Consider the following 69,903-nt stretch of genomic DNA (forward strand, 5'->3'; position numbering starts at 1 on the left):
CACTTTTCCCTGCACAGATCTATGCACTCAGAGTGCACTCAGTGTGCATAAGGTGAGCAGCTCCCTTTTTCCTTAAAGGAAAGCATTTGGCTGAAAACATTGACAAAATCTAACATTCCCACTTATTTTAGCACTGCAGGGAATGACAAAGAGAAAAGAGTTTGGAGAGAGGTATAGCTCTGGGCTGAGCACAGATTTAGTTGCGTGTGGAATGAAGAAAAGATAGAAGTATGGAATAGGAGGAAGTCTCCTCTGCATGGTATGCACACACCACTGATGGTTTTGGAGGAACAGGGGGCAGGGCAGGACCTGAGGTTTGCATCCCCACTGCTGCTGATTAGGAGTGTCTCTGAGCCAGAAGAGCAGGCTGCTTGGGCTCATGATATGACATGGACACAGGGCTCCAGAGCTACTGCACTGGGGCCAGTGCAACTTCCAGTACTTTGAGGGCTGTGACAAGATGAGGGCTGTGACAAGATGAGGGCTGGAGGATCCGGCACCAAACACAGTGAATCAGAGGGCAAACATGCAGCAGACGAGCCCAGTGACCTCTAGAGTTGTATAGCATTACTGGGAATCAGCAGGAAGGGGGACTATGGAGAAACCAGGCTGGACTCAAATTTATTAATTTCTTGAACATTCTAATGTGCTTTCACATCTAAACTTGCTAATTTCCCCTCGTGTCTCTCTCCCAAATAGCTGCAGTAGCTGGGGGCTGAGCATCTGTAAGTGTTAAAGCGAGCCCTTCCAGGGGATTCAGCTGCTCTTTGTTTTCTCTTTGTGTGCTACAAATATATGTCTAAATATTGATGCATTCCTTGAGCATCCACCTAAGCCTGGAAATGCACGAGGGAACCGAAAAGTGGCATGTTGTGGATGTGTAAATAGATAGTGTTACACTGAGGCTGAGGGGCAGAATCAACCCTCAGTGGAAGCGGATTACATTTGTGCGCTGATTGAGTTCATCTGGGGGCCAGGCATCATACAAACTACTGCAGGTATTCCTTGTTTTTAGTCTTAAAGAAGGAAAATCCCTAAACCAACTCCAGCAATAGTGAGGTGAGCCCCTTGCTCACAAGGAAGTGTGCACACAGACACGCGATAACTTTGTCTGGAGCTGTCATAAAAACAGAGACACTTATATGGGGGTGAGAGGGCACGGGAGGCTTTGATTTAATAACAGGGGTAATGCTATTTTTCTGTTATTAATTACGCATTATCCATAGGACGTTCACTGCACTCACTTTAGATAAGTCACATCTATATTTTTATTTGAGAAACTTGTCGGATCACATAGGAGATGATGGCTGAAGGCAGAGAAAGAAGTATGCTTGGGGGAGAGGGGGGGAAGAAGCACTGCTGCACACTCCCCACCCCCCCACCCCCCCCTTCATTCCCTATCTGGGACCTGAGCCTGACGCATTCTTGGCATAGCTCACTCAGTGAGCACTGAATGAATGGGGGCTCAGAGGAAACCTGGGACAGCACCCACCCAGAGCTCCCAGATGGATACCTGGCTAGGTATCACTCCTTGCTGCATGCAGGGGGTGGAGGTGTAGCAACCATGGGATGGAGCATGGGTGTTCCCCCAAGGACTGCCCCAAAAGGCAAAGGTGCTGCACTGCTCCCACTGCTGCTGATGGTCCCCAGGTACCAATGCTGCTCTCAGAATGTGGCCAGCACTGATTTCCCATCTCAGAATCCACATAGGAACAGTAGAGACAGATGAACGATAATGAGATGAGGAAAAAGAGATGAGAGGAAATGAACGCCCTGTGAGGAAATGCTCTGTGAAGGCACTACTGTGTGTCACAGTGCACTGAAGGGCCTCTTCACCTCTTCTCCAGGTGAGCAGACCCTTCTCCTTGCAAAGGGCTGCTGCTCTGTGGCTCCATAACTGGTTGTGCCAGCCCTGTCCTCCTGTCCCAGGTGCAGGGACTGAAATGGGAATTTCTGTTAGTTTTTCTTTCACATACACACACATCTCAAAATGTTTATATTTTTCTTTTCCCAACACACTGAGGCATAAAAGGATGTTACTCAGTCACTCCAGCTAGAAAGCAAAAAAGATGGAAGTTCCTGCTATTTTGGGCTGTATGAAAAACAACACGGGGCTGTGCGTTTTGCACTTTAGTTCATGTTCTATAACCTTCACATATTACGCTAGGGAGGGCTCCCCTGGGTTCTCCCCCCCCCGAGTCAAGGGATGTCCCATGGGTCCCATTAATATTGTGTGAAAATCGTATCTCCCTTTTCATAGCTGGCATGCTCATAGCACAGTGGTTTGCATGCATAAAGACTTAAACTTCTCTTCAGGCTCTTCCTAAAAGTGTAGTTGTGGAACTTTGCTGCTTGAGAACATGTGTACCTCACATTCAAGGGGCCAACTTAAGCATGAGGAGGGGGACTTTCTGGAGGAGTATGGATAGAGAAAAATGGAGCAATCCCTGAGCAGAGGCACAGTGATGTGCTCCCACGCAAAGTGGAATGATTGAAAAAAGGCTGCTTTTGTTCTTAGTGTAGACCCAGTCATAATAGGAACAACAGGGAAGTACTTAATAGGGTTTCAGCTTGCAAAACAGTAATTAGAAATGATATTCCTCTGATTGCTCAGGGCTGCATTTGTGATAGGTCATTCCTCAATCGTGGCTGAATATATGTGATGTCGAGGCCCATGCTTGCAACATTACAAGGCATGCATGCTTTTCTTTAATCATTATTATTTCACTTACAACCTGGGTGAGTGATCCCAGCTGGTAGATAAGAATCAAACACACACAAATACGGCTCATCTTTCTTAACATATTGAAAACCTGAATGGTAGAAGTAGTCTTCATCCCAAGCCCTGCTCACCCCGTCTGCCCAGATGGTGTTTCTGTCCTGGTTTAGCTGTAGTTAATAGATGAGCAATTACCTAACCCAAACTCAACTTTTCTCTGAGTGCTGGAGTTGTAAGTCCTGGGCATTATAGGGGACTTGAATCATTGGCTGGCTATTCCCTTCTGCTGTGCTTGGGATGCAATCTTCTGGCCAACTCCAAACCACACTGTTTTCTAGCTGCTCCTGTTTTATCTTTATGCCCCAACTCTGGTATCCAGACACTTTTTTCCTTGAGTCCAGTAGGTCATGCTGTAAAAGGTATTTCCTCTCTGAGTCATAGAGGGATTTGCCTTTGTTTCAGCAGGTTGCCTGCACAATCAGAGCAGCACCAGAATAGTCTCAAGGCATGCATGCATCTTCCATATGTCAAAATACTTTGCCCTTTACATTAAGATGTAGAGGGGGTAGAAAAATCCCTGATGAAGGGAAAGGGGTAACAGTGTCTAATCACTGCAGAACCATCTTGAGCTAATTGAGTTTGTCTAAAATTCGTCCAGCCTTTAAGATTTAATAGAAGATGATGGTCTTAATGCATCACATGCCTTGGAGTAAATGGATACTCTGCTTTAAAGGCCCTGTTGATGTTATGTGAAGGGGAACAACAGTTGTTATGATTCTGAAACTCAGATTGAACCCAATTAATCAATGCTGAGATGATTTGAATCATGTGGCATGCATGGTCACCTCTCTGATATTCTATCCTTATCCCTCCCTAGACTGAGACATGATTGATGTCAACTGTACACCGAATTTTCAGGGGGAAGGCTGAGCCAAGTCATTTGGACAGAGAAACAAATTAGATCAAAAGTGTGATCCAGGGAAAGAGAGATCAGTTTCAGGGCGGGAGCTTACATTTATTTTTATACCTTGGGTACTGTGTCCGGGTGCATGTGTGTCTTGGGGACTGCACCGGGCACTACGAGTGTGTGTGTGCATCAGCACCATTTCGGGCTGAGGTGTGTTGCCAGAGACAACTACACGTGCCTCTCTCGCAAAACCAAAGTGCAAATCTCACCGGGAGTCACGTTTGCAGCTTCATGCGGTTCTTAGTGTAAAAATAAATCTCGCCGCCATCCTCAGGTCTTAGGTTTCAACCAGTCGTGGTTACCTTACGACTTTTTCCTCGGAGAAAGGGGATCTGGAGCGGGGTGAGGGGGGCGGAGCTGCCTTTGCCCACGAGCTCCCGGTTGTGCCCAGATCGGCTGCGGGGAGCGGCGGCTCCGGCGGCGGCTGCTTCCCCCGGTGATGCTCTCGGAAGTTCGGATTCCACTCCCTGGGGCCGCCCCGGCCGTGTCACAAAGCGCCGGGCAGCACCACAAAACCACTGGGATTTGCAGGATGCTCGCCCCAAACCTGAGCAAGGCTTCCGAGCTGCCGCCGGTTCCTTCGCCCCTCTTCCTCCCTCATGTTTGAACCTGGGGGTCTTTTCCAACCTTAATCATTTTGTGATTCCTACCCTAAAATTAAACCCAAGCCTCCCTCGTCCGCTCCGAGCTGCTGGCGCGGCTCTGAGGGGCAGCGCTAATCGGCTGCTTCCCGGTCGTGCCGGGCTTTATGGAGCGGGTAATGGCAGCAGGAGCTCCTGCGGGACCTGAAGTCATTGCTACTACACCCTGTAACGCTTTTGGGGCGGAGGAGCTGGGATCGGGCAGCCGCTTCTGCCGGAGAGGAGCGAGAGAGTCTCTAGGCTTCCCAGTATTTCGACCCTTCCCAAAAGCCCAAACCTCCCCAGCTCCTTCCTATTGCAGGACGGTCAAACCCTCTTTGCCCACCAAACTTTCGGTGTCCGTCCCAAACTCCCGTCGCTGGGAAGGAGCTGGTAATGCTGAAGTTTGCTGATGCTGGAAGCCAACTAGAGGGGGGGGGGGGGAACGAAACAAAAAACGGGAGTTTGCCTTAGTTACTATTTTAAGCGATTCCGTCTAATTTTGATTAAAGTGAACGTTGTAACAGTTCAATACAACCTCGTCTCATCTCTTTAATAGCTTTCAGAGCGTCTGCGGGAGAAAGAGACCTGAAGGAAGTTAAATGATGTCAAGATTATTTTTCATTACTGCAGTTTTGTTACAGTTAGAAAAGCAACAAATACTGTTAATCTGGTTCAGTGAGGGGGCAAAGCCTTTAAGTACAGATGCTTTTTTCTTTACTCATTAACTTCATTTGTGAAAAACTCTTGTGATATAATTGCGTGTTTATATTTCCTTAGCTCGTTTTCCTTTCTTTTATTTTCTTTTATATATATATATATATTTGCCCCCATCGAAACTAAAAGTCAGTGCTGCTGAAAAGCGCTGATTACCCTGACACGTTTCTTCTCCCCCAGTGGAAACGAGGATGTGTTGAAGCAGAGCAAATAGGAAATTCTGACGAGAGATCTATTGTTTTTAAGAAAGAGCTGAACAATATATGCCTTGTAAGGCTCTGCTTGTGTGTATGAGTTAATTAGAGGCTGTATAAATAGCCCCACACAGGTACGTAAGTAGTTTCCGCAAGTTTCCAAAGCTTTGCTATAGGCTGCACTACGAACAAAAGAAAATTGGGCTTTTGGGGAGAGATCTGAGCGTATAAAATGTTTTCGCTTTTCTCACCACCGACCCTTCAGCCCTTCCTGCCTCCTCTTCCGTCCCCTCACCGAAGAAACCAATGAGGCTGAGATAAGTGTTGCCTCTGCGACTTGGAGGTTTGGGGCTCTTCCCCTCTTCCTTCACAACAGCTTTCTGCCCCAATACCGGGGGTGTGGGACAGAACGCATCCTGCCTGCTGCCTACCCAGGCTGAGGGGGGAAGGAGGGGCAGTTGTGGGAAAGAAGAAGGATTTGGGGGTTGAAAACGGGAAACAGTGCGGCTGGGACGTCTCATTTGTTGGGATTTTTTTTCCTCTCCAAACCAACCCCCCCCCTCCCCCCCCCCCCCCCGCCGCTGCCCGCTCCCTCGAAGCCTGCACATTGTCAATCAGCGGCAGAGCCCCTCCGAGCTCCGCTCCTTTTGTGTCCTTTCAGCCCTCTGCCTAATTGTATTCCCAATTGCATTTGCTTTGATGGATTTACTTCCTTTTATAATTTCCCTGTTATGGACCCTGGTTTTGCCTTCCCGACACTTAATGTGGAAAAAAACGTCCCTTCTTTGCTTAGCTGGAGAAGCTCTGTGCCGGGCTCGGCAGGGCTCAGCTGGCGTTTTTCTTCTCTTTATCAGGCCTTGCTATTCACCCCTCTTCTCACGGGTTTTACAGTGTCTCCTCGTCCCCTGCTTGATGTTCTTACGCAGCTCGAAAACCTCAGAAGACGGGGAGAGAGCAAAAGCCGTGAGAGCTCTCAAGAGAAAAGCGCAGAGTGTATGAAGGGGAGACTGAAGAAATGCAGGAGTTATTGCAGGGCAGCAAATAGCAAAAACGGGGAGCCGGGCCGCTCAGCTCCTCCCTGCAGCTCTCCCGTACGTGGCTGCATAGTGCTTAATGCATAAAACAGATTGTTATGCAGACTAAGGAAGATAAGGGAGGTGTGCTTGCCCTGGGCGCTTAGGGGACGCAAAAACACTGATGCAGACGGAACGAGTTTCGGAAGCAGGGAAGCAGCTGGGGCTCAGCGGAGCCGTGGGGCTGCCCGGGGTCCCCCGCCGGGTGCGGTCCCTGCGGGCGGAGTGAAGCGCTCGGGGAACCGTCGGGGCCGGGCCCAGGGCCGCAGGGTGCCGGCATCGAGCTGGGGCAGAGGGAGAGGAGCCTTTGGGAGATGAGCAGTCTGCCTTTGGGAGATGAGTAGTCAGCTCTTGAGAGATGAGCTATCAGCCCCTGGGAGATGAGCAGTCAGCCCTTGGGAGATGAGCAGTCATCCTTCGGGAGGGGATCAGACATCCTTTGGTAGAGGTATGCACTTCTTGTAGAATAGTCATCCTTTAAGAGAGGAGTGCCCATTCCTTGGGAGAGAACAACCATCCGTCAGGACAGGAGTACCCATCCTTTAGGAAAGAATTAACTCTCCTTTAAGAGAGGGCTATTTATCTTTTAGGAGTGGAATAACCATCCTTTAGGAGAGGAGTAGTTTACCCTTTAGGAGAGCAAATGTCATCTTTTCTATGTCGAATAGTTATCCTTTAGGAAAAGACTCTCCATTGTTCAGGAGAAGAATCTCCACCTTTTAGTAGTGAAATTCCCTTTCTTTAGGAGAGGAATCTCCATCCTTTGGAAGCATCTCCATTATGAAGCAGACCTGACATGGTATTATCAGGGACAACCAGGGCAGAGAGGCTGCAGAGCCCAGCCAGGGCTGCTCACCAGCCTCTGAAATCAGTTTCAAGGCTTTGGGTGCAACCTCCAGCCTGCACTGAGGAGATGGATCTACCATGCCTCCCATCACCATGCTCCTCAGGAGCTGCATTTTTCCTGTTTTTCAAAAGCTGCCACTTCCTTCTTTACCCAGCCCTATGTCATCATGCTTTAAAATATTTTCATGCTCCCAGGTCCAAGTCTTCTCTTTGCACCAGGAGCCACCCAGGGCTGTCCCCAGCCCCACAGCCTGGCAGTGCCCACTGTGTGTCCTGGGATTGCAGGGAGTGAAGGCTCAGAGGATGCTTGGATGTGCACTGCTTTGCACTTGCAGTAGATGGGGGAAAAAAAAAAACAAACCCTTGGCACCCCTTTCCCAGTGAGCTGTAAGAGGTCAGACAGTGGGGGGCAAAAGGTTATTGAGGGCTGAAATAAATCCCAGCACCCTGCACCCACTGTCCTTTTCACGCACCCCATGCATCAACAACAACAATAACAGTCAGGCTGACACTGCGCCCATTTGGAGAACAATCCTTTTAATCAGGGAATAATCCACAGGACACTTTAAAGAAAAGCTCGAGCATTAACCCTATGCCCCAGTATAATTCTTCCTTGAAGCATCTGGTACTTATATCACAACATGGGATTAGCTTTCTCCTCGCCAAGTATGCCAGATCAAAGGGGTTATCCACACTATACGGGGACCTTATCAAGGTGTCCCCTCTCCGAGCTCATGGCAGCAGTGGTGTGGAACACATGTGGGTTTCTGCAGCCTTTTCACAGGGTTTTGACATGAGGGAACTTCAGTTGGGCTTGCCAACCCCTTGCTGGGGTTGATAGGGAGGGTCTGGGTGATGAAGGGATATTGATTATTTGGGGCTTTATTCTATCCCCTTCTGTGCTACCAAGACTCTGTTTTGAGTATCATATCCCAGGACTCCACATCACTAAAGAAGTAAGAAGGGAAGGCAAGAGACACTGTGCTCCTTCCATCCTCTCTCTGTCACCCATCCCGCTGCAGCTCCAGTTTAGGCCTCACTGGTGTTCCTGGGTCATAAAAAGATTTACAAGACACTGTTAAACCAGCAGTAAAAACAATTAACTTTAATGGCACTTTGGTAGAATTTTTCTCTCTCTTCTCCTTTCCCCCAAAGCCAGAACACAGCACAGTATCTGCCCAAGCCTCATCCCAGCCAGCATCGCCATTGGGGTGGGACAGCCTGCACTTGGGCCATGGGGGGAAAAGATTTAAGGTCCCCTCTGGCAGCCCTAAAGGGGCTGATGAAGTGGAGGGGCCCCACGGCCAAACACCTGCAGCAGGACCTGTCCCACAGGGATGCAGTGGGAGAAACCTGCTCCTTCCCTGTGCTCTGCCCCAGGCCAGTTGGGTGGCTGCACTCTGAAATGTGCCTTTCAGAAGGCAGGGAGAGCCAGGAAATGCTCTGATGAGTCTTCTACATTGAGCCCTGTCTGCCATCCCGCAGTCTCACATAGGGGTATTTTCTTTTCTTTAACTTGCAAGGAACTGGAATTGTCAGTGGCAGATATAAAGCTGAAGTGGCCAGAGGATGAGCCTTATCCAAAGCGAAGCAATTTAGTAAAACCGTCACTGTCCCTCCATCTTCTTCCCCTCCTCCAATGAAAATCAAATTAGTCGTCCAGCAGTATAAATGATAGTGTGGCAGCAGTTGGAAGCACTGCTTGGGGTAAGTTCATTAAACAGATGGTTTACAGAAAGACCCAGAAAAAAATACAAATACAAATTGATATTTACTTCTGGCAGTTGTCGGTGAGGGTTTTCTGCCAACAGAATGATAGCAAGTATATTTCCAGCCCTGAAATAGAGCCACAGTACTTTGTAGAGGAAAGAGACAAACTGAGGCGTCCTGCATGAGAGTTCAGCAGCCTGTTGGTTTTAGAGAAGTTTTGCTGATGAAGAAAGTCTGATGGTAAAAATGAATCCTCTGAGTGTGGCTCTTGTGTCTCAGACCCCCATGAACTGCACCGAGAGGCTTCAGTCCTGTGTTCACCTGTTCAGGGTATCCTTCATGGGGATACACACAGCATGGGGTGAGAAGAGGGGACATTGGTAATGTGTTCAGTGGTTCACTCTCTACAGCTCATTTCTCACTCTTTCCAGTACCAAAGCATCTTGTTTGGCACAGCGATGCCACTGCACAGTTTGCTGCAGCTTTCTGCCTGGAGCTCTGCCTTTGTGCACATGTCCAGGAAAGCGGTGTAATCACAGGGTTGCTGACACAGGGCCACACAAACACGCTGTAGCCTGCTGCCCACTCACCTCTGTCTGGGCACCTGTTCTTCCCATCTCCAATGGGAAGTCACCCAGAGCAGACCTCTCCTTTTGCAGTAGAGAAGGCTCTGGGGAGACCTCATTGTGGCCTTCCAGTACTTGAAGGGAGCATATAAACAGGAGGGTGAATGGCTGTTTACAAGGGTGGACAGTGATAGAACAAGGAGGAACGGTTTTAAACTGAGATGGGGAGGTTTAGGTATTAGGAGGTTTTATACTCAGAGGGTGGTGACGCACTGGAACAGGTTGCCCAAAGAGGCTGTGGATGCCCCAGCCCTGCAGGCATTCAAAGCCAGGCTGGATGTGGCTCTGGGCAGCCTGGGCTGCTGGTTGGCAACCCTGCACATAGCTGGGGGTTGAAACTAGATGAACATTGTGGTCCCTTTCAACCCAGGCCATTCTATGATTCTCATTCTGTGACTCCTCCCTCCCTTTCTCCCTCTTTTGCGTTTCCTCTTTCTACCCACTTAAAAAAATGCTTGAAAGGCGTCTCAGAGAGCAGCATTCTGAAGCAGACAAATCAAAAGAGCTGGAAAGCAGTTTTCCTCCCTCCAGAGCAGACAAACCCTCGACCTTTGTTGGTTCTGCAGGTATATAAACTTTTCTCAGAACAGGCGTTCTAACTGCTTGCACTGGGCTCCCTTTGAGTGCTTGGCACCCTGTGTGAGTGGAGCAGAGAGCAGCTGCTGCAATCGGCTCTATCTCAAGGAACCCATTACACCCGCAGAATAAAAGCATGGACAGGTAGTTGCATGCAATTAGGCACTGTGAGCTACCGCTTATCGGCATTAACCAGCTAAGCACATGCTCTTGGCATGTTCTTGTCCTGCAATTTCCAGCCTTGTCAGTCCTCTAATGCTTTTTTGTTTTTTTCCATGGATCCCAGCAGTGGTTTAGCCCTGGTGACAAGCAATTTGATTTCCAGCTGATTTTCTCAAACCTCTTAACACCAGACTCAGACTCAGGCTGGAAGATGCTGTCCTAGCCCATTCCTGCAAAGAGTTTGCTCCAACTATCCATGGAGAGTGCACAAGCAAGACAGTTAGTGTGGTTCAGCTAACGAGCAGTAACTCGTTAACTTTCAGGGACTTAGTCCTTTATGTTTGCCTGCCTGTAATGGAGACCACACAGAAGCAGGGAGCAGCAGGCTCGTTCCTTGCCACTGGTATCCAGAAGCAGGGGGAGGTGATAATTATTTGCTTGAGCTCTCCTGTTTTAGGATAGTTGCCATTTGTTTGTTTTTGGAGTGATCAGCAGCCAAGTTGTGGCTTTGTGAACTTAAAGGCAGCTTATGAGGGAACAGGAGCTTCACCTTATGAAGTGAAAAAAGCCCTATGAGTGGCTTTGGTGTTAGGAGCTGCAGTGGATGGATGAGTGCAATGAATGGGATGGGTGCAATGGATGAGATGAGAGTGATGGATTGGATCGATGCAATGGTGGGGGTGAGTGTAATGAGTGAAATGGATGGGAGGGGTACAGTGGCTGAGATGGACTGGATGGATGGGATGGATGCCACGAATGGGATGGGTGCAATGGATGAGATGGACTGGATGGATGGGATGGGTGCCATGGATGGGATGGGTGCCATGGACTGAATGGATGTGATGGATGCAAATGCATGACCTCACCAGGAGTCATTTGGCAGTCACAGCAATTGAGTTGCACAAGGGGCTGTCAGCAGGCTTGACGAGGGAGTCTCCCATGTGGGAATGGGACTAGAGAATGTCCTTCCATAATTCCACAACAGATAGCCAAAAGAAAAAGAAGTATTCTGTTTCCTCAAGCAGGTTTTGTTAGAGCTCATGGTGAAAGGGAGCCCAAGCTGAGATTTAACCCCTGAGCATGTTCTGCCACTGAGCTTAGTGCTTCACCTCCTCTGATTCCAGCTGAAGGCCCCTAATTCTCGTCTTGCACTATATGTAGGGCTAAGCATGGGGCTGTGTGCTGTGCTGAGATGCACAGTTCCCACCCCACAGAGTATTGGCAGGCCTCTTGCAATGGGAAGCCACATCAGCTTTTTAGATATTTAGATTTCTAGATTTTCTTTGGGTTTTTAGCCAAGGGCACCAGCTGTGGAGTTCACTGTCACTGTTGGTAACTGGAACCTGAACTTTCTTATCACCTCCCATGAGAAGGCAGGAGCAGTGTCACACATAGCTCCTTGAGGCAGGAGAGCAACAATGCCATGCTGCTGCTTTAAAAAGCCTGTCACAGATATGGTTCTCTGCTTTTCCTCTGCTGGTTATACAAGTGCTGCTTTAAAAAACAAAAGCAAAAAAAACCATGGAGGCAGACTTGAAACAACTGCACTCTGCTGGAAGAGTGTGCATGTGAGATATGGAGTAGATTACACCCTGACATGGCACATAAAAACACTCTTTCCTTTTAACACCTTTATTGCTAGATTTAAAGGGTAATCAAAATATGTTCCTAGCTGTTTGCTTACACGCTATAAAAGGACACTCATACCTGTGAAATTCCATGACCTACAAATAGTAAAATTGGTGTATTTTTTTGTGCCCATGACCTTTTGAGCGAGGCTACATAAATAAAGGAGAAGCAAACTGTTGGAGACGCGTCAGGGAGCAGGAGGTGATGGGGACAGCGCTGCTTCTCACCAGCATGGCTGAGAAAAGTACCATGAGCGTTTGCTAGAGGAAAATGACTCTGATCCTGGGCAGCATTGTTTCTTTGAAGTCAGTGGAAGGATGCCAGTTGGTATGGGGCCTTGTGGAAACACACTGTCTGGCCTGTGGGAAGGCACCTGTGCCTACTTGCACATCCTCCCTGTGCTCAGTCCTTGGTCCTCATGTGTTTGTTCCAGGGTATCCTCAGCTGCTTTTTTTTTTCTGGAGGGTCTGGATGGGGTGGGTTCAGACCTAGCAGGTTGGGAAAGGACTAAGTGAAAGGGTAGCAATATAAAAAAGAAAATAGATGGATAGATAGATAGATAGATAGATAGATAGATAGATAGATAGATAGATAGATAGATGGATGGATGGATGGATGGATGGATGGATGGATGGATGGATGGATAGATAGATAGATAGATAGATAGATAGATAGATAGATAGATAGATAGATAGATAGATAGATAGATGATAGATAGATAGATAGATGATAAGAGGGAGAGAGAGAAAAGGAAAAAAAATAGAAGAAGGGGAAAAAAGGGGGGGAAGGAAAGTAAGAGAATAAGAGGAAGTGATGTGTTGTACCATGGAACCACACGGCAACAGCGATGTATGCTTCTCCCACCACCACGAACCCCTGGCTGATGCTGAAGGGGGATCCCAGTGGCTGTGGTCTCTCCCAGACTGCTCCCACCACTCCCTTCCTGCGCCCCTATGCCCCACAGCTCACAAGGGCCATAACCTACAGCCTTTGCATTGCTCACAGTGACAACTGACAGCCACTGCATCCCCTACAGCACTGCCAGGAGGGACGGGCAGAGAGACAGCCCTCCCCACAAGATCCATCCTCTATGCTACAATTTTTGTTTCTGATTCTTTGCATTGTTCCTTGTTTTCCCTTTCTCCTCCACATCAAGCATGATGAAGGGCTGAGAATGAAGCCAAACAAGTGAATTTTGTGGCCTTGCCCACACGAGGTCATGAGATTTTGCAACAGACCATGGTCTGGAATACCTTGAGCCCTCATTGTCAGTGCTGCCCTTTGATTCCCCAGACATCCTGCAACTTTCATAGCAAGCAGGGAGTGGGGAGCTGATGCAGTGCTTAGGAGAAGGTGCGGGAGCAGTGGCAGCACTGGTTGGGCCAGATGGCGGCTGACTCTGTCCTTCTGTCTGGAAATGAAGCAAATGCCTCTGCTCTCACTATCAGCTCCATGCATCACATGATTCATGCTCAAGGAGTCCCAGAATTACAGCTGTAAGGCACGTTGTGTTTAGGGTCACTGAAATCGTTCTATCATAAAAGAGCCGTTGTTGTGGGTGCGCTGGGTAAGAAACAGCAGAAGGGCTGGATGGGCCAGGTGCCCAGCCATCTTGTGCAAGCAGGATGCATGCAACTGTTTCCTTACTGCCAACATGGGTCTTTCAAAACACTGAGCTGAGAGCAGATGCCCTGACCCCCAGAAACACAAGTGCTGGGTGCCCACCTCTCCACAACACCCTGCAAGGACTGCAGCCAGCCTTCACATTCACTACTAAAATGCATAAACATTCATTTCCAAATTATCCCAAGCTCCTGTGACTCAATTAAAGCTGTTTGCAGTGTTTCACCTCCTCAGTGCTGTTTTTCAGGGGCTGCGGCTGCAGGAAGCCCCCAGTCCATCACCCTCTTATGTTCCTCTGGCATTTGCAGGTGTTCTCAACTCAGACCCAACTTGGCCAAACAATTTAGTTACCAAACAAAAACAATGCTTGCTGGCTCCTGTGTGTCATGGCCCGTACAGGATCCTGAAAGGCGGTCGGTGAAGCAAAGGGGAGGGAACCTCAGAAAAATTTATTGCAATCGAAAGCAGAAATAAATCCTGCTCCTCCACTTTCCCACTGCCAGGTACTCTCTGCCAGCGCCACTGGGCCAGCTGCGTGAAGGGAGTGTGGGCACCAAAGGGCTGTCAATGGGACACCTCTTTTCTCACTTTTCTGCTGAATGTATGGGAGTAAGGACTTTTTTTTCCACCTGAAGTGATTAAAAAAGACAGACAGGTTGGTGTCAATCAGACTCTTTCCCGCAGCACATGCAGGCAATGGACGCAAGCTGGGGTTGTTGGTACAGTTCTGTTTGTTATTCCACCAGGTCTAATTGCTGTTAGTCATACAGTCATGCTTACTGTTAACCACTTTCCAAATTCATCCTGGGGACACCTCTCCTAAATTATTTCCATGCTGGTCATTTGCCATTTATTTCCTTCTCCTCTGTTTTCTGTCTCAACAAGTTTTTAATCTATGACAGCACTTTATCTCCCAACCCCATGATTATAAAATTTCCTTCAGAGGCTCCACTGAAGGGCTTTATCAAAAGCCCTTTGAACCTCTCCATAAATTAGAATCTCTGCTCTCCTTTTCCTACTATTTTGTTAACTCTTTCAGGGGGTCATGGGGACAAGTAAGCTTCAATTCACCTTGAGTAGGGCTAGATTCCGCTCTCTCCTCCTGTACTCCCAGTGGTTAATCTACCTCACTCTTTCAGCATTATTCTCTTTTTATCACCCCTCTCTCATCCTCCCCAACACATCCCAATCTCTGGCCTGGGATCGTGTGTTGTTGCTCCCCAATGGGGGTATGGCCTTGATGGAGCTCACAGCTCCCCCCTTCTCTCTGCAGCACCAGAAATGGATGAGGCAGAGCAGACCCTGCCAATGCCCATGGGAATGTGACACTGTGTTGGTGTGTTTTATTCTGGAAACAGACTCCTTAGCCTCAGAAGTATTTGGCATTCTCTGATGGCTGCGACAATCTTGTCTCAATATTTCTCCACTTGATGCTCTCTGGCTCCTTCCTAACTTCTCAGACTGACATGAGGTGGTCCTTGCACTAGGTGATAGGAACAAAGCAAAGGGGTGGGTGGTGGCAACCCTGTCTGAAGGATAGAGCATTGCACTGGCACTCTGCAGACTCAGATTATTTCTCCCTGTTTCTGTTCTTGACCAGATAGGTAACCCAGGGTGAGTCAGTTCAATACTCTTTAACCCTCCTATTTTCCCTCCCACACTCCTTCTATCTCAGCAGCTTAGATTTTAATATATCTAGTGCAGGAAATTGTCTCTTACTATGTGTTTGCACAGTGCCTTTTGCAATCAGATCCTGGAGGAAAAATCATAAGTCAACACTGTAGTCTCTTCCTTGAATATCTGAATCTCCTTTCCTTCTTTGACTTTCCCGTGACTTCTTCTCTGGCTGCATGTGGATAATGCATGATCAGTCCCTTTTATTAAGACAGCTGCTAAGAAAAGGATATCTAAGTGCCTTTGGCTTGTCCCTCCACCCCCTTCCCCCAGTACCTCAAATAGAAGCAGTGGTTTGAGTCAAAGTTGACCAAAGGGTGGAAGTTCCCTTCTGTGAAAATTGATGACAGTAGAACAAATGAGGAGCCCAGCAGTGAATCCCACCAATGTAGTATTAAAGTAAGCACATATTTCTGCTCAATTTTCTAAGGATCCAAATGGGGGACAGCACCCAGAAAGGGTGCTATGAAAGAGTTAACATGGGTGTCACTAGGGTCCATGTGCTATGGGATGCTGGAGAAGCTGCTCTGAGGGTCCTCCTCCCTTGCACAGAATCCTGAGTGATGAGTGAGGAACACACCTCAGCCTGAGCCTTAGCACTGTATAGTTTAAAGGGGCAATCAGCCATGGAAACCAGGCTAGGTTTGTTCTGTTCTGGTTTTCATAGCACTGTGTGCTCCCTGTGACAGATGTGTCTGGGGGCACTCAATGTCCGCAGAGCTGTTTGGGAACACCTGCCTCCCATTCACTCATTGCCCACACACTGAGCTCTGGGGCAGAAGTGGGGGAAGACATTACTTGCTTTCATTTCCCCCTCTAGGTATCTCTTCGTTGAATGTGCTGAACGGTTGGGATTTGGGGCTCGGCAGTTGCAAACCCTGTTATCATAAGAGCATAACAAACCACCAGTTTTGGATGCCCTGATTTTCTCTGAGTGGGTGGTTTAGAAGATGAAGGAGTTGACTTTCGGAGTGCTGCAAAATCCTTCCGCCAAATATTTGGCTGCTCAGCAGTCCTGAATACTGAAACCCTCAGGGCATTTTTGGGTTGGGAGTGTGGAAAATGAGGAACCCTGAATGAACAGACTCGCAAAAATTAGAGGTTCCTCTATGCTGTGCCTCAGTTTACTCATAAGTAAATTGGGCAAAGTAACCCTTGGGTTCTTGCCTCAGGGGGCCCCGAGTCAAAATTCTTCATGCTTCAAAGTCCTTAAGGCACTTGAATGAAAGACTCTGGCCCCAGTAATTACAGAGTGTCGTGCTTCCCTATGAGATAGGGAAACATTTGCCAGGCAAGGTTTTGAAAAGAAAATCAACGTTGCGCTGCCAAATCCTCCAAGGGAAAATGGAAGATTTACTGTGTGAGCATCAAAATGATCTGTTGTCATTTAAGGCCATTGCTAATGGATTTGTGGCCAGGCTTTATTCGCACAATCCCAGCTAGCAGGTGGAGGGAGCATGGCACATGGTGTGGTTGCTGGTCGTGGGGTAGAGATTTGCATAGGCGATGGTTCTGAGGAAGTGCCTGCCCAGCAGAGCCACGCTACTCACTTCCCTAAGCTGAGTTTTTGGCTTAGTTCCTTGAAAAACATCTTCTCAGATAGAGAGAAAGGAGGTCAGCTGTGACAGAGGATGTTTTGCCTGTCTCCCTTAGGACTCTGTTATGAATTTAACACAAGATTTCCTTAAAGCTCTGGGAAAGAAGGCAAGCTCCAAATTGTAGGTCAGAGCTGTGATTCACCCCTTGGCTTCTCCTTCATTTCAGGAGGGAAGGAAGTAACTGGGGTCAGGCCTGGGCTGAGCAAGGGGTGTCCCTGCTCCATGTGGCTGTAGTGCGGTGCCAGCAGGCAGGAAGGAGCAGGGCTGCCCTGTCCCACCGCTCTCCTCCTTGCTGAAGAACAAGATGTTGCCCTCATAAGCCACTTTCACCCCTCTGTGCTGTGTCTGGTGCTGGAGACGCAGCAGAGAGGAGCACAGCCCATCCAATGCTGTCCATCTCTTTTGCAGTCAAAGCCATAAAACGTGCCTCAGGCCCTCCCATGCGCAACAGTAGGAAAAGTTACAAGACCCCTCAATGCTAAAACCTCTTTGAGAAGTGCCACTCAGAAGCACTGTGTATCAAGGAAGGTGTCAGCACGAGATGATAAACGATGAGGTGCCTGCATTGTTGCTAAAGGGCCCATTAAAAATGAGACAGCTTTGAATTCGCAGAGTAATAACAGGCATGGGATATGGGTTATTGGCCTCTTTTTCAGCAGAGAAATGATAAATGCTTCTGTAGAAAGAAGGGCCACACCTCCTCAAACAAGACACCCTTCCCTTTCCCATCAAAATTCCTAGGTCAAAGGAAAGGGGTTGATTTCACTGCTAACACTCAGCCATAAGAAGTATGTGCTAGGTGCAAAAGCCACCTGTTCTCAGCGCAAACCTGGCAAGGGAAATGCACAAAGCGTGAGGGCTGCAAGGCAGTTTGCCTGTCACTCATCCTCCTGGGAACTCGGGAGTGATGTGTGCGCTCGGATGTGTGTGTGTGCAAGGCACGCACACGCCCCTGGGAAAGCTGTCACTGCAGGGGAAAGTACAGACAACTTCTTTCACTGTTTTCTTTTTTTACAGCAAAGAAATCCAGCTACTTCACTGCAAAAAGGACAATCAAAAAGGCAGGGGGTATTTTGTACCCATCTCACACAGCATCACCGAATGGCCTGGGTTGGAAGGGACCTCAAGGGTCATGAATCTCCAAACCCCTGCCACAGGCAGGGCCACCAACATTTAATACTAGACCATACTGCGCCAGGCTCCAACCAACCTCACCTTGAACACCTTCATGGACATGGCGTCCACAGCCTCTCTGGGCAGCAATCTCCTCATGCAGCCCTTGGAGGTCCCATTGCCAATGACTGTATGCAATGCTCATCTCTGCCTGTTTTGATCTTTGTACACTTAGGGCTTGACCTGAAGTCTAGAGAAATTGATGGGAACCTTTCTCTCCCTCTCACTGGGTATTTAGCTTAGGGACTTATTGATTGATTTTTAGCTTTGTTGGCTGTGCCTGCATCATGGACTTGAAGTACAACATGAAAATTTAATGAAATATTAAAATAGGATATTTGTTGACAAGAGTGACCCTGTGTGTCATGCAAGAAAAACTGCACATTCTGAACTGTCTTCTGAGTGTCCTCAACTTCTTCCAAATCTGATGTTTCCCAGCCACATGCTCCTTCTAGGGTGGTATGTTTAGGTTGTGGTTGGACTTGGTGATCTTTAAGGTCTTTTCCATCCTGAGCAATTCTATGATTGCATGATTCTGTGATCTTCAGGACTTCTTTGGCTGGATGAAGTGTCTGATCATGGCAGGTCTTGGGTAGGCATATAAGATGTCTGAGGTTTCTGAGCACACCCTTTTCCATGCTGGGAAATTATGCTGAGTTAGAGCACATCCACATCTCCCAGCAATTGAATATATGCAAACAGGCTGTGCCTTGGGAACAGGCAGCACACATAGCACTGCTGGCATGCCCCAGGTGTGCTGTGTGTGCTCTGCAGTGGGGAGCAGCACTACCACAGACAGGAGAACAGAACAGGCTCCTTTCCCCATCTGGGAAATCCATGTTGGGAAAAAGCATGTCTCCACCAGGAAGGAAACCAAATGCAGGCCTTGGTGAAGGGAGGTGAGGAGTGGGTTGTTTCGCTAAACATCTCTCACTGAACAAAGCCTGCTTCAGCAAACACCTCTGGTATGAACTCCAGCGCCTCCAATCATCCCAGCACACAGGGATGGGATTTGTCCAAGAGACAGCATCCACACTATGTAAAGCAATGACGTGTAATAACTAGAGCTTGAACTTGGTTTTGTGGTTGCTCTGAAATCTTCAAACTGTCTCACTGCCTAAAATTCCAGCAGTGATGGCTGTGTAAGTACCTGCTTGGAGAGAGGGATGCACAGCAGTGCCTAACCCTGCATGGTCATGCATCTGTATGCTTCCCTTTTTACCATAGAACAGAATCATATAATTGTTTAAAATTGAAGGTACTCTTAAAGGCCAACACCCCTGCAATCAATAGGGACACCTATAGCTCCACCAGGTGCTTAGAGCCCCATCCATGACCCTGACCTTGAATGTCAGCCCCTCAGAGTGGCTGAAAAAGGCATGATTCGACATCATAGGATTTTATTCTATCCTCTTCTTCACCCCACTAATTCCAAAGAGCATCTTTGCCTCTCCTCTACACGTCCTTTCCTCCACAAAGGAGTCCTGTGCAGGCAGCTGAGCCTAAGCATTCATGCTGCAAACTGCAAACCAGCCACATCCCTGCTCTGCTGCCCTCTGCACTGTTATCTGAGCATTGTCTCTCACCTTTATTTTTGTTTGTTGTGCATAGTCTGCAAAAACTGCATTTAAAAAAAAAAAAAAAAAAAAAAAAACATAATGGGAAAACAAATATATCCCCAAAACATTATCTGAAAGTTGCCGAAGGATATTCTTGGTCTCATTGCTTCCAGCAGTGTCTTCACTGGCAGACTCCTCCTAATAAGCCTCAGCTTCCAGAAGGTGATGCAGCAAAGAGTCACCTCTGGTCCTTACAGGCTACAAAGGGTTTAACTCCGTCCCCTTTGCCCCTCTCTTTTCCTGATATCTTCATCCATTTTCTTCACTGAAGTGAATCTTACTGTGGAAGAGGAGATTATCTCATGATTACTGTACATTAACGATGTGCACTGTAGGTGAAATGGTGAGTTATTAACTCTTTGTGTACCCTAGAGAAGTTTTTCACACCTATTTCTCTGGCCAGAGAATCAAAACTCAGCTATTAAGAGAAAGAAAGCTACAAAATCTATCTCTGGGCATTTGAAGAAGCCTAAAGATATTTTCAGAAGTGCCGAATCCTTAGAGGTTCCCAAAGATTTTAGAAGAATTTCGAGTTCTTGCCTCTGGCCATAACCTGAGCCCAGAGCTTAGGGCTGTGGCCATGAGCAGGGGGGACCTGTTTTCAAATCCCCATACTTGCCTCATTTGGGACAGGTTTTCTAAACTTTCCTAGCCCCCGGGGAGGTGAGTCCTCCCATCAGGCATTCCCAGTCTTCTCTGTTGAAACCACTTGACTTTGTGTCATTGGGAAATCATCACTGGAATGGGCCCCAGAAGAGGCATGGGGGGAGAAACAAGAAAATTTCTCTTGTGTGTGTTAAGGTATCACAGCTGGAGAGATGAGGAGAACGTGGCACCTATCAAACTTGAGGTACAGGTGCCTGTTAGAGCAGCTTAGGACTTGGCAGTCACTCTGTGCATGGCATCCTGTGTCTGTGCATCCCATGTCCAAGCACTATGTTGCTCTGTCCTGGAGAATGTGGGCACCATGGTATCCATTGAGAGAGCTCATTCTATGCTGCAGCAACACGCCACCTTTATATCTGGCTCATTAAGGTACCCAGACTGGAAGAGAAAACATACTGGCCCTGCTCAGCAGTGTTTGGATGATGAGATGCTGGGCACTTGCTTAAAAGATGTTTTGGGGTAGGGGCTATCAAAATTATTTCCACCTCTCTCTAAAGGAGATAGGACCCTCAAGTATGTCCCCATTGCCCTCAGGCTGAGTGGTGGCAGCCAACCCTTCACCCAGGAGTGCTGAACATAGGGCTGAGTGGCCCCAGCTCCACCAGACACCACACTTGAGAGCTGGATTTGAGGAGGGTTTTCAGCAGACACTAGAAGGTGGCAACAGGCTCTTGGTGGGGAGATGGAGAATGCAGCCTTTGTCCTCTCCGCAGATGAAGATGGCAGCCAGGTCTAGACAGATTCCAGAGGCATCTGGACAGCCTCTGTCATCGAGGTTGGATCGCTACGGGAAGCACATAAGGGCGGTTATCTCCCCTATGCCTTCTTGCTGGGAGGGGCCAGCTGAGGTTTAGGGGAAGCTGGCGGCTGCACAGGTATAGCAGGGAGGCTGTGGGGTGGTGGTTGCAGAGCACTCATCACAACTCAAGTGCCAAGAAGTGGCTTGCAGGGACCTCTGTGATGTTTGTCTTCCTGAGGCAGTGGGAGGCTGGGAGACTGCCATCATCAGGGAGATCTCTCTCCACTTTCATTCCATGCTATAAGGAAAAGGGGAAAGGGAATAAGAATCAGGAGAGGAAAAGAAAAGAAAAAAAAAAGGGGGGGGGGGGGGGGGGGGGGGGGGGGGAGGGGTTAGGAGAAGGGGGAGAAGAATAAAATAAAAATAACAAATAAAAAATAAAAAGCAGAGTGGACCTTCTGGCTTCCCCAGACTAAACGGCACCACTGGTCATTTCTGTAGGCTACAGGGGTTGTCAGATTAAGATGTAAGGACAGGTGTAAATCTGTCCTGTCATGCCACCCTTCTTTCCATCATCTTCTCACCTGAAGGGCTGCCATTTATTGCAGAGAGCAAGCAAATAAACCCAGACATCATTTTGACTCAGAGAGGGGCATGAAAAGATGCCGAAAACCTCCATTCTCTGCTTCCCCCTCAGAGCAGGGCTTTTACAGCCAGCCTGAAAGCACCCCGCTCCAACTGTTTGTCAAAGCAAAGCAAATAAGATCTGTTGTGGCTCAGACCAAAATCCACTTGTTAGCAGTTTGATTTTTAACAGTCATTCCCAGCAGAGAGGGCTGGAGGGCAGGAGAATGGCTGCAGCCCAGGGCAAAAGGGGCTGCTGATCTGCAGGGTCTTTTCCAGCATGGGGACATGTAAGAAGAAGTGGGTATCAGGGGGGTCATAACCCCCTGGATATGGTTTTTCTTCTGGCAGGTCCCTCATCTCAGCTCCTTCTTCCCTCCCTTTGCCAATTGTGCTGATTGTCTTCCAATCTGGAGTGAAACTTTTCTGTCCCGCTTTAAGAAGCCATCCTCAGCATCAGTCTCCCCATGGTTTTCATTAAGGAGGGGATGGTGTGTTTCACATCAAAAACAACTTTAATCTCGACTGAGTTCTGAAAGCTAAAGGTTTGCAGTTTTCTTTGGCCACCTTTGATTATTACTTCTTCTGTTTCCCAATTCGATATTATAGATCTTCCCTCCTGGCTGAAGTCCTTAATGGCCGAGTCCAGTCCTGCTCCCCCAAGTACCCATGCTGTAGATGTAGCAAACTCTAATTAATTATAACTTATCTCATGACTTGTCAGCATCACATGTTTGATCCCGTTTAGAAACCATATTCCCAGGGGATGGAAAGACTCGGGAGTAGGTTGATGGTACTCAACAGTGATTTAATGGACGCATTAATGCCGAGACAGATAACTGTGTAGCCATGTTAAGTAATACATCAAGAATCTTTCCAAAGAGGCAACTTTACAGGTCGCTGCAGAACTGCTAACTGATATTAACCCGCTTTGCATTGTACTGCACATACAGGCGCTGGGAGTTCACACACTTTCTATTGTTGTTAAGGATTATTTTTGTTTCTTTTTCTTTTTTTTTTTTTTTTTTTCCTCGAGCAACCTCTTCCCACTCCCCCCTGGAAGCGCCGGATGACAATGTTTCACACGCGGGGGTAGGGTGAGGAGGACAGCAGGCTTGTTAACGGAGTTGATTTTAAGCCCGCCCAATTACCGGCCCAGGGCGAGCTGCTGCCCGGCCGCGGGGCTGCCCGGGGCGTCTCCAGCCCGGCAGCAGAGCCCTGGGAAAGCGGCGGATCTCCGAGGAGCGGAGTGGATACGTTCCGCTCTCTTCCCCACCAAAAAAGCTGCGGGAATGGGAAGCAGAGGGTTTGTCGGTCCCGGCTTTCCGTCCTCTCGGCTGTGCCAGCACCAATTGTGAGCTGGGAGACCCAGCCGGGGGTGTTCCCGTGGGCTGAGGGCTCCCTCTCTCTGCTCCCGGGTAACGCTTCGGGGGGTGGGGATAGGTCCATCCAGAGGGATGGGGTGCCGGGGGTTCTTTTGGCTCAATGCTCGAGGTATTTCCCCGTAAAGAATCCACCTCGGCGGCCGAGAGAAGCTGCTCCCGGCTCCCCCGTTCCTTTCCATCTCTTTTGGGTTTTTTTTCCCCCTTCTTTCCCCTTTCTGCCAACCGAGAACCTTCAGGGCAGGCTGCGGAGAGAGGGCGGCTGCTTGGGAATTCACCTTACTGAGAGCGAAGGGAAACTCCCCGCCTGCCTCTTTCCAGTAGGGCTGACAGCCCGGCAGGGCCCCGCTAACCCCTTCCCGGGGAGGCACCGGCTGGCAGAACGCGGCCGTGCAGCAGCCGCCGCCAGCCCTCCCTGCCCAAGAATGCGGGGCCCGGCTCCTGTGGGGCGGGGGTCAGCCTGAGGAGGCAGCTCGGAGACCGAGCCCTCAGCTACGAGCACGGGGAAGGCTGCGGGGGAGGGGGGTCTTTGCCTCCCGGCCCTGGAGCGCGGCCTCCACCCAACGGGCTGGGGCCGGTTTCTTTGCATTTGGGTCCTGGACCGGCATCTCCCGGCCGTGGGGCGTGTGCGGAAAGAGGTGGGCTTAGTGCAGGTTGAGAGGGGCTGGTAGTGTGCCACCGCTGATTACACGCTCTCCCCTAAAGATGGTATCCGACATGAGATAATGAGGCTCCGTGACCGGCCCCAGGTTCCCTTTAAGTTTTCCCATGGACTCGAGCTGTCGCCAGTTCACAAAACGGCAGTGTAAGACAGCACCACGCTACTCAGATCCAATTTACGGCGCACAAAAGCTGATCCCCAAATCCCTACTAACAAACCGGGACCCGCAGACAATTCCGATAATGTTTAGTTTTTATTCATTTCTCGACTAATTAACTGGAATCCCACCTCCCCCCCAACTCACACACACACTTCACCGTCCCCGTCCCCCCCCCGCGCCCCCCCCTTAACAGTGCCCAATTAATCTGCAATGTGTGTCAAAGGTCTGGAACCCACTGTAAACTGCTGAACCTTTGCAAAGATTTCTGTATCTCTATATTGATCTGATTAGGACCGGGGTGTTTTTCCCTCGCTCTTACTGCGTGCAAAATAATAATAATAATAATAATAATAATGTGGCTTTCCTTTTTCCACCCTTTTAAAAAGCTTCGCCTTCCCGATCTCTAATAGGAATTCTCCAAGTCGCATCCAAACCTCCCCTTGGTGCTTGTGAAAAGCCTCGCTCCTTCTCTCTCTCTCTCTCTTTTTTCTCCCCTGGGGACTCCAAAGGGAATCAAGTGAAATGAAGTGATCTGCGAGACAGGCGGGGAGCGCGCGTTGGAGGGGATTTAGAGCAAATCTGGATTCGCTGTGAAACGTCCCATGCTGGAAAACAAACAGCACCGGGGTGCAGGGCTAAGGGATTGGAGGTGGGGAGGGATACGCAGAAGTGCCTTAGGGGAGGATTCCTGCTGCCGCCGGGCGATGGCTGCCGTTCGGGGATGGCTCCGCGCTCCGCTCCGACGCTGGGGCCGGGCAGCTCTTTTCTGATCTTCGGAGGGAGCGAATATAAAAGAGGAATTTATTAGCTTTCAGTCCATCCGAGGAATAAACATTGATTTTATTGACCTAATTATGGGCCAAATGACTCCTTCCATCGATCACGTAAAATACTTCATTTGGAGAAAAACAGGCGCGGGCGCCCGGAGGCGGGGAGAGCGGGTGGATGTGCTGCGAAAGGGAAAGAAAAGCAAAAGCCAGAAAATGTATGGAGAGGTTTTAATGCAGTTAACGTGCCCGTCGCGCAGCAGCCAGAGTCCTGTCTCCCAGACGTTGCAGCGCGGACGTTCTGCAAACTTAAAGCTTTTATGTCGAATTCTAATCCGGCCAGTCAATTTGGCTAAAATAGCATTAAACAAATGGACAGCAGTTTATTTATATTCCGTCCACTGTATTTTATAGACAGAGAAGAGTTATTCGAAATGTATTTTACAAGCACAAGATAACACGTCGTTTCAGACCGAGAGCAGCGATTTCCCGTAATTAGAGTAGACTCAACACTAATAAAGCAGCAAACAGGCTTTTCTCTGTGTTTAAACCCTGCTACTGTCCTTAGCGCTTTCCTGCGGGCTGGGATTGCAGATTCGTTGGCGAGGGAGGGAGGGCACATGAAGGCACCTGTCCGGGGCTTTGGGCTGCTTCCTTGCTCTTCCCAGAGCGGGCAGCGCTCATGAAAAGCGAGTTTTTAGTTTTTCTTTGCTGGCCGGTGACAGCGAGACCTGGCTTTGGATTTATTTGTTTGGGAATTGGCGGGGGGGGTGGGCTCTGTATTTCGGGGGAGGGAGCGACACAGGACAAAACGCAGTTTTGGCAGGATGTTTGTTCTCTTCTTATGTCACTTGAGATATTAGTTCTCAACCACCTTCCTCCAGCCCTAAGTGCAAGGGGCTCTGGCAGATACTTTCAGCCCAGCTGTTCCACAAAGATCGATCTTTCCCTTTCCAGCCTTTAAACTCAGCTCTGCGTTTCTCTCTCCCCAACGCGTTACTACTCCCTCGAGACGAGCTTCGGAGCTCAGGGGCTTCCTCCCTACCCCTGCAGCAAAGCGTGACGGCCACACTCCGAACTCCACGAGTCCCTCGGTCCCATAACCCGGTGTATAAAAACGCCGGGGCCGGGTCGGTGCTGCGCCGTGCCCGCACCAACTTCTGCTACCCCGACAGAGCTTGGGAGGGCCCGGGGCCACCCACAGGTGAACGCAGGTCCCGCAGGTGACAGCGGGCGGTGGCTGCGCCATCCGGTGGCCGCAGCCCCGAGCAGCCCCGGGCAGCCCCCGGCACCCGCTCCCGGAGCTCGTTTCTGCCGGGCGCGCTCCCTCCTCCCTACAGATAGAGCTTTATGCAGAACATCTGGAAGGGAAGGCGAAATAAACGACAACGCTTTTACACCACTTCCTACTTAACTTTTCTTTTTATGTGGCTGCTCTGGATTTTCCGACGCTTTGTACCGCTCCAATCTTGTTTGGATGTTTGTACATGTAATACTCTGCCCACTTCAGCTCTTTGGGACAGGCTTTTCTTCTGTTTTCTTCCTTCCACCCTCCCCCTAGACCCCCCTCCACATCCCAGTGCGCACGGTCTTTCGCAATCCGCTCTGCTCACTTCGCTGCCGGGTACGGACGGTCAGGAGCTGTACGGACTGTGCCTCCCATAACCTGCCCCGGGGCAGAGTGAGCGGCTCCGCGAGCGGCGGGCACCAACAGCGCCCGTGTTTTTCAGAAGTAGAGCTGCCTACATGGCGCTACCACCGAGTCGCTCCCTAAGCCCCCCATTCTCCTGCCACCTTGTCAGCCTCTTGTCTCCACCGAGCAGGACTTTTTCCTGACCTCGGATCGAGACAACTGTCCAAATGGTATATAAAGAAACATTGGATTAAGCATACGTGAATGCTTTCTCCGTTATTTAACAGGATCTTCCAAAACGAGCGTGCCCGGTCTCGCTAACGAGGCTGGAGCTGTTCGGGGGCCGCCCCTACGGCCCCCGAGATGCTTCGTGAACCCGAACGCTCTCGGCGAACTGGGAAACGTCTTCACAGCTGCATTTGAGCTCCCAGATCCCCCTAAATCCGGCATCAAAGTTGTGAGAAAGCACTTCTTCCAAGCAGGAGCGCGTACCCAGCAGCCCGTGGTGATGCCCACTGTTCCCGCGTGTCGTGTCACCCCACCTCCCGTGTCACTTAACACCGCCGCCGCTTTCCTAGACCGGAGCTATTGAATTATCCTTTTTAATCCTTGCCTTTACAGAAGCGGCTGCGGCAACAGGTGAGCGGAGGGGAGGAGATTCGGGGCCGGGGGCTGCAGGCACAGAGCCGCCCGAGTGCGCGCTGAGCGATATGGGGAGCCCAGCGAGGTGGTAAATGGGGCCCGGAGCGAGAAGCGGCCCCTTCCCCTCTCCTTCCTGCGGGATACAGCGAGGGGAAGAATCCGCTCCGGGATGAGGAGCGAGAGCCTCACAAATATTGTTTACACCTGCGACGCGAAGCTGGCTGCTCTCGGCTTTAATTGGAAATCTTTTCCGTATGCCCCAACTCTCAGATCATCTGGGTTTAATAAGTGTTCATAACACCCCCGCTGCTCTGGAGAAACGCCGTGGTAGGAGTCGGCTGTGCCCGTGCTTCTGGATCCCTGCAGTGGACACAGCGGTGGGAGAGAGTGGCCTGCAACGTGCTGCGGGTCCGGGGAGGAGGGTGGGGTGACGAGGAGAGCCATCAGGTGAGGGCTGCAAAGCACACGTATATCCACACACACCTATAGAAAAGCGAGGAGCAAGCGCGAGATCGAAAACAGAGCCTCTCTTTCCTTACAACCACGTGTGCCATTAAAAGCAAATCATTCATAGTATTTTAAACTATAAAAGCATGAGATCTTTCCCCTTCTGATACTTTTCTTTTCTTTTGGAAGGGGGTAGAGATCCCATCTCCTTCTCGCGGGTGACCTCGAAGGACCAGTTTTTTCACTTTCCCATGTGTGCGCATTCACTCTTTCCAAATATCAGTCTAAAGTTTGGTCAAAATTCTAAACTAAAATAAAACGGAGCTGCAAAAAACCTCCCACGCCCTAAAGACGGAGAAGAGCCTTTTCATAAATAAACGTTCCCAGCTCGTTCTGCTCCCCACGGGGACGGTCTCTGGAGGGTTTCGCTAAGTTCCATCCCTGTGAGTGCAGAGCAATGAGCTTTTCCCCTACATGCCGAAGGGACGAGGCTGCCGGTGAGACTGCCTGGAGCCCCGAAGGCAGCGATTTATCCCCTGGCAGCACTGAGAGCTGGAAAGCGATGGGAGAGGATGGAAGGACTTTCCTCCTCCAATATCACTTTTATGGAGCGCCGGTGGGACACAGCCCGCAGCTCCTTCTCCATCCCCACCCCCCCACCCCCACCCCGGCACGTCCTGTGTCACCTATAGGTTGACACTGACCAAGTCGTAAGGGAAAATTTGGTACGTTTCGGTGCCTTTCGCAGCCCCCGTATAGATGCGCTGGAGCTTCGGGCACATACCTGGGACGAGACAGAGGAGGAAAAACTGTTCCCAGCCACCTTTCCCCCTCTCAGCAGGGCACTGAAACTAAATGAAGTTCTTCCCTTCTCCCCTAGAAAATCGGCAGGTTTTTAAATTGGTTGTGTGTGTGTTTTCGGTGCCGAGAAGTTTGCGCTTTTAATCTCACTCGAGAGGGAACAAGTGACACGCAGTTACTACGACGGTGTCACCCCGAGAATCCCCTGCTCAGAGCAGCCACCCGCAGCCTCCCAGCTCGGAGCTTCTCCGTCCGGCAGGAGAGGAGAGGGGTTAAACATAATGGGAAAACGGGAGAAGGAGAATGGAGGGCGAAGACAGATGGGGAGATGCACGGCTCCTGGGACCGTCGCACATCTCCGTTTGCGATCACCGCAGGGATCGAGCCCTACCCGGCCGGGGGAATTGGTCGGGGCACGGCGGCAGCTCGGCTTTGGTGACAAACGTGGCGTACAGACAGGATGTGTCCGATGCCTCCCCTCGCCTGTCTTTTATCTCCTGCCAGGGGGCGTGCGTCGGGGGGTTAGATCTCTCTTTAATTGAAACCTAGTAAGGAAAATAGTAATGGATACCAGGCTCCGACTGAGAATACGTGGCCGCGGCTACATGATGAGTGTTAGTTCAGCAGACTTTAAGAAGCCAATTCTTCTTCTCTGTCATTTCTCTATTGACAGTAGCCCCTATTAGATTTACCATGTCCTTTTGCAACAGCTGTTTCCACTGCCCCCCACCCCCTCATTCTCCCCCGGGCCGAGGTATCAATCGATCGCCGGGTGGATCCGTGGCATCTCGAAGAAAATGGGAGAGTAGCGTGGCAGCGCCGGTGCTGGAGGCTCCTGGTTTCTCTCCGTGCTCCGCTGCAGCCGGCGCCCGCCGGTGCCTCGGGGGTGCCCAGGGGGTGCCCGGGGGCGGGGATCGGAGCAGACCCCGGGGGAGGTGGGCAAGGTTCCAGCTCCGGGGCTGGGTTGTTAAAGAACACGGCCGATGGTCAAAGCAGATTAAATCGGTTTCTCTCTCCGGGTGCCTTGTTCTCCTGGGTCTGCAGGGAGCAGGCGAAGGTGGGGGGTGGGGGGTGGGGGGGGAATGCCGCATTGGAGAGCTGTAGGGCTCCTTCGAGAAGGCTCGTCCCACCTCGGGATTGTTTTTGTGTTGTGTGTGTGTGTTTAAATAATTGAATAAACGTATCCACTCGTTCCCTCTTTCTGTCTCACATGCAGACACACACAGACAGCATTGAAAAGATAGATCTGTTTGACTGTAGGAAACGACAATTAGTTCTACTTCCTGAGTGGCAAACTGTGTGTATGCGCCTGGATATTAAAAAATAAATAAATGAATAAATAAAATCTTTATCTAAATAGTGAACTCTATTTACAATTTCTGCTTAGCCAGCAGTGGTGGGAGCAGAAGGATAGGTGTGTATGTGGGGCGGGTTGCGGGGGGGGGGGGGAGGCGGAGAGCAGGACTTTCATTGCGCCTCTGCTAAGAGCGTACTCCAGGATCAAGGCTGGGGGAAAGGGCAGCCCGGGCTCGGGGACGGGGGGGACTCTGGGGTAGGGATTCGCCTCCGAGTGCCCTCTGGTTTTCTTCTCCCATCCGAGGCAAAATGGATGGGGCTGGAGAGCGTCAGAGCTGTTTGGGGATGGAGACCAGGTGACAGCGGGTCTTGCCGCAGGGATATGAGTGGTTACTGTGTTTGTGAGCCGTTGTCCCAGCTGGCTGCTTTGCTGGCAGAGAGCAGGAGCCAGGCCGTGTGCCAGGCCGGGAAGTGCGGAGCCGGGCCGGGCCGGGCCGTGATATGCTGTGCCGGGCTGTGCCGGGACACTGCAGCCTTTCCTGCGGGAACACACCTCAGGTACGGGTGAAGGATGAGAACCTTTCTCCACCACTCTCTTCACTTGCATTTTTTCTGATGCCCTGAGGTGTGTGTAAAAGTGCCTTCGGCTCCGTCCAGCCCTGTAAGTCCCAGTTAAGAGGACCGGTGACCTGGCCAGAGAGAAATCTGTGTCGGGTTGGTTTTTCTTGTTGGTTGTTGTTTTTTTGTTTTTTGTTGGTGTTGTTTTGTTTTGTTTTGTTTTGTTTTCCTGCTTGTATTTCCAATCCCTCTCCACACTCCTTTGGACCCGGGCAGGTTATTTTGCAGAGCACTTAGATCAGGCTTTAGCTAAAATTCAGCTGTCCATTGCAGGAAGAGCTCTGCCCAAGGGAAAGCAAAGAACTGTCACGGTGACCCCTTTCCCTCCCCCGCAGCAGTTCATGAGGTCTGAGTATACAGACTCGCCCCATAGAGACCCATTTCATTGTGCCCGAGGCCTGCAGTGCCGCTCCACGATGGAGCAGTGCCAGCACCGGCCCCAGCTCCTGACACCTTTCTCTGGGATCGAGTGCAGCCCGCACAGACAGGGGAGCAGCACTCGGAATAAGCGCGTCATCGACGCACCCCGAGTATTTACTGCAAAACTGCCAAAGTAAACGAGCCGACTGCATTTTATTTGGGATAAACATAGCCCAGCCGCGGTTGCGTGTTGCCTTCCGAGGGCTGGGGGCCGAGCAGAAGCTGCGGCAAGAGGAGATGGAGGCGCCTGGGATGCTCGGACTTGCAGTGCCGTAAGAAAACACATCGAGAGAACGGAAAGTCCCACTGGGGAGGTGTGCAGGACTGCAGTGCGTGCTGGCCCTGCTCCCTCCTGCACAGCACCCACTAGCACCGCTGTCAGCCCGGTACACACGGGGTGCAAGGAGACTCCCCGGCTTTAGTAGCTGCATCACGGATTTACGGTGCACTCAGTGCACGGCCCCCCCTCCCCGGGGCGCGCACACCCACGCAGCCTCCCCTGCACACGCACACGAGGCTCGCAGCACGCACACACGCCTTGGAGTGGCTCCCGCAGGCTTGGGAGAGGACGTGTGGGTTCATCAGTCGCGCTGCCATTCTTTTCCTTCTGCCTTCTCCCTCCCGCTGGCTCTTCGGGACACCGGCAGAGGCTTGCCGCACGCCCCGATTTCTCGTGCAAAAGCTAAAAAGTTGCTTAGGAGTGCGAAATCTGAGCGAGCGGAGCTCTCGCAGCCGCTCAGCAACCAGGGCAGCTCTGCTTTCCCTCCGGCCTGCAATGAACAGGGGAAAAGCAGGGATGAAGCTCGGGAAGTGGCCGGGGTTGCCGCGGGCCCGGCGAGCCGCTCCCCCAGCGCCGGCCTTTGGCTCCTGCGCTCCGAGATTAGAGCCGCGGCCCGAGGAGCCAGCGGGGACCTTTCACGGCTCTTTGAAGCTCCAAGATAGTGTCGGCCTTGGTGCAGCGCGGCCTGCAGACGGGCCGGGGGCAGCCGGCTATCTCGGCATGCTATCACCCGGCCTCCTCCTGCCATAGCCCCATTCCCATTCCCACCTCTGCTCGGCTCCCGGCCCTTCGCTCTGATCTTTTTTATTTATTTAATTTTTTTTTTTCCCCTCCTTACTCTTTCCTCCCCTTTCGCTCTTCGTTTTTTTGCGGGCTTCCTTATTTATTTATTTCCGCGCGTCTCTTATTTATTTGTTTCTGGCAAAGAGGCGGCTAACAAGTAGCTGGAACCACTGGCCAATATTTAACTAAGATGGCTGGCCATCAGGTCCCCTTTTGTTTGCTTGCAAATTAATCATCCAGCGCGCAGTCGGCGCCAGGGTAGATTTATCACACACAGGAGGGGGAACGAGGCGGCCGAAGGGAGACAAAGGCTGTTCGCACCTTCCCGCTTTTGATCTTAGATTAGTGCAGCCTCCCTTCATAATACGAGTCTCCAGGGGGCTTCGTCGGGGAGGTCACTCGGAATTGGCGGAAGTTTGCACGCCATCAGCCAGACGCTGACATTGGAAATCATAAGCGGCAAACGCTTCGTTTCCCTCCGCGGGCCGCCGTGCGGGTGGGTGCCGAGCAAAGTACGGGGCGGGCGCGGAGGGCACCAGAGGCTCCGGCCTCCACCGCGGCCCCGAGGGCGAGTACCGGCGGGGCGGGCGAGGGGAGCGGGGCGAGGCGGCTCTGGGAGCGGCTGCGCTTGTCCTACGAGAGCCTGCGGGCACCTCCCGGTCCCCGGCAGACATCTGCGGCCTGCTCGGGGCAAACTGCGGCCAAGTTTCTCTGAGCCGTTCTACCAACAAACAACAACTTCTTCGGGCGTTTGTTGTGGGTTCCAGAAGGGGAAGGTTCTGGGCTACCCGCTGCGGCTGGAGGCGGGAGCCCATGCCCCGGTTCCGAGCAGAGCTCTCGGGAAATCTCACTCCTCCGCGCAGCCGAGGCGAACGCTGCACGGGCGGCTAAGCTCTTAGTTCCTTGAAATACATCACGCTCCCCCCCACCCCCGCCCTTGTCTTTTCCCTACATCTTCTTTGAATGCATTACTCCCGCTTCCTTTCCTCCCTCCTCCTCCCTTCTCCCTTCCACCCCCACCCCCTACCGAAGGGGAGATATTTTGGTGAATGCAAAACGATCCTAGACGCTGGTTACTACAGGGACTTCACCAAGCTGGCGCCAAGCGCTCTTAACCATGTGCGTCAAAAATGCAATGCTAGAAGAGCTAATCACTTTAGAGGTTCCGCTCCCATCTGCGCGCAGGCAGCTCTCCCCGCTCCTCTCCCGCAGGATTATCAGCCCCTCTTTTAAGGCACGACGTGGGGAGCGGGAGTATCCCCCTGGGGGGGATCAGGCACCTCCTGGCACCACCCGAAACGCGCGTGCCCTGCGAACCCACGCCCCCACCCGACACGCACGGCCACCCGCAGATGCGCACCCACGGACACGCACCCCCCGCACACGCTGACACTCGCACGAGCCCCGTCTCGCTGCCCCCGCAGTGACACCGCCCTCCCGGGAACACGAATCCCAGAAACTCGGCAGGCGAATCGGGGCAGACGGGGACCCACACGTACGGGCTGCCCCGCAGGGAGCGGGACCGAGAAGGGGGACCGGGCCTGACCCCCCCCGCCCGCCGCTGCCCCGCACAGCGGCCCGGCCGCGGGGAAAGCCACACTTCCCGTCTCCTCCCCGCGCACCTCATGGAAGAGGAGGGGTGTGGGAGCGTTAACCCTCTCGGCGCCGGGGCCAGCCGAACGGCTGCACTCCTGCCATCTGTACAGAAAGAAAGAACGCTTTTTAATATATATATTTTAATATATATATATAATTCTATTTTATTTTTTAATTTTTCAGCCCTTCCCAGTCGGGGAGTGGGGGTGGTGCTTTACCGTTCGCAGGCGATCAGCAGCCGCCAGGCTGAGCGGAGCGCGGCCCCCGGCTGCACGCAGCCATCACCCCGCGAGGACCGCGGCCGGGCCGAAACGCACAGCCAAGGTCTCCCGGGCCGCTTCCCACCCGGGTCTCGGTCCCGGGTACGGGGCAATCGGGAGGGAAACAGCCCGAGGTCAGGTCTTGAGCTGTTTTCTGCATTAAAAGCAGCGACTTTCCGGGGCGGAGGGCGGGGGGGGGGGGTGGGGGGGACGGGAATGGACACCGAGTCGGCGGCAGAGGGGCAGCGGAAACCGGCGACAGGAGCGGCGCAGTAGGGACGGGTGTGCGGCCCGAGGGGCTCCGGAGGCCCAGGATTTTTATTTTTTAATTTTTGTATGGGAGTGAGGGGGAGAACACCGAGGTTCCCGCGGCCGCCTCCCCCCACCGGCCACCCCTGCGGGCCAGGCCAGAGCTCCGCTCGGTGTGGCTGAGGTGTGGTGGGGGCACCCGGGGCTGGACCCCCTGTTCACCCTGCCTGGTGGCCTCCTCCATTCCACTCCCCCCCCCCCCCCCCCCCCCCCCCCCGCCGCCACCCCAGCTCTGCCGGGAGCCGCAGCGGCAGGAGCTCCTACCGAGCGCCGGCAGCGCCCAGCTGCCATCTCTCCGGGGCCAGGGCCGCTCTCCGGGCACGGCGGGGGGCGAGGCGGCCCCGAGAACCCCCCCTAGAGGCGGCTCCCGGCCGCCCGGCCCGGTGCCGCCTGCTCCCTCCCCTCTGATCATGTTGACATATTCACACGGCACGGAGTACTAGTGATGCTTTGCTGCAGCGTTACAGTTTCCGACACCTTCTTTTTATAACTCGGCTCTGTCCCCCTTCCACTCGACCTGTCAAAACCACGCCTATGGAGCCACACAATTGGTCCGAAAGCGTCAAAGAGCCAATCAAGGAGGCTCCAGCTCCCTTGTAACCCACAACACATCCATACAATCTGGTGCACGCAGAGCACAGACTCACAGGGAATTCTCAGAGCTGAGAGGCTCCTTCTCTCCCTCTCCTCTCTCCTTCTCTTTCTCTTTCTCCCCCCCCCCCCTCCTCCTTTCTCTTTCCCTCTCTCTCTTCCTCCCTCTCTCCTTTGCTGGAGCGTTGCTGGAGAGGAGACAAGAGTATCATTCTTCCCGTTTTGTTTTTTTTTTTTGTTTTGGTTTGGTTTTTTTTTTAAACGCAGAGTGAAAGAGAAAGGGAAGGAAAAAAAAAATAGGAGGAGTGTGAAAGAAAGAAGAGATCCTGATGGAAATCAGGGCACTGTGACCAGCTCCTGCTCGGAGCGGGGGGAAGGCGAGGCAGAAACGAGATTTCCCTACAAGTTTTGCTGTTGCCGCTGCCTGAAGGTTGCTGAGGAGCCTTCCCCGCTCGGCGAAGGGGGGTGGGTTTGTTCGCTTCTCTCTTCTTTCCCTCCCTCCCCAGCCTCTGCTCTGCAGCCTGCCCGTACAGAGGAAAGGTGGAGGGGTGGGGGGGAGGGGGGGGACACAGCCGACCCAAAAAGCGAGCCCGGCTTCCAGCCACCACCCTCCGCGACGGAAGAAAAGAAAAGGGACTGAGAGCAAGAGAAAAAAGAAGAGGAAAAAAAAGATCTCGGCTTGTCCAGCCCTTCCGTGGCAACGGGAGCACACAGCGAACCCGGTGGATTTTTTTCTCCCCTTCCTCGGCATTGCTTTTCAAACGCAAGGACTTCCACTCGGGGAAAAAAAAAGCCGCAGAGAAAGAACAGCAAGACAAAAAGCAAGACGAATAATGAACAATCCTGTTACCTCGCTGTCCCGAGGGCCGAGGATGTGCCCCGGCTCGGGAAGGTGTAGGCTGTAGAAGTTCTGCCTCTCCCCCATGTACTGTACTGTTTAGAGCTTGTTTCCCCCCCACTTTTTTTTCCCTTTTTTTTTTTTTTCTTTTTTCTTTTTTAATTATTTTTTATTTTTGGTGCTTTCTCTTTGTATTGTTATTATCTTAATTTTTCTTCTTCATGATGTGCTGTTAGAAACCACTCCAGGACTAACTCCAGCAGTAGGAAGACCGAGGAGTGGAGTGGATGAATATACCGATGAGAGATCCAGTGATCCCTGGGACAAGCATGGCTTATCATCCTTTTTTACCTCACCGGGCACCGGACTTTGCCATGAGCGCCGTGCTGGGACATCAGCCTCCCTTCTTCCCGGCCCTGGCTTTGCCCCCCAACGGGGCAGCCGCCCTCTCCCTCCCCGGGGCCCTGGCTAAGCCCATTATGGATCAGCTAGTGGGGGCTGCAGAGTCTGCTATCCCCTTTTCTTCCCTGGGCCACCAGGCAGCAGCTCATCTGAGGCCTTTAAAAACTCTGGAGCCAGAAGAAGAAGTCGAAGACGACCCGAAAGTGCACCTGGAAGCCAAAGAGCTTTGGGAACAATTCCATAAAAGAGGCACGGAGATGGTGATCACCAAATCGGGAAGGTAGGTGTGGAGCGGGGGGTCGCGCTTGGGTTTTCGGGCTCCCTCCCTCCTCGGTCTCCTCACCCGGTAGCCTGCTCCGAAGCGAGGCTTTATCTGGCACTGCCTCCATCGAGCTCATTTCATCTGGAATTAGGAAAAGCGCGAGGCAGTTGCTAAGCCCCGCTGCAGGCAGCGCACTCTGGGGAAAGGCTCAACTATTGAACCACGAACCGGCCGCTCTCGGTGCGTGCTCAGGGGGCGAGAGGGGCTTTTCATGGTTCAGCAGCTTAATACTTTCTGGGAGCAGAAAGAAAATAATTTGGAACTGGAAAAGGCGCTGGCCTGATTGCAGCCTCGCGGTACGCGGTTTTCTTTCATGGAGAGAAGGGGAAATGTAGCAAAAAATATTTGTTGCGACGTATCTCTGCTGGTGAGGTGGTAGCTGCAGGAGGGCAGGGAGATTCTGTTTATCAGCTGCCTCGCTTGTGCCTGTGTCTCTGCCGTGATACAGGCATGCGTTTCTGCTGACTAATTATGTCTAGAAATGCAGAAAAAGGGGCGAAAAGCACTCGCGCTGCTGCAAGGGTTTAAAGCTCCTGCAGGAGTGTGCTGCATGTCCATGTATTTATATAACCTTCACGTGCGAATGAATGAACGCACACGGCGCGTATCACGCTCCGCATTTTTGGCATTTTATAGGTTTATACGTCTGAAATCCCTCTCTATATTCACCCCTAATTGACGTTTGCGCTCTTTTACAACTCTGTTTGTGGATGTGATGCCACGCAGCGAGTGAACCTTTAGCGCTCAGCCGTGTTTGCAACGCACGCCCCGGGGAAGGCAGCGAACAACCGGCGTGCCGTCTGCCGGCAGAGCGGCCGGGAGAGAAACCTCTCCTAAGAGCCGCCTCGGGTCGCCGTGCTGCGGCTTCAGCCCCGCACAGCGCCGGCTGCAGGCTGCGGACTTAGGGAAAGAAAGCCCCGAGAGCAGCAGAGGGGAAAAACCAAACACCTCAACCCGCTTCCCTGCCTTCCCCAAGTTTTCTGTCTTAATTGTGGTCTAAAGTTTTGCTCGAAAGCTTCGGCGAGTGTTAGGCGCTCTTACACGCTCCAAAGTCATGTGTTTCCTTTTAAGTTGGGCTTGCTGAATGCCAACCGCTCGATACAATAAACAGCAAATTTGTGGTATCCTGTTGCAGTTTGGAGCCGGACTTGGGAGCAGAGGGGAGCGCGGTTCTCAGGGAGCCCTGTGCACAGAGGTGTGAGCGGCTGCTGGGATCTCGCAGCTCTCACCGTGGGCTTCTCTTCTCTTTGGTTAATTAAAAGAAAGCCCCCCTCTGCTCTCTTAATAATGGAGCCAGTCGTAGAAGTGAGGAATATTTTTAACTGGAGCGCAATCTGCTCCTATTATTTAACAGGAGGGAAAATATATCTATATATAACGAGAGATCCGAGAGGGCTGAATGAGGCTTTGCTGTTTAGGAACGGAGAGGTGGGTGCCCACCAGGGGTATGTTCTGTGTCCCACCCGAGGGACAGCGTTCTCCTGCAACTTGGGAGCGTTGGAGGAATCTTTGTGCTGGGGGCGGGGGCAGATTTCTTCTTCTGGTGGACTGAGGGTCACCAACATTTAGGAGCTCACTCCAACGCTATGATTCTTATTATGTTTTCACTTTTCGTCTCGTCTTTTCTTTATCTCCCTTTCTCTGTTCATAGGAGAATGTTTCCTCCGTTTAAAGTGAGATGCACTGGACTGGATAAAAAGGCCAAGTACATTCTATTGATGGATATTGTGGCGGCTGATGACTGTAGGTACAAATTCCATAATTCCCGGTGGATGGTAGCCGGCAAAGCTGACCCTGAAATGCCAAAGAGAATGTACATCCACCCGGACAGCCCAGCCACTGGAGAACAATGGATGTCCAAAGTCGTCACCTTTCACAAGCTGAAGCTCACTAACAACATCTCCGACAAGCACGGATTTGTGAGTCTCTTTCCCCTCTCCCCAAGCAGCGTTCCCCCACAGTGCCCACCCCAGAGCTTTCCCAGGCACTGCAATTCGGACACCATATATGTGTGGAAAATGGGGAATAAACAGCCCCTGCATGCAGCCTGCTGGTGTGTGTATGTCCGGTTCTGATGTTCCTTTCTTTTTCTGTTGCCAAGGTCAGGATTAAACAAGCAAGTTTATTCTGTAAGCTTTCCAAACATCCAATCTGTACCATTCAGCATAAACTTTAGAGATATGTTTCCAACATAGTGCAACTCAAAATATCACAGAGCTGTGTTGGCTCTCTCTCTATATATATGTAATATATTTTTAATAGAGACAATCACACTTTTTAAGCATAGGAAAATGATATGCACATGTGTATAAAGGGCTTAAAGGCCTAAGTATGCAAACATTTAAATATATATTAATCTGGATAATGTAAAGCAAGCCGGAGTGAAAATAAACAGGAACCAAAAGCAAAGGTCAAGTTGCCCATTCATGTCTATCCACTCCTTTACATTTACTGGGTTTGCAGAGATAAAAAAGCTCCCCCTGCGAGTGAAATCAAACAAACTGCTGATAAGCGCCCGCCTCTCCTCGCCATTTCTTTCTATTCCTGGGAAAGTCTGGAGCCGGGGCTGCAGCGGTGGCCGCGGTCGGGGAATCTCTAATGTGCCGAAGATTGTATTCGCTGCCCGTGATTTGATTAGACGATCCGCTCTTGCCTCTCGCAGGCCTTAAGTGGATTGAGGCGAGCAATTAGACCTGACCAAGGCTCTCGTGGTGGCGTTTCTATTGTAGCTGCTGTCTCTGCTTTATTTTTATTTTCTTTTGGTTCGCCTTGAAATCTAAAGCCGACGCGTCCGAAACCCAAATAACCCCCGCAGAACCCCTCCCTCCCCTCTTCCCCCCGCGGGAGATCTCCGCTGGCGTCCAGCGGGAGAGCCGGAGCTGTCAGTGCTTTGTGCTGGATGCTGAGCGGCGTGTGCGTGTGATTGCGGTGCGCTCGGGGTGCATAAATGCGGGGCAGCGCGGGCGGGTGCTGCTGGCTCTCACCCTGTTCTTTTCCCCCCCACTCCAATCCCTCCGGCCGCTCCGCACCGCAGACCATTTTAAACTCCATGCATAAGTACCAGCCCCGCTTCCACATCGTCCGAGCGAACGATATTCTCAAGCTTCCCTACAGTACGTTCCGGACCTACGTGTTCCCAGAGACTGAATTCATCGCAGTGACCGCATACCAGAATGATAAGGTAAGGAGATTAAGAAAGGATTTGTTTTACGTGTTTTGGCTTTTCGGAGAGCTTTTACTCCACATTGTTCCCTTAAAAATCACTGAGCTCGTCCCTCTCCTCTCTACCCCCGCTCGTTTCCCCCAGATCATCCCGCTCCGACTTCAGGACGGCCCTTGGGGGAGGGGAGAAGGCACTCTCCTGCAGCCGACCCCGGGCAGGGCAATTAAAAGGAAGGCTGTGTGCATGTGGGGGTGCTTTGGATATACATTTATTTTTCTGCTTCTCAGTGTGGGGAAAAGGGGCAGGATGGGGTGGGGATCGCTGCTTTCAGTGTGGATTTAATCTAAGATGCATCAGAAAAAGAATCTGATCCGTGTGTCGAAAGACAGGGGGGGTCGGGGGGGGAGAGCAGCGTGGCTGGAGATTTTGTAATTCTTCCTGGCCTTTGTGCTGTTTTAGCTCCTCTAACAGCAATTGGCAATAAGGCTGGAGCGCACGTCTGGTTCCTATTATTATTATATTATGATATTTTTTTTCATCCTGCAGTGTTTTATTATTTTTTGTGGTGCAGAAATATGCTCTGATCAGAGAGGAGTATTTCACTCGAATTGAGCTGGAAGGTCTCACAGAGACAGGGCGAGAAAGTTTGCAGCACTGCAGCCGCTGCCTTCCCATTTCTGCCACTTCATTGTCGCTCGCAATGAAGGTGGTACATTTGGGAGCCTGGCAAAAGGCAAATTTACGATAATTAAGTCAAGTGGAAGGAAGTGAAAGAGCCAAAAAGGGGCTCTTATTTTGCTGTCTATAAATTAGAACTTGGTGTGCGTGTGCCTGAAGAGCAGAGCTGTGCAGACACCGCTCGCTCTGTCCTTCTGTCCACTGCCATTCCTCACAGCCGGGCACAAGGAGGGGCTGCCCCCTTCCTTTCCCCATATCCCCATTCTGGTGGTGCTCGGCAGGCGTCTCACCCGTGTGCAAGGAAATGGAAGGTGAACGCATGCAGAGGATACTTCGCTTTGGGAGTTATACGCGGTCCGTCCCGCAGCTGGAGGCACGGAGCAGCGGCTCTGGCCGAATGCTCTGATATCTCGGGGAGCGGGGGAGGGGGATGGGGAGTGGAGGTCAGGAGCACTGCCCAGATCGCATAGCTGAGGGTCTGGCCACTTCTGGTGGGGGTTTTCCCTTCTCTCTCCTGTCTGTGTGCGGGGGAGGAGTTGGAAGGGGGATCCTGGAGCTGGTGCTGCTCAAGCTCCGAAGCTGTTTGCTCACCAGGTCTTGCTCTCCTCTCAAACTGGAAATTGTAGAGCGAGCCCAGATCCCATAGAATCCCCCAAACAACCACCAAAATTCCTGCCAGCCCACCCCCAGCCTGAATCAGCCCGCTCCTGGCACCCCCAGAGCCCCAACACATGCACACGCGCGGGGTATAATGCGATTATACGAAGTATTTTATTATAGCGAGGGGGTGGGTATGATTCCTTTGTGGTTTAATTATGGCATTTAAAGAGTTTAAGCACAGGCATAACTTGCATGGATCGCGTTGCATGGATAACTGAATTCCGATGCGGCGGTGGCGACATGGGGCTCTTCCACTGCCACCAACCTCCTGCCTCACCGGCCAGCCCCAAAATGCATGGATTCGCCCCAAAATCCCACCCTGTGTACTGGGTGCTGCTGCCTGGGCAGTGGGAAGCAGGGAGAAGGAGGTCGTGTCAGTCATTCTTTTACTTAATCTCCTTTCTGCCCCAACCCCGCTTTGGTTTTCTTTTTTTCTTCTCTCCCTATAGATCACTCAATTAAAAATTGACAACAACCCCTTTGCCAAAGGTTTTCGTGACACCGGGAATGGAAGGAGGGAAAAAAGGTGAGTCTGGAAACATTATATATGGGTGTCTCGTTTGGTTTTCGTGTGCAAGGCTCAGAACATGACCAGAGGTCAAAATCACCTCGCGTTTCCTCCAAACCACACTCCCCCCCGCCAAAATTAATAAGGATCTCGTCATTAATAATGCCAAACCAATTGTATGTGAGTTTCTCCATGCTTTCCCCGTTTACTTTTTGCATTGCACGGGAGGGCCGATGAGAAAGCAATGGCTGCAGATGAAGGGGAAAGACGGCGAATGCCTTTGAAGAAATGAGTTTTCCTTTAAGTTCTGGCAGGAATATCGCACCCCCACACATTGTGGCTGGGAAGGAGCAGGGAGAAGTGAGGGTAGCTCTGATCTCCCCCAGCATTTTCCCACTGGCTCTCCTAAAAAGAGTGGGGGAGAAACATAAAAACAAACTGCATTGATAGGACCCCAGGAATATGGAAATAACACCGATAGATCACTTGGAATAGTGCACAGAATTATTATATTCTTAAAAATATTGGCCAAAATAGAGAAAAGGAGCTTTTTCCAGCAACACCCCCCCTGCCCCACCTCCCCTTGATGGGGAATAAGTCTTTGCTTTGTTTTGTTACGGCAGACAGGATATTTTAGCCATTTGCACTCTGTTTTAGATAATGAATAAATATGTCTGTTCCTTTTCTCTCTTAAAAAAAAAAAAAAAAAGAAGAAGAAGAGGGAGAAGGGGGGGTTGTAATGTTAAACAAGAGGCCTTTCTCCATGCCCAGCAATGAACCCGGCATACCACACACACACACACACGCCAGCTCCTCTTGTCCGTCAGTGTGAAAATAAAGCCAATGCTGGAGCCACAGGACGGAAATGATTTCTAATTTCTCTCTAAATATAAATAGATTTTACTCCGGGTTAATTGTTGGTGAAAAGATTACATAAAGTGCCTAACAAAATAACCACTTCCTAGCAATCTTAGCAACCATTAAGATGGCTTGTATCTCTGGAACACCCTCGTGTTTTAAAAGCTAATCTCCAGGGAACTGTTCCCCCTGCTGCCAGCCACCCCCCCACCCCCCCATCTCCCCTCCTATTCTTTAATATCTGCCGTGCACAGGATTGCTGCTAACAGCTTCCAAGAAATCTCCTCTCATTAGCAGCCAAGCTCTTGGCTCTGCTCTCAAGCAGTGCATTCCCCCAACATCCAGCTGCATTCTCCCCACACACCCACCTATGGACTCCCTAAGGGATATGGGATCCCCTAGAGGAGATCGCTATGGGGTGTTGGGGGCTCGGGATGGGGGGGCAGGGTGCTGCTCTCCCAGCAGTTCCATATGCCCGGCAGGAAGCAGCTGACCCTGCAGTCCATGCGAGTGTATGACGAGAGGCAGAAGAAAGAAAACCCTACTTCAGACGAATCATCCAACGAGCAGACAGCCTTCAAGTGCTTCGCGCAGTCCTCCTGCCCCGCTGTGCCCACCGTCGGCACCTCCAGCCTCAAAGGTGAGCACTGAGCCCGGTCCCATGGGGGCAGCGGGGACAGTCAAGTTCTGCTCGGGGGCATGGAGCCCGGCGTGCACTGCTGTGCCATGGCCACAGCCCTCTTTCTGCCTCCCCTCAGTTTTCTCTTTCTCTCTTTTCCCTTTTCTTTCTTTTCTCCTACGTTTTTCTTACTTTGTCTTTCCCAGTCTCCTTCTTTTTCTCCTCTCTCCCTCCTCTTCTTTTTATTTCTCTTTTCTCCTTGCACTTTCTCCCCTTTCCCTCTTCCCCTTTCCTCTGTCCTTCTCCCTCTTCCCCCCCCCCCCCCCCCCCCCCCCCCCCCCTCTCCCGGCCCCTCTCTTGCTCCTTCCTCCTCTCCACGCTTCAGAAAGGAGCCAGCTCCGAGTCAAGGGAGCAAAGACAGACCACGGGGCAAAAGTTCAAAAGTGGAGTCACTCCATTAATATTCCTCCCTGAATCTGTTATTAGAGGAAGGATCTTTCCCCTGGATACAGTCCCGAACTTTGTTATAGAAAAGTCCCTCTCGCTTTCTCTCCGTGCGGGGTTGAAAGCTGTCTGCAGCTCTTTCACATGTATTAATCCGTCCAGGGGTGGGGGGGTGGGGGGGAAGGAAAGCGCAGAGGGAGGAGGAAACAACCTCTTTTTAGTTGTTGCTTTACTCGTTTGTTTAAAGTCCTGCCGAGCCGAGGGGAGGGGAGCTGGGAGTGGACCCGAAAAGCAAACCAGATCTTCACACCTAGGGCGCTGAAATTAGGAGATATAGTGCAGAGGAATCCGGCAAAGCGTTTTGGGGAGGAAGACAAGGGAGGTCCTCAGAGTGACGGAGGCCGAGGAGGGGGAAGGCTACAACCTTCGGCCGTCGAAAGGGCTCCAGAGTTTGGAAAAGTTGATAGGAGACGAACCCCGACGGGGCGGGCGAGCGGGCGGGGTTTGCTGCTCCCGCGGGGAGCGGTGCCGCAGGCCTCGAGTCCTCGGGCTGTGCGGAGTCGGTGCACTGGGACCAGTGCTTACTTACCGCTGGGAGCCGGAGCGGGGGGCGGAGTGGACGTATTTATCTCCTAAGAAGTGATCTCCAGCTTTGCCATTGGAATTGCCAGGGAGTGTCCTCAGCCCGGCGGGGGTTAGGGACGCGCCGTGCCGTCTCCCAGCCCCGGGCTGCCTTTGTCTTTCAGATCTCTGTCCCAGCGAAGGTGACAGCGATGCCGACAGCAAAGACGACCCTTTGCTAGAAGCCAGCGAATCGGGCAAAATCAGCACGACCACAGCCACAACCCCCGCGCCGGCCAGCTCCGGGGCGGCTGCGAGTGACGACCCCCGGGACAAGGGGGGCAGCCCTTCCAAAAGCCACTTCTTCCCTAGCGAGTCGGCGACGAGCCGGAGCCGGGAGAGGACGGAAAAAGCCCCCCCGGACTCCCGGCACAGCCCGGCCACCATCTCCTCCAGTAGCCGAGGGGGAGGCTTGAGCGGCGAGGAACTGAAAAGCCCCCTCCGGGACGGCCCTAAAGTAGACGAGAACCGGCTGCTGGGCAAAGAGCCCTTCGCCCCCCTCACAGTCCAGACCGACAGCACGGCGCACTTGAGCCAGGGACATTTACAGAACCTGGGGTTCCCCCCGGCCCTGGCCAGCCAGCAGTTCTTCAACCCGCTGGGGAACGGGCATCCGCTGCTGCTGCACCCTGGGCAGTTCGCTATGGGGGGAGCGTTCTCCGGCATGGCCGCGGGCATGGGTCCGCTGCTCGCCACGGTGTCAGGGGCTTCCGCCGGCGGCTCGGGACTGGACAGCACGGTGATGGCCACGGCGGCGGCCCAGGGACTCTCGGGGGCATCCACGGCCGCTCTGCCCTTCCACCTGCAGCAGCACGTCCTGGCCTCTCAGGTACGTCCCGACGGCCTCAAGTGGGCAGGTTCTGACCGCCCAGTGCCCCTCAGAAGGAAGCAAGGGGTAGAGGGGCACTTCTCTTCGCTGCATAAGGAGTTGGATCCGGGGGTGGGGGGGGTGAAGTAAGGCTTTGAGGCAGCCTTGCTGGTGAGGAGTAACTCATGTGGAGCCCCCCCAGCTCCTTGTGCCCCATTCTGGGCTCAGTGCTTCCCCGGGCAGCTTCAGTGCAGGGTGAGGCTGAGCCCTCGAGGGTCCGGGGGTCTGAATCGGGGAACATACCCGGTTTCGCGGTTCGTATTGTGGGTGGGAGTAAGGAGCAGAAAGCGGGCACGCACTGCTAACACTTTTTCTCTCCCTCCTCCCCCTCCCGCAGGGCTTGGCCATGTCTCCCTTCGGTAGCCTCTTCCCCTACCCCTACACCTACATGGCGGCGGCGGCGGCGGCTTCCAGCGCGGCCTCCAGTTCTGTGCACCGGCATCCCTTTCTCAACGCCGTGCGGCCCCGGCTCCGCTACAGCCCCTACCCGTTGCCCGTGCCCCTGCCCGACGGCAGCAGCCTCCTCACCACCGCTCTGCCCGGGGCCCTGACCGCGACCTCCGGAGAGACCAAAGGCAGCGCTCTGGCTTCTAGCCCCGGAGCCGTGCCCCTGGACTCCGCTTCGGACCTCACCAGCCGCTCGTCCACACTCTCCTCCGGCTCCGTATCCTTGTCCCCAAAGCTGGGAGCCGACAAGGAGGCGGCTACCAGCGAACTGCAGAACATCCAACGCCTGGTCAGCGGCCTCGACCCCAAGCAGGACAGATCCCGCAGCGGTTCCCCGTAGCCGCCAGCTCATTTCAAACTAGTCTCGCAATGCACTTTGTTTGAAAGAAACCACATCCTCCATCCCGCGAAGCCTTTCAGCGCCCCCCCTTTCCCCTCCCCCCCCCCCCCCCCCCATCTTCTCCCCTTCCTCCTTTTTATTTTATTTTATTATTTTTTTAAAGTGTTTAAATTTTATTTTTAATATAAACCGCCCTGAGTCTTGTGGGCGCTGATCAGCAAAAAGTGTCGAGCTGGGGGAAGGGGAAGGGCGGGGAGCCGGGGGGAGGAGCGCCGCCGGGGGCTGCCGCATTAAGGGGTTGCCGGAATGCGTGTCCCACCCCTCCCCCCACCCCCTTCTTTTTTCTTCACTGTCTTAAAAAAAGAGAAAAAAAAAAAAAAAAGAAAAAAAGAAAAAGAAAAAAAAAGGAAAAAAAAGAAAAAACGAACAGCCTGAAAACTAAATAAAGCGAAAATAAAGCGAACACCGAAAGGACGTATTGAAATAAAAGAAAGTAAGCGAAGCGATTTTTTTTCTCCTAAAGAAAACTGTATAAGCAACTCTCCTATCGGTCATTCGCCAGTTGTTTCCTGGGAGGGTTTGGAGGGTTTGGTAGCGTCAGCCCTCTGCGTCGATATTAAGGGAAGCTGTGTGTTAAACATATTATCGTGATGTCTGAGAACCACTCGGTGGCTTTTCTTTGCATGTTCCGTAGTAGTTTGCTTTTATTTTGGGGGGGAGGGGAGGGTTCTGTTTTTATTTCGTTGGGTTTTCGTTGTTTATTTCCGATGCTCGTTTCGAATCCCAGGGACAAAATAATTAATAATAATGATAATGATAATAATAATAAAAACGAAAAGACGACCCTCTTCCCTCTCCCTTAAAGACCCTCCCCGTAGCAACAACAGTAAGAAGTGTAGTTGGAAAGAAAAAAATAAGTGGGTTTATTTTATCTAAAAACCTCTGTAGCTCGACTGTAGGTTTATCACAGCTTTCCCTCTTTCATTGTATATGCAATAACAAGGTTTAAACACGCTGAGAAGAAAAAGAAAAAGCGGACACTATTATTAAAGCAAAGTATTTATGTAATTATTTGATAACTCTTGTAAATACGTGGAATATGAATACTCGAAATTAAACTTTAATTTATTGACGTTGTACATATCTCTGTAAATACGGCTGCAGCTGTCTTTTGTTTTCTTCTCTTTTCATTTCAAGTCGGTTCTCCTTTACCCCCCCCCCCCCCCCCCCATCCCAGCCCCGAATCAGAGCGGCCCGGGCCGGACCTGCGGGTTCCGAGCTCAGCTCCTCGCCTTCAGTTCACCCCTCGCAAAGAGTCGCGGCTGGAAGAGGCAGAGGGGCAGCGAACAGCGTTCATCAAAGAGCTCGCAATGAGAGAACAGCGAGAGAAACCGCGACGTGCCGCGCTATGGCTTTTTAAATCCTCGCTCTCCCCGGTGTTCAAGTGCTACTTTCAGATTCAAATTTCGACCACGGGAGGAAAAAAAGAGAAAGAAAGGTTTTCTATACGTTCATCCACGACAACGGGCTTCTGCGGCTGCTCGGGCGAAAGAAAAGATGAGAGCCAGAGAAATGTCTTCACTTTGCGCTCTTTCCCATTTCTTCGGTTTGTCAAAGGGAGAAACCAACAACCACCAAACGCAACGGAGTTTTTCTTACTGTCTTGCTGTTGTCTTTGTTTGAGTGGGTGCGTATTTTCTTGGCTTCAAAGTCAGGTGTTGGTTCAAAGGGGGGGAAAAAAAATGAAGACATATTTTGTGTGATATCGATGTCGAGAAGGTTTTTTTTTTCTTTCTGTATTTTTTCCCGTGTTTTCTTTGTCTTTTTTTTTCTTTTTTTTTTTTTTTTTTTTTTTTTTTTTTTTTTTCCCTTCTTTTTTTTCTTTTAAACACTCGCCGAAGTTTCAAATAAATTTTTATTGAAACGTGCCGGGCGTTCCTTCCTGTGCCTCCAACACCCACCTGCCTCCAGCCCCCACCTGCCCGTCAGCAGAGACCGAGCGCTGCTCCCCCCTCCCCACCTCCCCGCTGTCCGCCCCTCTCAACCCCTATTGCTTCTCGGGGAAGGATCCCACACGGATCGGCCAGAGAAACCCGCGGTTTAAGCAAGCTGCTTAATGTACCTTTCCATATCCCTCCCCCCCCCCTTACACACACACGCTTCTTTTAAAGCGGATCCAGAGGGTACTAAGTCACCTCTTTTAATGGAATGAGATTAAGTGGCGTTTGAAAAGTTAATGAGAACGGCTCAGCGATGCTTTTATCTGTCATAAATTAATAAAGCAAAAGTGAAGAATCGGAGAATAGATCAGTTAAAATTTAATGCAAAACCCTCCCCTCAAAAGTTTCCAGGTAAAGAGTTCCCGAATCGCTGGGGTTATGGTGCTGTCCGGGCAGGGGACAGATCCTTCCGGTCAGCATCTGGCGGGGGGACAAGGGGGACCTTCCTGGGGTTCGCCCCCTTGTGCTGTGGGGCTGAAGATACACTGAGAATAAGCACTGGAGCTGCGCGGTGCTGTGGGGGGACTTGGGCCAGGCGGTCACCGGGAGCAGAGAGAGGAGCTGGAAGCTCCTGCCTGCACCGCTGCCAGCCCGTGAGCACATCCCTAAGCAGAACATATATATTCCTCCTCGTTAAAGAGATTTCCCCCCCTTCAGCAGTTAGTGGCCCGTATATTGGAAAGTGATTCATCCTCCGCCAGTAATAAATATTATAAGGATGTACTTCCAGCCCGGATCCTGTTTTATGCTCTGCCTGCCTCTCGGCCAGCGGCCTCTGGGTCCTGTGCCGGGGGGAGAAAGAGGTGCTCAGGGGGAACGCGGCCACGGAACTTTCTCCCCCTTATTTTCAAAGCAACTCCGCCTGGCTCAGCCGTGCTGAGCGGTGGGAACCCCCGGCTGCAACCCCCGTCCGCCTCGCCCGGCCAGCCCCGCTTGTTTCTGAGGCAAATTCTGGCAGAAAGAGACATTTCCCCATCTCAAATTGGGAGCAGTTGCAGGGGGGTCCCTACCCTTGAGAGCCGGGGGCTCACGGCGTTGCTGAGCACATCGGCTGGACACCCACTAGGACCCTTCTGCGAACTTCGAGCCCTTTTGCTTGTTCGTTTCTTATCCTTTGCTTCGCTGGGGGATTATTCGCATTTTAAGGGGTGTATTTGAATCCCGGGACACACAGCCAGCCAGGTCGCCGGGGGTTTGTATTGAGGTGGGTTTTTCTCTCCCTCTCTCCCTTTCCCAGCCTGCCCAAGGTGAGCAAGTATGCCGATGTGCCTCAGAGCAAGGTGGGGCTTTTATGGACTGAGAGGTGGCGTCGGGGCTGGTAAAAACAAAACAACAACAAATCAAACAAACCAGGCTCCGGGCTGCATCCCCACGAGATGGATGTCGCTTGTCACCCAGATCCTCTGCTGTCCCCAGGGTTGGCGGCCCCGGGTGGGGGGTGTTGCGGCCCTACCAACCCCCGTGGCCGTATGATCACCCCGCAGCCTCGTGGTTCAACTTTCTCCCGTTAGAGAGGCACCGGCAAAGAGGCGCCTTTCAGCTCCGCACTATTATCCCCCCTCCATGTCGTTCTTCTCATTCATTCAGTTTCACGAACGCCTGTTATTTTTTTCCCTCCCCTGCTGCTTGTCCCTCCGCAATCGCTAGAAAAGTGAGGGCTGTTGTGGTGTTTGTGTGTGTGTGTGTGTGGGGGGGGGGAACAGGAGATAGATTCTGGGAGTCGGAGAGGAAACTCGGCGCTGATTCTGAGCAACCCAGCTGCCCCCGCCTCCCTTTGCAGGCACCAGGTAGCCGCTTTGCAGGCACCGGCGCTTACCGTTGTGTTTTAGGCACTGGGGGTGAGGCCTGATTGATTCAACCCCCCTCTCCCACGGGCCTAACGCTGACCTCCCCCTCCCCATGCCCTTGCAAGAAATCCGTGTACCGCAGGTGTAACTCTGACTTGCAAATGGCTTTATCTCCTGTGTATCTTATTTGTATATAGTAACGTTAATGAGTAACTCTTGTGGCGCTTGTGGATGGAGGTAAACAGCGAGCAATCTCTCTGGATTATCCTGTCTATTACTCACCTGGCGCCTGTCTTGATATCCTCAATGGTTTTATGGCTGATGCAGGCGACCCGGCGCTGGGTGGGGGTGGGGGGGCTCGGCGCCGGGGGGGTCCGGCGGGGCGGCGGCGCCATCTCTTGGGCAGCCTGGGCAGTGCGGGACGGCCCCGAGGGGACCCTGAGCGGGGGACACGGGGACATCCACCGGGGATGGGGGCCCTGTGGGGAGATGGAGAGCGGAGAGGGAAAATGTGCCTGCCCTCCTTCCCTCCCTCGCCGGGCAGCGGGGCTCGTCGCAAGTTTTGCCGGGTTTTACTAGTGGGAATTTTGGCCGCCGGTACGAAGTGTATGAAAAAGTGGGATTTGGGCGGTGGGGCCGGTCCCGGAGAGGGGCAATGGGGCTGGAGCAGCTCGGGGATGGGTGTGTGTGGGGTGATGGGAGAGGCACGGGAACCACCTCCACGGGGCTTGACCGCTCCCGCCGCCGTCCTGCCAGGCCCGTTCGGCCCACTCTATGTTATTAGTTAATTATTGATTGATTACAAGCGCAGATTTACTGCCCTCTTTCCCCCTCCCGGCCTCGGTGCACGGTGCGCTCCAGCCCCTCGCGGGCACACACGCCGCTGCCCTCTGCAAACAGCCGGCGAGAGGTGGGTTGTGGCTTTTGGACTTGACAGCTACCAGGAATATGAAATACTCGAGCCCTTTCGGTCGATCCCCGTCCTCTGGCAGCCTTCTTATTTTGTTCTTTTATGTCCCGGCTGGGGGGGCTCCCACAGCCGACAGGCCCCTCACACACGCGGGCTCACAGAGCGCCAGGGCTCGTAGATCAAAGAGACTTGGAGAGAAAGGTTTCCTTCTTTAAGGATTGTTCGGAAAACCTTGGAAGCGGTGATCATTCTGCCTCCGCCCTTGCCCCGGGCTGCGGGGTTGCACCGGGAAGAGCTTTTGGGAAGGCAGAGAGAAAGGGCTTGAGAGAAAAGAGAACAAAAATAAAAAGAGAAAAGAAGGAGAAGAAGAAAGGAGAGGAAAAAAAAAATTAAATGAGAAAAAAAATAAAAGAAAGAAAGAAAAAAGAGAATTGCTTGAAATTCATCAGCTGCGAGCACGGGGAGCGTGTGCAGAGCCGCGGGACTGCGTGTCCCGGTGGGCAGTAGCCGGGGTGTAGGGGATGGGGGTCCCGGCCCGGGGCTTTCCTGCAGGACTCGGGGAGCCCACTGGGGGAACGCACAGGTGGCAAGCGCTACTGCCACGCCGTGCCCTTGAGAGAGGCTCAGGGATGGTTGAATGATGGACGGACAGATGGATCAGTTTGTTGTCTCGGGGAAGGATAAGAGAGTTGTTGTGGCCGTTTCCTCGAGGCTCTGGCAGAACGGAGAGGGAGGGGGGGGGAGCAGAAGTGTCTCCCTGCGGACACTCTCGCTACCGCACCTCGTCGGGCCGCAACCGAATGGGGCCGGGAGCTCCGGAGGCACCGGGTCGGGAGGATCCGTGATGGAAACTTCGGGAATCCAAGGGTTGGATTGAACCGTGGGGAAATAGAGCAGGAAAAAAAAAAAAAAAAAAAATCGAAAACTTGTTTTTTTGCGGCTTCTTATAAAGAAACCCCGAGCCCTCAGCCCCTCACACACAGCGCCAAAGCAAACAGACATGCATGGGGACATTCCAAGTTGTGTCCTGGAGGCTGGCAGCGCGTTATCTCCCTGACCCGTCGACCTCTCCCTGCAGCCAGACCCCTCTCACATCCCCGGAGCTTTCACAGAGCGGCCGTTTCCACCTGAAGCCTTCTGACTCCGAACAGAGAGAACAGCCGATAGTGCCGGGATCGGCTCGTGGGGTTGCTTCGGGGTTTTTGTTGGTTTTTCTCTTTTCTTCTTCTTCTTTTATTTTTTTTACCCACTTTTCTTTCCAGCCTGCCCTGTACTTCCCACGTGCTTCTCCCAAACGCCGCATTATTAGCGAACAATTAAGGCGTGTAAAAACACGGCGAGGCGAAGCCCTCAGCTTGAAGTGGCCATTCAGGGAGTTCGTACTCCGGCTTCGGCTGCTCGTCAGGGGCCGCAATGGGTTCCCCCCGGGGGCACGGCGACTGTACAGGCTGCTCCGGGCTCAGCTCCCAGGGCTGCTCCTCCTTCGGGTTTTCCTTTTGCTCACCTTTTATTTATTTATTTAAATTATCGAACGATTCTGGAGAAAGTGCTTTTTTTTTTTTTTTTTTTTAAATCTCTCCACTCTTTCATTTATTTATTTATTGTTCACTCTCGGCCGGCGTAACTCGCCGCAGCTTAACGGGGATGTAATTCCTGCTGAACTTCATGCTGTTCTCACTAGAGTTAGCTTTCCATCACTCCCCCCAGACAAAGCTCTTTCTAACGAAGGACCTTATTTAACCCAACACTGAAAAAACAACAACAAACAACAAAACAAGTACCGAACAACCATCAACAATCCGACCGTTCGTATCGGGCTGTGCTTTGCTGACCCAGTCGAGTTCTAACGTAGCGAGAGAGCCCCCACCCCATGGGCATCCCGATCCCTCCCTGCCCTGTAGCCCCCTTTCCCCCCGGCTTCTCTCTGTTCCGAAGTCCTTCTCAACTTTACTTCCTCATGAGCCTCCAGAGCAAAATAGAATGAGTAGGGAAATAAGCACGACAGGAAAAGGCAGCGGTGTTTTTTCCTATGGACTTGCTCCATGGAAAAGGTACGAGCGGGACGGTGGAGCTGGGGGTTCCTCACACCGCCTTGGCCGTGGGGTCGAGGAGATGCGGAGCCTTATCTCGGTAAAGGTGCAGGAGGGAGATGAGGGCTTTGCAGGTCAGGGCGCACGGTCCCGTTTCGGGTCGCTATGCAGGAAGGGCTCCCTTCCCGGCCGCTCCACTCGGAGCACGGCGCTCACCCTTCTGCTTTACCCCGCCGCTCCAGATTTTGTTTCCGACAGCTTCCTTGCTTGTTTTTAAGCTCTCCATCATCGTCACTTCGGGCCCTTTCCCGTGGACTTTGAAAGATGTTTTTCAAGCTCGCTCTCCCGAGTCCGGTTTCCATTTATCCCAAGTCCGAACTAAAACAAACAAACAAAACACATCCAAACATAAATCGCCCCCGAACCTCAAACACAAACGTACGTAGGTAGGGACGCTCGCCCGCTTCGCTTGCCGGAGCCGATGGGGGCAGGGGCTACCCCAGGAAAAGTGAAAAGCTTGTTTTAATGGCGGTCATTGCTAAATCTCACCTTAGGGCCAAAACGACTCGCGACCCATTGCCCTCCTTACGATGTATTTATTTGTCTCAGTGGCACCAGCCGTCAGTCATTAGTGGGGTGGGGTAGGGGGGGGTTAACCCGAGAGCCGCACGAAGGTGCTGGTGGTGGTCTCCTTGGTTTGTTTTAGATGTGCTTTCTCACCAGGAACGCGGCCCGAGGCGAAGCAGCGCCCTGTCCAGTCTGAGCCCCCGCGGCAGCGCGGCCAGTGAGGGCTCCTCCGAAAATGCACCGCGTTCAGTCGGAAGAAAAGTGGGCTTCGTTTTGCAGCCCGAAGCGGCGTCCCAGGCCGGTAGAGACTTTCTTTAATAAACCTGGAGACTTTAGTTGTTTTGTTTGCTTGTTTTCTTAACGATTACGAGGGAAAAATAAAACTTAAAGAACCCCGAAGGGTGGAAGCAGCCGGAGGAACCGGCCGTGCGCTGGGAGCGGAGCGGGCACGGAGAAGCTCCCGGCACCTACGTTTCTGCCATCGCGCTAATTCCGCCTCCGGAGCTCCGAGTGACTATTTAGCTGTACTGCACTTACACTGTACGGAGCACGTAAATAGCGCTGAGCAGCTCTAATATGTTTCGAATACTTCTGCAGTCCAAATCCACGTACGTGTGCATATGGCGTTACATAAAGCCGATGGGAAAGGATGAGGTTGTATGCGCATTCCTTTCACTTTGATTAAGACGTGCACGACACACGAGACATCGGGCACGGCGCGTCCCGGCCTCCAGTGCCCTCCCTTGGCCCCGGCAGGCGCCAGCTCCCCCGGAGGCTGCAGCGGAGCCCGACTCCGTCCGAGAACAGCCGGGAGGCTCAAGCGGCTGTGTTCGGTATCTGCCTCTTGGTTAGCTCGGCGATATCGACCCTATCGCGTGTCCCGGGTGAATATCTCTCTTTTGGCCACTTGTGAGAATCATCAGCTCTCCTATTGCCCCTGTGCTTCTCCTTCGGCCTCCCGTCGTCCCACAGAGACCGAGGACTGCTCGGGAGGAGCTCACCCCCTTTTAGAGACAGACGGCTCTTTGCTTTGTTAAGTCTACCGAGTGTTTAACCGTGGGCGGAGTGGAGAAGAGAGATAAAACGTAAATGTGGTCCCCTCATCCTCTCCATCCCGGTATCCCACACCTCCAAATTTCTGCCGTCGGGAGAGCTTTCTCTTACTCCTGATTTAATCGCGGCAGACTCCGGGTAGAGCGATACACGGAGGGAACCTCCATCCCCAGATATCTCTAATGCCCCGAAATCATGAACTCACGAAGTCTTTGCAACAGCAGGACCTGCAACAGCAGCCCACATGTTTGAGTGGAATGGAGGAAGGGGCCGAGGTCACAGCGCCCGGAGCCGCGCCGTGCCGGGTCCCGCTGCTCCGCCGCTCCTGGAGTGCCACCTGGTGGGGACAGCCCGGCAGCACGGCCGGGAAGCGGCCCCTCCTCACGGGAAGCAGCTCTTAGGGACCGGCGGGGGGAACCTCGGCGCTGCGGGAGGCCCCAGGTGCCTGGACACGAGCTGGTTGAGAGACAGGGCAAGTAGAAGCAGTATAAGGAAAGACACAAATGAGCCTGAGGAAGAACTGTCAATACTACGTGCCCACCTTCTTTCTTTTATAATGGTGTATGCGTGAATGCCATCAACACTGACTAGACAGTTCCTAAAGGTCTCAGTGAACTCCACATGAGAATCCCATTGCTGGATATTTATAAGGAAGCAGCATTAGGCCTGGCATTTTCATAGGAAACCTCCCAAAGCGTTACAGGTGTGTGTGGCTGAGCTTTGAGAGCGGGTGGGGTTCTAGTGAATGAGCTGGTTTGCATGGCACAAGGCTTCCCTTGCTTTATCTTGTGGCTTTCCTGTTGTCCTCCTTCACATACCCACGTGCACACACTGAGCTGTTTTGCTTTCCTGTTTTCTTTTTTTCTTTTACTTGCTGTCTTCACCTTCTGCTCACTTCTATGCACACACAAACACATGCAACACAAACATCTCCTTACATTTTGTTTCACAGTTTTATTCATGTTGTTCCTTACGCTTTTTACTCTTGTACACACATGTAGCTTTTCTTCGTAAGTGGGTTGCCTTATTATATGCTTTCTTACACATACACCTCTCTCGTTTCAAGACTGTTCTGCACCAGAAACTGCCATTTTGCATGAAGCACTTCTCTCTGGGTGAGAGATCAACTTGCTTTGGAGGAACCAGGGGCACTAAAATGTGAGAACAAGGATGTAGAAGCAGGAAGACATGCATCAAACTTCAGGGTAAACAATAGGAATGATACTGATTGTGTTTTAATGTGCAGTGGTTACACAATGGGGAAGAAAGCCTTCCCAGGGAAAGAAGACACTCACCTCTTAAGAAACTGGAAGCAGACATGAAACTTCTGAACTAGCACGGAGGGACCCTTAGGAAAGAGCTTTCCAGGTCTGACAGAGCTTCCAAATCAATGCTGTCCTACTTTCTGACTGCCTCTGATTAGTGATGAGTGATGCCCATTGTCCCTCTCCATACTGGTGACCGCCCTCATTAAGGAGCCTGAATTGTGTGTGTGCATGTAGGCGTCAGAGCTGGTTTGTGGGGAGCAACAGGAAGGTAATTCCCAGGTTCCAGGGGCCTGAGAGACTTCTGAAGGAGTTAAATCCTTGGAGCCTGGCGTTAATGCTTGCAGGATGGGCAGGAGAGATGGCTGTCGTGCGAGAGAAGTGCCAATTGTGCCACAAAGGCTTAGTGAAGCTGTGTGAACAGGGCTCTGGAGGAATTCACAACTTAGAGGGCAGCAGTTTTGCTGGAGGTAGAAGGATTTGGTCAAGATGCAGCAGAGGAACAACACTTGGCTCCTCAGTGATGGGTTGTTAGGAATTCTGGAAAAGAGCAGTCCCTGCTGCTTTTTAATGAGTTTTCTGAAGTTCAAAGCATTTTTAGTGAGCAAGGTGCAATGCACAAGAAAAAAGTGTCAGAAAACATGAAGGCACAGCTGCTCTTTCCACTTGAGTAGCTGCAAGCAGTTTGGATAATGGATATTCTGTTCAGATCCTTCCAGAGGAACTTTGGGTCTCCAGCTCCTTGCTAAGAGGAGACACGCTTATTTATCATTTATTTATTGGATTATAATTCTGTTTTATGGGTAATCAATTACCATTTCTTCTGCTTCCTCTTCAGTCACATTACCCTGGTGATATCAGGGGGTGAGACCACTCCAAGAGCACAAAAATGTCCCTTTGAAATGCATTTCTGTCAGGTTTTTAGGTGTGAATATGAGCAGCTGGTGGAAGGCTTGGCAGCCATGCTTCAGTTTGGCTGTGGCACTGGGTTGAAAGAGCACCCTCAGGTCCATGCCCTGAGTATCTTGAGGACTTTGATGCTTCCCCTGACCCTTCTCTGAGCACTGTGCATATGGGGCTCACCCCAATTGCTTGCACTGAAATGAGCCATAGCTAGAAATAACGCCTACTTTGGGGCTGAGCTCTGGTTTAAGATACTGGGGGGAGATGGGGAATGATGGGTTCTCAGTAAGTGCAGCCATGAAGTGCTCTGGAGAAGGCTGACCTTTATTAGCGCTGCATAATCTGTACCCTCCACATGCTTTCCCCACCCTTGAGGGGGGATCTGACGCTTTGTGGGCCCTACACTGCACCCTTGTGTCTCCAAGTTCTGTTGAGGAACACATTCTTTTCTGTGGGGCCAGAACTGGGTTCAAATGATCCCAGCCTTGTTTTTGCTCCCAGAGTACCAGTGTGGCCTTGCAGAGAGCTCTTAGCCAAACTATGGTGAGCTGAAAGTGGATAGGAAAAGGCCTGAGATACAGGCCAAGTCCTGTGGTATCAGCCTCTTGTACTCTTTGATTTTTGGATTGATTTTCCGTTTTTTCCTTGGCTGAGGAACAAAGATAACCTGGATTTGGGAGGATGATGAAACTCAGGGGCGAGCATGGCAAAGGCTCAGTGTTAGGAGTGTAGCTGGAGGGGAAGGAACTTGCTGAATGGGTGACACACTCCCTCTAGCTGGGCTGGCAGCCTTCTGTCATTCCGCATGCATTCGCCGAGCAGGCTGGTCCATTCAGCACCTGCTTTCCTATGTGAGAAGTCCCAAAGCTACCTATGAGGTTTCCTTACTTTCGGGACTTCAGTCAGTTGAAGCATCAATATGTAATTTTCTATTCCAGGCAAGGCACACCCAGTCCATCTGGGACAGCACTGCTGATAAGAAGTGTCACTCAAGCCTGTGAGTTCTCTGGGGCAAGCACTGCGACAAACAGCACACAGAAATAGGGCAGTCACTGTGGCAGCAGTTTCTGGTTGTTATTTTATACTATAGCACTGTTTGGTCTGAAGTGAGTAGAAATAAACACCACTTTACAGCAGTTATTCCCAGGAAACTGTGCTGGACAGAGACTTTCTAAACAGCAATCTTTGATCTTTGAAGCCATCTGTTATCCCATCTGGAGATTTAATGCAGCAAAATGAATAAAACTTGGAAGGATGTGAAGAGAAACACAAAATGAGCCCATCTTAATTTCTGGTGACTGTTCTTATTAGTGCTTGCTATTCTTCCACTGCAGCTTGCAGCATTTGCAGAATATCCTTACCTGCTTCTTCATGGGTAGGTTTGTGCCCAGCTTGTCTTGTCAATGACCTTTTTCACACTGGGAAAGAGAACTAAGGAGGGGACTGGAAACTGTGTCACAGTAATTGACTTGTGCTAGAGGAAGCTGGGTCTGAGATATGACTCAAGGTCTGCAGAGCTGAGATGAAATGTGTGCTGCTTGGGTTGGTTTGTCACTGCCCTGGGGTGATGGTCTTGGTGGCATCAGCCTCCAGCCCTGCAGAGTCAAGCTCCATGTCCCGGCTTTACAGAATGTAAGGAAATAACCACAAGGTTTCCTTAGATTTCCTATATGAGGCTTTGCATGAATACAACTACTTGTTTATGTTAATTTTGCTGAAAATAAGCCTTATTTCTGCAGTATTCTGAAATCTGCTTTTTCCAGAAGGTACAAGGTACGGAGTTGGGCTTAGCTGAAGTTTCTGACTAGGAACCTACCTGTTCTGGCATCTGTGCTGTGATGGAAAGGGGGTTTGAGGATATAATTAACTTGTGGGATGGGTTTTCCTCTTTTTGCGCTGCAGAAGATCAATGGTGTATGAGTGAAAATGCTGGTGTCTGTGGTCAAAGCATTAGGTAGTTTGAAAGCATGAGAGAGTTGATCCAAGACTGGACTCCATGACCAAGTAGACTCCATTTGCTTCTGCTCAGCTCTCAATACCATGAGTCAGCTTCCTGAATGCGGGCAGCTCTCTTTTGACTCACTGCTTGCCATTGGCTTGGCAAAGGCTCCAGAGCCATGGGCAGCATGACTACATCTGTCTGTAACAGCTTCAACAAAGACTGAAGTCTAAAGCTGCAAATAGGCTTGAACTGCAAATAGAAGGGTAAAAGCTGTAGCTGGGGGTCTCCCTAATAGGTCTTGAGTGTGTTACCCTTTAATGGGTCTACACTGGAATGAAACACTGAAGGTAAGATATGTTTGTCCCCTTGACGGTATCCAACAGCACTCCCAGAAAAAGTTAATGATGATGATGTTCTTTAATGATCAATGAAAAAGACCAGTCCCCAGTACAGATGCTGGCCTTATAATGACTGTTGACCTGTCAGGTGGGGAGGAGGGAGTTTGTTATGGATGTGCCTTATTGCTGAAGGCTGAAGAGCCAGCTGCAGAGCTTACAGTGAGTAATTGGCACTATGGCCTCTGCAGTGGCACAGAAGCAGCAAACAACAACAGGAGGGAGTCAAGATCACAGCTCTGGCTGTTTTGGGGCTCAGAAATCAGTCTCCCGTGCTCTGTGAGATCTGGCTTGCCCATGAACACTCTACAAGCATCTTTTCCATCCCTGCTGACATCTCTCTTCTTACTGTGGGAAGAGCTGTCCCAAGCCCCATGTTGCATGGCTGCAGCCTGCATGTAGGAACAGGGCTGTAGCCTCATTTGGGTTGGGAGATGTTTCTTCTTCCTAAGCATGAGAAAGATTTGTAGGAATCTTTTGTTCCAAAAATCAATATTAGACCAAAGCTGATTGCTTTTGACACATGAGTTTGTGCAGAGAAACAGCTCTCTCTATTTCTATTTGCAAAAAGTAGTTTGGAAACATCTTTGGATGTAGAGATCCTGAGTCAGAGGGGTTCGTCTCTAACTTCAAAGGACCAAAGCCTTGGAGTGACCAGTACTGGCACTTCTGCCTTGGCTGTGAGGTGCTGGACTCAGTGGCCCAGAAAGCTTTATCAGCCAGCCACTTAGCTTGGTGAGAGCATCTCTTGGGTGAAGAAGCCTCACATGTTCTGTCTGTGCATAGATAGGAAGTAAAGAAGTGGGAGCATGTGCTGCCAGAGGGGCTTGGGGCTGCTGCCAGAGCTGCAGGCTGTGCTTCACATCCTGGTTTGCTCCCGGAGGCACAAGGATGCACGTCAGGCTCTCAGAGCTATGTTTGCATAAACCTTAGGCGAACGCACTTATGTTTTAAAGTACTATATTAAAATGTGCCACTAGATGGCCCCAGGAAGGAGCCCGTTGAGGCTGTGGGGCCCAAGGGACTGAGAGCGGGCAGCCTCCAGCAGGCACCTGGCCTTGCCTTGGGGCTGCAGCTCCTCTCGTTTCTGTTTTGGGAAGGGCTGGGGCTGGTGCAGCCCAATTGCTGAAACGCGAGCGGTGGGAAAGAACAAGAGGAAGGCTGAGGGCTCCCACACAACCTTATCTCTTGCGGCACCTTCTGCTGGTTGTTGCATCACAGGGGTGTGCAGGTGTGGAGTGTGCCCAGAGGAGCAGTGCAAGCTCCTGTTGTAGCACTGTGCCCTATCTGGGCACCCATAGGGAAAATGGAAAAGGCTGCCTGGTGATGCTGCCTCTGTGTCCTATGTGGAGATGGCATTTCCAAGTGCCAAAGACGAAGGCAGGTTGGAGAACTAGCCAGGTTCCTTGGAGTCCTGTGTGAACTACAGGCAGCTCCCTCCATCCTAAACCAGACCAGCAGCTATGTGTGAAGTCCTGTGTGAGGGTTAATGATGCATGCAGCCTTGTGATAAATGAGCCTGTGGTGTCTGCTGGCCTGAATGATGGTACCTGGGCACAGGGTTGAGCTTAAAGGGTCTATCCTGTAGCTGAGATGGCAAAGTAAGGTGTCTTTCCCTTCTGCCTTCTATGCAGGGCTGTACTGGAGTTTGGTCTTGCAGAGGGATGCAAAATATCTTGTATTCTGGCTACTCCAACTTGAATCAGGATCCAGGTTGACATTTAGGTCCCTGTATAACTCCAGGTCATTTCTAAGGCAGAAAATGGCTTTTTGGGGGGTTAGGAAAGTGCCCTTGGCCCATGCTTCAGTCCCGGGTCTCTGCAGACCAGGAGGAATATGAGGCTCTGAATGGTGACAATGGAGCCATTCTCTCTGGAGTTGATGAGTTCTTGTGGAGGTTTTAATGAATGGAACCTCAGTGGTGATGGAGAGAGAGAGAGAAAATCACTAACCTGGGGAGGTGTAAAACAGGGAATGGGCCTTGCCATGGAACATACTGCTGAGCCTGGCCTGATGGGCCTTTGGGAAGAGCTGGCTGCTGTATGACTCAGTTGGGAGGGGATGCATGGGGAGGAAACATGTTGTGTCTCTGTCACAAGGCCAGCTTTCTGGGATGTGCCAACACAAAAGTCTGCTCTAAAATGAGATCTGGGAGGCTTTGTAGTGCTGCAAGATGAGTGAGTGATGCTGGGGAAGGCTGCAGGGCAGGCTCCCCTCAGGGCTGCCAGGGCTCCATCCCCACTTGCATCTCACTGCAGTCTGGGGAAGTACCTGCTCTTGCAGACAGGGAAGTTACATCCTCTTCCCTCTGATATGGACTTCTCATGAGGCCCTGGGGAAGCTGCTCTGCTCTTCCGTGCCAGGCTTTGTCCCCCAGGCAAACTGGTACGAATCCAAGGGTTTGTCTAGTTTCCTTTCTAGGTTTCCTCCCATGTTTAGTGGGTTTTATAACACCTAAGGGTGTCGGAGTTAATTACTCACTGGGTTTCAAGTGCTCTGAAAAAACCCATAATCTATTGTTTGAGACTGCTGCCTCCTGTCTTCCAGAGAAATGACAAATGTGGAAAGACCAAGATCCCTTGAATTGACTTTTCTTGTTGGAAGACAGATGAGGAAGCCCTCAAAAGGACTGAAGCGCTGCCTGCTGGGCCTGCCTGATGCCAGCAAAGAATGATGGTGCACAGGAGGGGGTAATAGTGCTAGTAAGAGTGATTTGATTTATGAGTTGGTCAGAGAAAGGATGAGGGCTCCCCCACAAGACCTCTTGCTCTATTACACCAGCCTGTCTTCAGACAAACCACAGGATGAGCTGCTGTTTCACATGGGGCCATTGGCTGACAGTGGAAAAACTCCATGATACAGTACATGTCCCTTTAGGGTGAGATACATGGTTTTCCTCCTATGAAATTCCATTGTCTGTGTGAACTGGTGTGACTGACCTCACTCAGTTTGGGATGTTTGGGGGCAAATATCTCTTTTTTAAATTTATTTTTATTATTATTATCTTTCCTCAATACAACTGTGAGCTGAAATAAGACTTGCTAGGAAAAGAAGCCCTGGGTAAACATGGATGAACTCAGCAAAGCATGGCCCAGAAAGAGATGGGCAAGTCTGAGATGGCTTCTTCTCTAGACAGGAGCCTTTTACCTGATAATCTTCATCTTATACCTGTCAGTACCCAAATGCCAAGCCAAAGCTTTCATTTTCCTCCCACTTTCTAGAGACCATTCTTAAAAATAAAAAGGCAGAGGTTTCCTGGTATAAACTTCTTTTGTGACAGATAAACTGAAACCTGATATTGGGCCCTTTGGGGCTGAGGAACCAAGGAAGCTGCTGTGTTTGGATTTTGCTCCTTTAGTTCCACTGAACCATGGCAAGTAGCTGCTGAGTCAATCTTGCTGCTGTTGTGTTGATGGGAAGGAAAAGGCACTGCCTGACACCTGCTGAAGATCTCAGCCAGGGTTTTTACCTGCAATAGGAAGAAATTCTGGAAGGTGAAAAGCAAAGAGAGCAGTGATTATTTCTGAGCATTCTAAGTTGAGATGAACCTGCTCTGCAGGATGCAGGTCCTGCTGCAGTACTTGAGCTCACACCGCTGCTTTGCTTCATGGGAGTAGTTGAGTGAACCTAACAGTGCTCTGCTGAGAGCTTTTTGCTCACTGACTTTGTAAGGCTGGTTGCTGCTGATTCAGGTGTCTGTGGTGCTAGACTGGGATCCCTGTGTGGACATGGGGAACTGAGTGTCTGTAGTGCACTTGTTGGATGCAAGGGCGCAGAGGGAAGTGGGTGTTCTGTGGGACTCTGGGGATGGAGAATTGTGTGCCTGGAGGAAGCTGGGGTGGTGTTGTCTCAGATGGTTTCTTGTGGCCCTTGTGGCCTTACATTCTCTCATTCCCACCCTATAGAGTCAATGTGAATGCAATTAGATTCAGTGCCCAAGTCTCTGCTGGGAGCCGTTGGTTATATCACTGTGAGGTGGAGAGGAAACTCTTGCTAAGGTGGAAAATAATAAAATAGCCTGTAAATACAGGCTCAGCTGCACCAAAGGGCCTTGCTGCATGGCTGCTTGTGCAGCTGGTGCTGATGTTTCTTGTCTGGCTGACCAGAGTGGGGAGGTATGGGGCAGGGGATGAACAGGCCATGCTGGTGCTGTGTGTGGGCTGGAAGGAGGGATGCCAACCCCTGCTAGCTGTGTTGCTCCCGGGCTGGTCTAACATTGGCTCTGCTTCTGGAGGAGCTCTGATAGAGCTGCTCCCTTCCCATTCCCATCCCTCAGTTAATGAGGGTAGTTTTGTCTGGGTCACCCATCTCTTTGCAGATTGCTCATAGGGTGCAACCTCCATCTAACACCACATATCCCTGTCCTCCTGAACTGCAGTCTGGGGTCGAGGTAGGGGAGAAATGAGTCTTGTTTGGCTTCTTCTCCACTGAAATGTAGAAGGCCGGTCCGTGGGCTGGTTGTAAATCAGTATGCACGAGGAAGGCAATTTTCTGCAAGTGAAACCTGCCCTAACCAAGCCCTGGGGGAGGGAGGAGAACAGCAAGTGTCAAGGTGAGACGGAAGAGCAACAGAACAAGATTTAATTTCCTTCCCAATAATTTTCTCAAGCTGTATAAACTTTCCTTATTTAAAATAAATACTCCCTGAAAACACATTCTGTGTCAGTGGCCCTGTGAAAACACCCCCAGTCACAACCTGTGCCTGTCCTTTGCTTGCAGCCTCAGCCAAAAGCCAGCAGTTTTACATTTTGCTCTATTAACTCAAGTTGTAAATTTACTTGTGCAAAGTCTCCCAGGCTGTGGAATGAATTTAAGTAAACAGGGCATACAATAATAGACTTGTGTTAGGGCAGGTTTTTCAAGTGGCCTGTAACTCTTGGGGAAAATTCTTCTAAATCTCTCCCTGTTATGTTGGAGAGTCTGTGAACCTGAACAGAAGGTGAAGGAAGACATAGGCAAGACCTTGCTGGTAACTATCTCAGGTATCCTGTCTTAAGGTCCCATCTGTGATTCAGGAAAGAGGATCCAGCATGTGGTAAAGAGTTGTGAGATGATCTCTTGCCTGGCATTTCATCATATTTTGTTCAAGGCTGCTGAAGTCACTCAGTGTGAGATGCTTATAAAGGCTCCAGGTTGTCCAATGCCAATTCTAAAATCAATTTTCCAAAGGAACTTTGATCTTAATCCCAAGAGTGTAACCAAAAATCAGTTGTTGCTTTGGAAACTATGGGATTGGCTCCTTATTATTTCCTTGGGAAAAAAAAAAATAATAAAAAAAAATTGAGGGGCTGAGGTGGATGGAAAACATTGCTGTGATTCAGGCTTGTGGACATCATTGCTTTGAGACTCCCAGTTTTCTGCCTGATCTATGTACAGAGGTCCTGTTCAGTTTTTTGCCTTATATTGCTATGGAATCTGAAGGGGCTCTGGGATGTTATGAAGTGTTCATATTTCATATTGCTGAGACAAGAAAGCATCTCAACTGAGAATACAACCTACCTATCTCAGATCTGTGTCCAATCTTCAGCTAACAATGGGCTCAAGATGACCACAGTCCTGAAGGTTATGAGTGGAGAAAGACTGACAACTTTTTGCAAGCCCAACAGTTTTCTTCCTTGATGCTTCTGCAGTGGGTCACTGTTTGTTAAGAAATTTCCCCTTGAACTTGTTAAGATGCAGATAGTTTGCACACCTGGTTGGTGTACCTGAGCCTTCTTGTAAAAGATGCTTGATCGTTAAGAGTGGAAAGGACCTTCTGGCTTCACAGACAGCCCTTTCCTGAAAAAGAAGATTGTAAGCAATAACTTGGTACAGAGGCCCACAAATAGGGGTTTCTTTGGACTCGCCTGTGTTTGGCTGTGTTGTCTGGTTATTTAACCTCTTACCAGCTGCCTCCTGTAAAAGTGCAGGCAAAATGGTTTTGACTTCTTCCAAAGGAAGGAAGGAAGGAAGGAAGGAAGGAAGTAAAAGGAGGAAGGAAGGAAGGAGGAGGAAGAGGGGAGGAAGGGGGGAGGAAGAGGGGAGGAAGAGGGGAGGAAGAGGGGAGGAAGAGGGGAGGAAGAGGGGAGGAAGGGGAAAGGCAAGGGAGGAAGGAAGAGGAAGAAGAAGGAAGGAGGAAGGGAGGGAGAAGGAGGAGGAAGGGAGGGAGCGAAGGAAGGAAGGAAAGAAGGAAGGAAGGAAGGAAGGAAGGAAGGAAGGAAGGAAGGAGAAGGAAAAGGAAGAAAGGAAGGAAGGAAGGAAGGAAGGAAGGAAGGAAGAAGGAAGAAGGAAGGAAGGAAGGAAGGAAGGAAGTGAAGGAGAAGGACAGGAAGGGGAAGAAGGGGGAGGGGGAAGAAGGAAGGGAAGGAAGGGGGAAGAAGGAAGGGGAGGAAGAGGTGAAGGAGGGAAGGAAGGGGGGAAGGAAGGAAGGGGGAAGGAAGGAAGAAGGGGGAAGGAAGGAGGGGGGAATGGAAAGAAGGAAGGAAGGAATGGAAGGAAGAAGGAAGAAGAAGGGAAGGAAGGAGGAAGGCGGGAAGGAAGGAAGGGGAAGAAGGAAGGAAGGAAGCGGGGAAGAAGGAAGGGGGAAGGAAGAAGAAGGGGGGGAAGGAGGAAGGGGGTAATGAAGGAAGGAAGCGAAGAAGGAAGGAAGGAATGAAGGAAGGAAGGAAGAAGGAGGAAAGGTAGCGAAGGAGGAAGGAAGGAAGGAAGGAAGAAGGAAGGAAGGAAGGAAGGAAGAGGAAGGAGAAGGGGAAGGAGGAAGGAAGGAAGCAAGGAAGCAAGGAAGGAAGGAGGAAGAGGGAATGAAGGAAGGAGGAAGGAGGGAAGGAATGGGAAGGAGGGAAGGAGGGAAGAAGGAAGGAAGAAGGAAAGAAGAAGGAAGGAAGGGAGGAAGAAGAAGAATGAAGAAGAAGAAGGAAGGACAGCGAAGGAAGGAAGGAAGGAAGGAAGGAAGGAAGGGAAGGAAGGGGGGAAGGAATGGGGGAAGAAGGGGGAAGGAGTGGGGGGAAGGAAGAAGGAAGGAAGGAAGGAAGGAAGGAAGGAAGAAGGAAGGAAGGAGGAAGGAAGAAAGGGAAGGAGGAAGAAGGAAGGAAGGAAGGAAGAAAGGAAGGAAGCGAAGGAAGGAAGCGAAAGAAGGAAGGAAGGAGAAGAAGAAGAAGAAGAAGGAAGGAAGAAGGAAGAAGGGGAAGGAAGAAGGGGGAAGAAGGAAGGAAGGAAGAAGAAGGCAAGAAGAAGGAAGGAAGGAAGGGGGGAAGGAAGGAACACATCTTGAAGGCCCTTCTCCAGAACTCTCTAAAACCAATGGAAAACCTCTGAGTCTGGAGGGGATTGGATCATTTCCAAAGCACAGAGAGCATGGTGGAGAGGCTGAACTCAAGTTTGCCTTAGATCTAGAAGGCGAGGGAAATTCTCAGCTCCTAGGAATAGAAAAGATCTCACGAAAGCCTGGGTCTAACTGCTGGGGTGAATGACCCAGAACGGTAGACACTGATATTTAGGGGATGGGAGGAGGGTAAAGCCCCATCTATTGGGGGTACTTCAGCAGTTTTTTGAATTGGGTATTTCCTCTGGGTGATTGGATTAGCCTCTGTAAGGTAAGAGTGAAAAGAGTGACTAATGCTTTATGGCTTCTGCTTGCTGGATTGGCCTCTACTACAATACATTGATTTTCCCTCTGTGAATAAGTGTTTGGACCCAAAACTGTTCTTGTCACCAATAGGGCGGTGATACTGCAACAGTTCTCAATCCCACTGTTTTGCAGTAGTCAGCCCAAAAAGATACCAAGAGGTTCTTGTGGGACCTGGTGGTCCTGGGCTTTTAGTGTCAGCATAAAAACAGATCTGTTCAGCTAAATGCAAAGTTTTTTTTTTAGGTAAAATGAAGTATTTGCTTTGGCATTCAGAGACATGGAGATACTGCAGATGGAAAACTGCCAATTGGCTGATCATTAGCTACTGAATAATAATGCAAAAGTGTAGCACAAGCCACTGGTTTTCCTTTCTTGTCAAACTTTACAACTGGATTTTTTTTAGGAGGAGGGAATTCTCATAGCTTTAAGCAAATCATAACCTGAGCCCAAGGGTGGAACAGCAAAGGTCCAGTGGATTAAGCGTCCTGAAACAACTAGATCCACAGATCTTGTGCTGTGAGGATTGTCCCATTGATCAGATTCTTTTCCCTACTACTTTCTGGGTTGTAAACTGAGATCTGTTATGGCAGGGTGGCCAGAATTTAATGGTGAGTGTTTAAGCCCTGAGGAGCAGATACACCCTGATGACCAGGCATGGAGGGGAGGACAGCCCACCTGTGGCTACCTGCCCATGAATCTGTCAGTGTTTGGGCAAGTGGACAGGCGAAGACCTCTATAGGAACTCTTGTCTGTAATGTGCTGCTATGTGTGTTTCCAGCTGTCCCAATTAGTTAGGACCTGCTTGATTACATCTCACTCTCATAGTCCTAACTCCTGCTGCAAGGTTCAGACTTGTATCCATGGCAAGAAGATGAAGTTTGGCCATTTACCATCTCTCCTGTCTATTTGACCTTCATTGCCTCCATTCTGTGCTGCCAAAGTCATCATTACTCTCAGGGTCACACAGCAACTGGTCTTTCTGAGGACATTAGTCAACTGCTGCTCAGTTCCCCTTTGGGTACTACTGGTTCCTGCTGTGAGCTGGTTTTCTTGACGCTCTGTTCATACAAAGGTCCAGTGAATCTGTGTTCTTATTATAGACCCCTATGAAACCAAGGGAGATGCTGCTGCTGAGTAACATGTCAGGTTTTCAAGGACTCCAGAGAAGTGGGTTGCCAGCCCTAATGTGAGAAAGGAAAGGCCTGAAATGCGAGGAACTGTTTCCCAGTCAGCTGTGGCAGCAAGAATGGAACTGGTGTGCACAAGAAATGTCACAGCTCCCTGCTCATCCTTGTCTGTCTGTCAGGTGGAAAGCCCTTACCAGCTGCTGTGCTGGCATGTCAGATTGTCAATAAGCTCCTTTTGGAGGCCAGTTAAGGTTATGCCTCCCCCAGAAGCTTCTGCTGTGGCTTCAAATACAGCTGCTAGTGCAAAATGATTCATGTCTGGAGGTGACATCATTGCAAAGGGTGAGATAACTATGAGAAAATGCTGGTTCCCTGTTGCATGCCCAAGTCTGCTAAAAATGTTGTTTTAAGGCAGAATGTTAAAGCAACAAACTTGCAACACTTTCCCTTTGGGTGGAGTCCTGGAACTGTGCAGTTCTGCTGGAGCTAGCGAGGAATGCTGTGTGAATATATGGGTTTATTTGCAAAGAGCTGATTTGCCTGATTAAGGTGGTGTGCGATGAACACAGCTGCTTCTTGATGCATAGCTTTTGACATGAGTAGCATTACACCAGGGGTGAAATTGGCCTTCCCTATATTGTTGCCAGTTGCAAGAATTTATCATCCACCTGTGCTCTGATTTACGTGAGTGTAAATCCCAAGTAACTCCATTAACATCAATAAAGCTGCTTGGAGAGATCCCTATCTGAATTGCGTTCTGAAGACTTCTCATGTTGCTGCTAGCTATGCAGGTGCAGGGATGTGGTTGGGTTCAGCTGGGAAACATGATGCCATCCAAGTGTGTGTCTAGCATGCAAACAAGAAAATACTGAGCTCAAACCACAATGCTCATTTAAAGGGTTGCTGCTGAACACCTAACAAGACTTTTCTCTTTGCAATCTTAAAACATTCATACAGGGAGGAACTTTGGAAGGTTGTTTCCCTGGACACTTGGAGGGAAATAAAATGTTCTGTTCCTTTGTGATGGAAGGGACAGTGCAGAGAGGAAGCTGTGTTAGTGGAACTGGTTGTGCTGTTGCAGCAGAAAGGAAATATCAGCTGGACAAAACTGTTGCAGAGATGATAACTTTGCTTTTAGAAAAACTCTCCTCCCAGTACATCCCAGCTGGTCGCTCTGACCTCAAACATATGGGGCCAGTAGCTCTCATGAACTACTTGTCATATGACTAGACTCATATATGTTTCAGAGACACACTGAGAACATCGTCAGCATCCTTGTGACTGTGATCTTATGGAGATTTGAGGGTCTGCTGGCAATTAAGATGCAAAAGCTTATCAATTGGTTTTGGTTTTGGAGCATGGAATGCAGCTCTGCTGGCTCTGGTGGGATTTCTGCTGATGTTAGCAGATACAGAAGGGCTGGAAATGGAGCCTTCAAGGTTAGCATGAGCACTGGCTCATTTCCAGAAATACCTTTGTATTTTGGTGACATTCATGTGTGAGGGAGATGAAAGGGACTGCTAGCTAAATTTTGTGTACATTTTTCAGTAGGCAAGGGTGATTTGAATCTTTGGAGTGAAAGGCAGCATCTCCTCTGTGCACTTGCAGCAAACTCTCAGTCTGGCCAGGCAGAGGGGCAGCAGCTGCTGCATGTTCTCTGGTGATGGTCAGGGGAGGAGGAAGGGGATGGCCAGGCTGTGATAGTGCATCTATGTCACTGAGGCAGTAGGTGCTCGTGAGCGTTACTGCTTCAGTGCAGTTCAGCTGTGTCCTACAGGTCTCCCCTTGGTTGCTTTCAGACATCTGCAAAATGAGCACAGTGGTGTGGACTACTTGACTCAAAGTTTTACTACCTTTTTGATTTGATAATAACATGTCCTTCTGAGCAACAAAAACAAAACAAAGCAAAAGTGCTGCGTCTCAACCTCCAAATCAAACTGTGCTCCTTCCATAACCCTTCTGCCCACAGACAACTGTATATCTGTCTTTGTGTGTGCTTTTAGGTTGGAACCTTTGGAGCCTGCACACTGAATGCTCTGAGGTGTTGGAGTATTTCTGTTTGGAAATGATACTCATCCACCTCGCAGCCCCCCAGCACAGATGTTGCAGTACAAGTGCTTCATATGCTTGCTTTTCAATGAGCAGATTTCCCACCTGGTCTGCATGTCCCATGGCAGACCACTGCTGTAGGTCTCCATTGGGTATTCTGGTTGGTTTTCCCACAAGCTAATGCAAATTACCATGGGAGATGGAAGGTGGGCAGGAGTCTGGCATGCAGAGCAAAATGGAGGCCTGGCCAGAAGCTTCTCTGTAACTACATTTTTTGTGCCAAAGCCTTTTGTCTCCATATTTTTTGCTTTGGTGGAATGTGTTGCAAGTAACTTTCCATGGGGTAGAGGCAGAGTGGCTGCTCTGGTGGATATATCACCTCCAAGGATGTGTGGAGGGGATCACTAAGATGAAGAATTTCTTCCCAGCCCTGGTGCTCCTGTAGGTATATGTGGGTTTGCTAAAAATAGCTGCCTTGTGCTGACTGAAAATGGGATGCCCCAGGCGACTTACACTGCACTGCTCCCCTCCTTCTTTCCCTGCTTTTGAAGTTGAATGCTTATGGATGTTTTTTAGCTTATCACAAACCCATCACAACTGGCAGTACTCCACTGTTCCAAGGTTGAGGGTTTTCTTTCTCAGCCTCCACCCATGCATTTACTTCTCGGGGAGAGATCCTGTGAACTCCTCTACCTGCCTTGAAGAGAGGATTGTCACTTCTCCATAGCTTAAAGCTCATGCTTAGCATTTCTTTCTCTGAGAAAATTTCCCACCTTCTTAAGGACCTCAGACACTGGCTTTGCCCTTGATCTCGGCAGCTCCTTCCCCGTGACAGCTGGTCTCCCCACTGAACCCTTGGGCTTGTCCTGGGGGGCTGGACTGACTTGTGAAGAGGACAGTATTTCCAGGAGTCCTTCTGTTTTAGGCATTTCTCTCCTGGAGATCACAGAGAGAGATTTGATATCAACACCTTTTAAGATTTAAAGAGCTGTTGCGCCACCATCAGCATTAGCCGAAGGGGTCCTTTGCTGACCGTCCTGCCTGGAGCTGTGCTGCAGAGCACAGATCAGGCTGGGAAATAGCCTGACAAATGGAAAAGGTGCTTACAAAGTGGGGTGCAGCCCATAGGAGAAGTGGACAAGCTCAAGGCCAGTGTGGAAGCTGTGGGTGCTGCGGGGTGGGCAGCAATCTAGCTGGTGTTGCCACCAAGAAAATGTAGGCGGAATAACTCAACTTTAGCAGTTAGGTCTGTGCTGAAACATCTGAGTTGGAATCGCATTGGGAGCTCTGAAAGACTGCA

The 69,903-nt window shown here is 51.0% G+C and overlaps 1 protein-coding gene and 1 long non-coding RNA gene across 3 annotated transcripts; one reads left to right on the forward strand and one right to left on the reverse strand.

The window, feature by feature from the left end:
- Positions 1 to 24,547: 24,547 nt before the first annotated feature.
- Positions 24,548 to 34,128, reverse strand: LOC107321106. 2 transcript variants are annotated; one of them, XR_004309024.1, is made up of 3 exons: positions 33,875 to 34,128; positions 33,068 to 33,143; positions 24,548 to 31,152 (listed from the first exon to the last, which is right to left on the reverse strand). It is a non-coding gene; the product is annotated as an uncharacterized LOC107321106 (long non-coding RNA). The 2 variants fall into 2 exon arrangements; XR_004309023.1 differs by having other exon boundaries at positions 32,820 to 33,143.
- A 339-nt stretch (positions 34,129 to 34,467) lies between these two features.
- TBX3 (T-box transcription factor 3) lies at positions 34,468 to 45,035 on the forward strand. Its single transcript, XM_015878342.2, has 8 exons — positions 34,468 to 34,666; positions 35,276 to 35,721; positions 37,415 to 37,682; positions 38,798 to 38,944; positions 40,714 to 40,790; positions 42,113 to 42,270; positions 43,440 to 44,143; positions 44,520 to 45,035. The coding sequence occupies exons 2-8, from the start codon at positions 35,327 to 35,329 to the stop codon at positions 44,967 to 44,969; spliced, it is 2,199 nt and encodes a 732-aa protein (XP_015733828.1). The 5' UTR covers positions 34,468 to 34,666; positions 35,276 to 35,326; the 3' UTR covers positions 44,970 to 45,035.
- The last annotated feature ends 24,868 nt before the right edge of the window (positions 45,036 to 69,903 follow it).

The sequence above is a fragment of the Coturnix japonica genome, chromosome 15 (genome assembly GCF_001577835.2).
Source record: "Coturnix japonica isolate 7356 chromosome 15, Coturnix japonica 2.1, whole genome shotgun sequence".
In the NCBI taxonomy this organism is placed as follows: domain Eukaryota; kingdom Metazoa; phylum Chordata; class Aves; order Galliformes; family Phasianidae; genus Coturnix; species Coturnix japonica.

Bases quoted from the DNA above. Each gene is read 5' to 3' on its own strand.
- TBX3 (XM_015878342.2), top strand. From the start codon at position 35,327: ATGAATATACCGATGAGAGATCCAGTGATCCCTGGGACAAGCATGGCT. The intron at 37,683-38,797 runs GTGAGTCTCTTT...TCCGCACCGCAG, and splicing joins TCTCCGACAAGCACGGATTT to ACCATTTTAAACTCCATGCA. The intron at 40,791-42,112 runs GTGAGTCTGGAA...TATGCCCGGCAG, and splicing joins AATGGAAGGAGGGAAAAAAG to GAAGCAGCTGACCCTGCAGT.